A 72,089-nucleotide genomic window follows, 5' to 3' on the forward strand; every position below is an offset into this window, starting at 1 on the left:
GTATCCATATACCCATCTTGCTCGAGCCCTGAACAGGAACACAAGCAATCCAAGACCAGTATTGGGCAATCCATCCATCACGTTTTGTATTCTTCAGTGCAGCACCCTAAAAGGGACGGGTTAGCCCAGAAGTGGGTCCTGTGCACACTGTGTCATTGGAACCTTGCTTGTCTTGGTTAACAGATAGTTTCTACTATTCAAATTTTTTTATGGAGTGAACAGGCGAGCAGTCCTGGTGCACCTATTACTGTCCGGTCAATCAAAACTAGGTAATCTGCATACATTATAAGCATTAGACACAGACTTCCTAAATTGAGGGAAGCAATTAATTTATTTGAATCTACTTACCAGATCGGAAAGATACAGGTTAAATAGCATTTGGAGTGTACTGAGCTCTGCTTCAGGCCATCAATTCTTATTTGCATGCATAGCAACAGTGTAAATGATTACTCCACAATGGAAAGGCAGTGCTCAAAATGGATGAAAGCACTCTAGGCACTCACTATTGGGGACATTTAAAACAAGGTTGTGCTGACAAGCAGCTAATATGCTGAATGGGTGAAATATACTTGCGGATCCATCATGTCTTTACCATAATAATCGAGGCAAATCGTTAAATGGCTGCCATTCTTTTAATACTGAATTACCAATGCTTATCAGTGGGCTTCTACTGAAGTAGTAGCAGTACCAGATCTTCACAGCAGTGCATCTATTCGAGTAGAGTACCCGCAGTTCTCAAAACATATACTGTAACTCTAATGTGAGAGTAGCTCTATTTGTAAGGGGCAGCACCAGCACTAATTTGCAAGTCTCATGCTTTTTAAGTCAGTAAAAGCACATCTCAGCAGGACTGCTATACTTGCTTGGCAAAACAATGGTTCATATTTGTACCTCATATACCTACACCTTTCTCAACATCAACCCTTTCTCCTGTGACCATTACCTTCTCCTCATGTCTGCTAACATTCCACCCTCCTTCCCATTTCCAGAGTCCCCAATTAAAGACAAATCCACCAATTAATGTGTAATAACATGACCCCACTACTATGCAACTCTTCTTTTTTTTGGAATCTGTTTCATTCATTTCAAAACATATTAACTGTAGCAACTACATGCATCACAGTAAAATAGCATTGTCCAAAGACCTTTGTACGTGACGTATAACATTATTACCATATATTGCGTTACCCTTGTAACACCCAAAATGTTGTTAGCCATAGACACCGATATCATTTGCTGGTTGACCCCCTGTAAGTAACAATTATATAAGAATTAACATTTGTCATTGCAAACCTTCGTGGCACATAAGTGGACAGTTTGAACAACTCACCTCCAGGGCTCCTTCTTGGCCCGAATTTGGCAAGCTGATCCCTCTAAACCCCTAGTACGGTTAGTATCAGTAATAGTGTTCTTTCAAATAGAGGACACTGAAAGGTTTCACTATGCACTACTGCAAGAGTGTGAGTAGACTGGTTGTGATTGGACCCTCCTGGGTAAGGGATAGCTATATAAAATTCAATAGTCTGGCAGTCCGTTGGACTCTTCACGGTGGGCGCTTGTCATTTTTGGCCTCAAGTTTTGTCACTAACGTGCTCAGCTGGCCCCTGTTGCGGAGGGATCGAAGTGTGTGTAATTGTGTGCGTGCCCATTTTAGTGTCAGTGGCGCCAGCAGGAGACCTCTGGAGGCATCGGTGCCCTCCATCTCATAGCAATTAATCTTTTGTACATGATGAACGCTAGATCAGCAAACCTGTGGATATGTGTATGCTTTTTGGTTCTAGGGTGAATTCCCAGAAGGCTGGACTTTGGGGTGGGGGCGAATGTGTGGTCCGTAGTGTCAGAGATATCTGCCACTATTACCTGACATTCCTTCAGTAGCGAGGTGCATTCCCACACCATATGGTAGAACCCAGCCGCAGGAGACCCAAAGCGAGGACAGCCAGTGTTCGAAGCCGGGTACATGCTTTGTATACGGTATGGGGATAAATATGACTGGTGAACAAAATTGAACTGTGTGTAACGAAATCTAGGGTTTACGGGATACCCTATTTACCTGTTGGAGAGCTTCCGCCCACATTTTGTATGCAACTCCTTACGACACATTTAATAACACATTGATCATCCTTATATTCCATTAACATCTCTAAGTCTTCACTCAAGTGAACTACTGGTACTCTGGACGCAACCCTGGCTCACGCCAACCAAGTGGAGCTTCAAGAGGCAAATGTGCTTACAGCAGCGGAGATGCAAGAAAAATATATTCTCAAGGGCACCTCAGCACAATTGCAGATGCTCCGCACATGCTGATTTCTGCTGTTGACCTGGCCAAATCAGTGTATTACATGTTTCTTATCTCTTTAAACTTTAATGGCAGGATCTATCTGTGGGAAACTGGCCCCTTGTTCCAGTACCCCATCACTTGTTGCCTGGTTTCTGAATGCAACTTGGACTTGAGTGCACTAAGTACCTGCTAACCATTCCCTAATGCCAGTGTTCTTCCCCTAAAATAGATTGAAACATTGTCACAATTGGCAACACCTTTAGCTGCCACTATAAGACCCTAGTAAATGGGGTGCTAAGGGTAGGTCCCTGAGGGCGGCAGCACAGATTGTGCCAGCCTCATGGACCATGCATCCAAGTGCACCCAGCACTGTTATTGCAGGATGAGTGTCCTGGTGCAATCCTAAAATGCAAAACTGACATGGCACATTGTCTGTGTGCCCTGTCCACTACACAAGGCATGCAATATAGTCACCCCTCTGGCAGGCCTTAGGGATGACTTATATGGAAGAAAAGGGGAATTTTAAATGGCAAGTCAAAGTAGCAATGAAACTGCACACACAGGCCTACCAATGGCAGACCTGAGACATGGTTAAAGAGCTATGTATGTGGATGGCACAATCAGTGCTGCAGGCCCACTAGTAGCATTTAATTTACAGGCTCTGGGCACATCTAGTGCACTTTACTAGGGATTTACAGGTAAAATAAATATGACAGTTGGGTATGAGCCAGTTACCATGTTTAGGGGAGAGAGCACAAGCACTTTAGTGCACAGAGTCCTAAAACCAGCAAAAAAGGAGACCAGAAAAATGGACGGAGGTAGGCAAAAAGCTGGGGGAAGACCACCCTAAGGCTGTCAGTTCTAACAGTGCCCGGCCATCTTTACATTTGAGCAGCCAGGCCAGTAGCTTACTGGGTTTATCTCCTTCTCAGTGTGAATGCTGTCTGCACTCCCGTTGAGTAAGCATGTCAAGTCTATCCCAGGTGTCTCCCAGTTATCCCACGAAGAGCTACTGCAGTCTCCCCTGCATCCCCTGTGGCAGTCTCTCCTCATTGGACCTCTGTTAACTTCTTCTCTATGCCCCAGAGCTCTCCCTGCAGTTGCTGTGTGATACCACAAATTTTGCTCATGCGCTCCCCTTGGAGAACCGCCTTCTAAGCCTCCCATTTGGTACTTCTACTTCCTGTAGTACCCCGATTCCCCACTATATACTCAGTAAGTGTCTCCCCCAGTGTCTGTCTGAATGGTACATCTAACAGGGCAGCCACTGGCAGTCGCCAATGTCTCCTTCCTGCCCGAGTCCCTACCCTTCCCCACTCCAAGCGAAGAAGGGAGTGGTCCGGCAGATATCTGTCCAAATAGGTAGCAGTGTGTATATCAGCCTATATAGCGGCAGTCCCCAGGTGTTAGACCTGTAAGCCTTAGGGTGTTCTTTCCCCAAACATTTTGGCTGTTTGCCTCACATTTTTGCTGTATCTTGTTGTCGGCCTTTGGACTTTGATCACTTTACCACTACTGACTAGTGCCAAAGTGCATGTGCTTATACCCTAAACATGGTAACATTTGTGTTTCCCTAACAGGCATTTTGTTTTGTATGTATACCATATAACCATGGCATGTACATTAAATGCTACTAGCGGGCCTGCAGCACTGGCTGGGTCACCCACACAAGTAGCCTTTCACACCTGCCTCAGGCCTGCCATTAAAGAGTCTGTGTGTGCAGTTTCACAGCCTCTTTGACTTGGCCGTTAAAATCTCTTGCCAAGCCATAAACTCCCCTTTTAATACATATAGGTCACCCCTAAAGCAGGCACTAGGTAGCCCATAGGGCAGGGTTCTATGTACATAAAAGGCAGGACATGTACTTTTAAGTTTTACATGTCCTGGTAGTGAAAAAACTACCAAAGCTGTTTCCCACTACTGTGAGGCCTACTCCTCTCATAGGCCAGTGTTGGGAATTGCTTAATGTACGTTTAAGCTGTAATTCCTGATCAGAAAGGAATAGTGACTTAATGTTTCATATCATTGGAATGGTAATGATAAATCCTCTTTACTGGTAAAGTGGGATTTAACATCACTATTTATTTCAGAAATGCCACTTTAGAAGTGAATGTTTCTCTGCTCTTACTGCTTTGTGGGCTTGCAGCCTGTCTCCAATACACATCTGGGGTGAGTGACAGCTATACTTTGTGCTTTCCCTCTATACAGCCACAAACACAGGAAGGTTAGGTGTGGCTGAGCACTCCTCTGCATTTTGATGCCTCTTCCTGGGCAGGAAGGGTGGATGGGAGCTGACACTTACACGTAAATAGGGAAGTTCCTGTCCCCACACAAAGGGGTGATTAAACCCTAATAATAGTCTGGAGCCAGGGCTAAGAAGAAAGGATCTCTGTGCAAATCAGAGACCCTTCTTTGACATCACCCCCACTTCAAAGGCACATTTGGGTATAAGAACTGGGTCTCTGACCCTATCAAATGAGTACACTACTGGTCCCGGGAAGAACTCTGCCAGGGGTAAGGACTACTGTGCTACAAGGAGTGTCACGCTGCTACACTGTTTTCCAAGAAGGACTGATCTCTGCCTAGATGAGCCACCCTCCTGCCTGCTGATCTTTGCCCTGTTGAGGAAGGACTGGAACCTCTCACGTGACCCAGAATGACTCCAAGGGCTTGCTGGCTTGCCCCAGGTTCTCCTGCAGTCTCAGGGACATTAAAAACTGCTGGCAACTCTGCTCCTGGACTCTGCCATCTGTAAGTCCCACCCTTGCCTGAGGTATCAATGTAGCCCTGGGCTTTAGAAGTAGGTTTTGAAGCTGTTTCTCTTCAAGAATCTGCACATCCGAGCCTTTGCACTGCTCGGAACCAACGCAGTTCCCTCTGGCGCACTGCCGATTCGATGACACCGTGGGACCTGACTGTGAAGTATGATGTCGATGATGACGTAGCGCCGATCCGAGGACATTGCTGTGTTGTTCGATGATGACCCATTGCATACATCCTGATGGAGTTTGATGCGGGACCCGACTGCGAGGCTCAACACCAATTCATTGAACCAACTTTGTGGATCGGAACCAAGGCATCGCCTTCCCATTGCTCATTGACATCGAAACCTGCTCTATCCAAAGTACTTCCTCATCGGGCTCTGCATGAGTTGTGTACCCAACTTGCCCTCCATTGCTGTCGGCCTGAACTTTGGATTCACCCGGGTCTAGCGCGACCTTAAGAAACCTTTTGGTGCTATTGACTTCTGAACATTGTTTTTGTTTTATTCTTTACATACATATCTTGACATACTGATTGGAGTTTTGTCATTTTGGCTTCATTTTACGTAGCTATATATTCTCTATTTTTCTAACCCAACCTGTGTGGAGTCTTTTTGTGGCGTTTTCATTATGTTACTGTGCATGTGTTGCACAAATACTTCACACATTGCCTCTTTAGATAAGTCTGACTGCTCTGTGCCAAGCAGCCAGATGGTGAGCACAGGTTATCTCGAAGTGTGTATCCAGCTTACCCTGACTAGGCGTTTGGTACCTGTTTGCACAGGGTGCATACTCTGACAATCAGAGACCCCAGTTATAACACCACGGCATGGTCCAGCCTGCTTTAGGTGCCATGAGTAGTGGAGTGACAGGAATACTCCTCCTGAGCTGGGTACATTTCCCTCTGGATGTCCCTACACTCAAGGATGTACATAACTACGGCTAGTGTCTCTCTCATACTCGGTTTTGTGGCAACTCAGCGGGCCATCTGTCCATATCCTTGTCAAGAGCACAATTGAAGTCCCCAACCCATAGAAGACATTCTGCCATATTATCTATCACGATCGCCTGCAGGCGTGGAAAACACTCCCCATTAGCCATGTTGAAGGCATAGACATTCAGTATAGTTATATCCACCCCTACCCAAATCCACCTACATGAGGACATAACGCCCACTCAGATCAGCTTCTGAGTAGAGCAGTTTAAAGAACACCCCCGGGCCACCCACACCATGACCCCTTGGGCATACGTTGAATACGTAGAAGATAACAGTTGGCCTCTCCACTTTTTCCTCAATTTGTCCACCTCTTCCTCTATAAGGTGTTTTTGGAAAAGGCCCTTTATGCAGGTGCGAGAAATTGGGTTGTTGGTTGACTGTGGTGTGAACCCTGGTCAAGCAACAGCCACAATCCCTTGCAGGGTGAACCAAAAAGTCACTAAATGAGCCTGTGCTTAACCCTGGGAAGCTAGGCACAAAAGGCAGTCAGGCTAAACTTAGAGGCAATGTGTTAAGTATTCATGCGTATACAACCAGCAACACAGTGAAAACACAACACAATAAAAATCCTAAACCATTTTAGAAAACTAGAGAACATTTTAATACATTATTTAACACCAAAACCATCAATATCCAACCAATCAATAGAACCAGAGTTATGATTTTTTTTAATTTTAAGGTTAAAAAAAGCAAGTCCTAAGGTTTTAGAAAATGGCCACCTGGGCACCTTTAGCACCACAACCAAGGGTCCAAGAGTGGAGGGAGACCTCTTGGGGTGCAAGACACACTTTGAATGGGTCCAGCTGCTGGTGTAAGATAGTGTGAGCCTGTTATATCTCTGTGACTCAAAACAGGAGACCAACTGAACTAGCCCTTGGAGTCACTTCTGGAATCCCAGGTGTAGGTGGTGATGCAGGACTCTGCAGCTGGGCTGGTCTCTGAAGGTCCCAAGCAGGAACCAGGCAGCAAAGCAGTCCTTCCAGGTACAGAAGCAGTCTAGCAGAGTGTACAGCAGGTCACAGCAGCAGGCAGTCCTCTGAGAGTCCATACACATGTCCAGTGGTGATCTGAGGAGTAGGTCTGAGAGGGCTCTTTTTATACCTGGTGCCCTGCTTGTAGAAGTTGGGGGACGTTTCCAGAAGGGTTCTCTGAAGTTCCAGTAATTTCCCACCTCCCCTGGCTCCTATCTGGCAGCACTGATAATACAGGGTCATTAAGCATACTGTGTGGTGGCAGAGCCCAGCCCATTTAGTTTCAAGTGAGGGTGTGTTTAGCTCCCCCCCATCAAATTAGTTAATGGCCCATTCAGGCTTTGCTAAATCCCCCTATTGTGTGACTGTCTGGGGTGAATTCACAAAGTCCCAAATGTCAGTTACACCCTGTCATGTGACCTACAGCAGTTTACAGGCACAGATGGCTAAGGGTCGGAAAATGCCAACTTTTTAAAAGTGCCATTCTCAAACTTGTGATGATAAATATGACATTACCATTGAAGAGAGTTTATCATTACAAGTTCATAGGAACCAGACATGACATATCTACCACCTCGGGTTTAGGAATTACAATGTATTAATTTTATTAAGGAATCCCCAATATTACTCTGTGGGAGGGGTAGGCCTCTTAGTAGTGAGACAATGAATGTGGGAGATTTTCACTACTGGGACATGTAAAACTAAAAAGTATTTGTTCTACCTTTTAATTACACAGCACCCTGCCGTATTGGCTACTTATGGCCTACCTTAGGGGTGCTGTGTTAAGGTGCCACTTAAGTGGGTGGTACAATAAGTACTACAGGCCCACTGGTAGCTTTTAATTTACAGGCCCTGGGGATATGGCAACTACTCTACAAGGGACTTAAATGTAAATCAAATATGCCAATCAGGTATGTGCCAATCAAACCATGCTTTGTGGGAGTGAGCACATGCACTTTAGCACTGGTGAGCAGTGGTAAAATGCAAAGAGTCCTAGGTCCAGTAGAGCAAAAATCCAGACACAATAGAGGCAAGGAGGCAAGACGTTTGGGGACGACCTGCCTCAGGCTGACATGTCTAACAGAAAGGTTATTCCCATACTTTTTGCCTTTCTCCTCCTATTTTTATGACACTCTTTTTGTTGGCTTTAGGACTCTGGGCACTTTACCGCTGCTAATCAGTGCTAAAGTGAATGTGCTCTCTCCCCTAAAACTTGGTATGTTTGGCTTACACCTGTTTGGCATATTGAATTTACCTGTAAGCCCCTTGTAAAGTGGTATACCATATACCCAGCACATGTAAATTAAATGCTACTAGTGGGCCTGCAGCGCTGATTGCACCACCCACAGAAGTAGCCTTTCAAACCTGTCAGGCTTGCTACTGCAGGGACTGCGTGTGCAGTTTACTTCCACGTTGACATGGCATTTCAAACTACTTGCCAAGGCCTAGACTACCCTTTTACGACACCTAAGGCACCCCTACGGTAGGCCATACTTAGCCCTATGGGCAGGGTGCTGTGTACATAAAAAGTAGGACATGTACTATTATGTTTTGCATGTCCTAGTAGTGACTAACAGCCTATTTAGTTTTTCACTTCTGTTAGGGCTGCTCCTCTCATAGGTTAGCATTGGGAGTTCCTTTATAAACTTTTAAGTGGTAATTTCTAGTCTGAAAAGGGTAGCATGGGCATATTTTGTATTTCTGGAATGGTAGCGAAAAATCCTGCTTACTGGTGTGGTTGTATTTTACATTAAATTTTTTAGAAAGGCCGCTTTCAGAAAGTGGGCATTTCTCTGTGCTTATAACTCTAGTGTTTTAGACTCTAGAGTCTAGTGACTCTAATCAAGGTTAAGGGCAGAGTGGCAGCTACACGCTGTGCATACTTTCTACACGTTGTGCATACTTTCCAGGCAGCCATAACACATGAAAGGCTGGGTGTGCCAGGAGAGGCATAAACATTCATCTGCATGCTGATAGTCTTCCTGAGCTGAGAGAGGGAGATGTAATTCCACCTTACATATCAATAGGCTGTGTCCTGCCCTCACACAAAGGGCTTACTGTTGTCTGGAGCCAGGGCTGGGTTAAAAGGTGGTTGTGTTGCATGTGAAAGGGTTCTTTTGAAGTCACCCCTTAAATCTAAGACATTTTGGAGTATAAGTACAGGGGCTCTGACACCATGTTTTGAGAGCTCCTTTGGAAACTGGGACTGAACCTCTGTCAGAAAGACTGCTGCGCTGCAGAAAGGGCTCATTTGGGTTTCTCTTCTGCTGTTGCCCTGCTGCCTGCTATCTACTGGGTGGCCCAAAGGACTTATTGGATTACTTTTCTGCTTGTTGCCTTCCTGCAAGTTGCTCCCTGAATTTTGCTTCAACAGATACTGCTGAGCTGCCAGGAGAAACCGCCATTATTGTTAACTGGTAAGCTGTGTTTCCTGCTGCCTGTTTGCTGCTGGGCTGCAGCAGGGAATACCACTTGTGCAGTGTCATTGATGAGCTGGCCTGTCTGCCTACTCTTTGTCCCCCCACATGTTAACCAAAGGGCCTAGTATGGGATGAGAGCTGGTTGTTGCTCCTTGCCTCTTTTCTTGCTCTTCCGGACATGAGAGCATGGTGCGTCCTTTATGGGTTCCCTGAATAAGAAGAGCCCCTTATCATCTGGCAGTGGTGAGTAAGGTAGGAGCTGTGCTGGAGTGCTCCTTTGTCGTCACCTTGCCTCTCTTCTGTTCTGCTCTCAGCGTGGGTGGAACACTTCTGAAAAGGACTCACCGCCTGCCTCCCGGATTCTACGAACTTTGCTGATTCCTAATAGCGTGTCTGGGCCGGGCGCACTGCCTTCAGCGAGATGCGTGCCAGAGTGTCCTGTGGGCTGACAACGCCAGCACTGCCTCCCCCTCATCCCCAGGGAGCAGGACCTAACTTAGTGCGCCATTGTCTGTGGCTTTTCCAGATGAGGCCGCCTGAACTCAGTCCCCCCACCAGAGGCCCTCAGGAGTAGACAGAGAAGGGGGCTGGGGCCACGGCGGCTATGCAGGTGGCTGAGCTTCATTCTGCTCTGGTTGCAAAGGGCCCGTAGGGCACTTTTGTGTGTGGTGCCAGGAACTGCCTGGTTGGTTTGCCACACCCTTTGTAGAGTTGTTTGGGAGGGCGACCACAGTGCAGGGACTTCGCAGAACGGGGAGCTTTTTTTCCTCTCACCCGATGCCCTAAAAAGGTCTGGAAGAAGTGAATGCCTTTCTTTACCTTTGCCATGAGGATGTTCCCTTCCTGACTTTGAGCGTAGGGCTTCATGGAAGCCACCACAAAGCCCTTGGTAGGAGGGGAGGCATTTTTTCTGTATTCAGCATAGGATTTATCGCTGGAAGCAGTGTCCAAGCAAATGACCATAACCCCATTAGTAGATGGGAAAGTGCTCCCATGCCCTACATAGCATTGTAAATGCAATTGTGTGTACGGAGTTCACAGGGATTTATCATATAATCCATAGTAGGAGTACAGATGCGCTGTGTCATATATGATATTGCAAGTTATGTGATTCTCCCCAAAACCTGCATGACCGTCAACTTACCCACTAGTATATGTTCTGATTCTTATATCATACAGAATGATGAGCATTATCAAGTAGTGGCACAGTATGTACAGTTTTTATGATCATGCGAACTTTGCTGATTCCTAATAGCGTGCTTGGGCCGGGAGCACTGCCTTCAGTGAGATGTGTTCCAGAGTGCAAGGAAAGCTCTGCAAGACCTGTGCCTGCAACTGGTCTGGAGGACAAGTCCTGCTAGTCTACCTCCTGGGTGAGGAGACATCACCCAGGGAATCCAAGAACACCTGCCGTGGAGCTTGAAGCACTAGCATCTGCCTGCTTGCCAAGACCAGTGTGCCCTCTGAGGGAGAGGAGAGTGTTGCAAGAGCAAGGTCTGGTGAGGAGTCCTGTCGAGTGGACTCCTGTGCGAGGTGTGAGAAAGCTGCTGCTGTACCAATCGGGTCATTGCCCATGTGCAGAACAGAGTTGGTGACTCCTGTATGCCAGGAGAAGGCTAACGTGAAATTAGCAGCATGTCGAGCTATGCCAATTGGGTCAGAGCCTGTGCACAGTAGCAAGGTGGCTACCCTGTATCTCAGGAGGGGCCATTGTTGAAAGAAAGAAAGTTATGTGGTAAGGGCAGTAGTCCTACCTGGTAGCAAAGTGGTGAGCCCGAATGCCAGGAAGGGCCACGGTGGAGAACGTCACTGTGCTGATTGGGTCAGAACCCTTCAACTGTGACTTGTGGTGACCCTATATATGGGAGGGAATCACCAGGAACACCAAGGACTGAAACTTCTTCTTTTGCAGCTGCCTGGTCCAGATGTGGCCGGCTTACCTGAACTTGGCTGTAGCCATTGTGAGCGGCCACGGACTGGGTGCACTCAGGAACTCCAAACGCTTCACACTGCCTGTGCAAGTAAAAATGGTTTCGGGGCAGTCGGCACCAGGGAACTTGCTGCTAATTTTGCACAATAGCAATGGAATACTATTGACTTAAAGTTAGAGTCCTAGTGGATTCTTAAAACTCAGACTACTAGTGGGCATACCTTGGATGTTACCAGTAATGAATTGGGAACAACCACGATTGCTAATGTGAGGAGTGTGAGAGACAGGGAACAGTCACAGAAACACTAGAGTGTCAACCTTACTGAGGCCTGTATAATTGTTTGTGGATGTTGTATGTTTCCTTTGTGTGGGTAGTAGTAGAAATTAAATACTTCTTGTTGGTCATAAAAGTGAGTATTTGGCAGGACAATTATTTATTGCTGCTGTTGCATGCAGGCTGAGTTGTAAGCCAGTGTTCATTATCCTGTAGCCACATCTCCCTCCGAGGGAGTCTTGGACTACTTGGACTACACATACCCTGACAGTCAAGTGCAGAATGGTACGTGGCCCTGTTACTCAGAATCCATAGTAGATCAGGCCCCAGGACATCAGGGGTAAAAGGCCTCAACCCCCACTCTTGGGGCCCAGCAACCCCTATATGCCCTGAAAGGGGGCCTGACAATGTTAATACGATCTTACTTTAAAAAAAAAAAGTAAATCACGGAAAAAAGACAATGTTTAAAGTGAACTTATAGTTAGATACAGTAATAAGATCTTACATAACATTTAAAAAGGGTAGTCAGATTTTAGCTTGCATTAAAAGAACCTTCGAAATTCCCTGGAAAAAAAACAAAGGTTAAAGTTACATTATAATTGGGTGTTGTAATGATATAAAAAAAAACACTAAAATTCATCCGTCATAGTTTACCAAGCTTACTATAACTTGTGTTCTGGAAAGCACTGCTACATCCTCACATATTACATCACTCACGATGTAATAAATTACTTCACTGATGACATCATCCCAGCTACTGCTCCTCAATTACCAAATACGCTCCTAGATCATTTTAGGAAAGAAAGTAGGTAGTAAAGAGCCTACAAACATATACAGTGCAAGCAGTACCTCATTTAAACAAGCTAGAGACTGAATTAACTAGTGGTAGTTGCAGATGTTCATTTTAAATAGGTTGTGGGTTAACTCAAAGGCCTGTTTCCAAAATGTGAAAAAAACTAAAGCTTGTCTTCAGAATACATTATTCACATGCAGATTTCTGCACACAAACAGTAAAGTGTTGTCATGTAGTGCCATGAATGATTTCTATATAAACTGGAGATTCATAAAGTGCAGATGCTTATTTCCAAAATTCACTGAAAATGCTCAAACATTATACATTGTTGTAGAATGTATCGCTGGGTGACTTGATTACAGATAGTTCAAGTCACAGCATGATTGTCACCATTTTTAAAAGGTGAATACCATTCTGCTGATTACAGGTATATATCTTGAGAATACAGTGATTGTCCATAGGGCCATATTATGAATGCCTTATCAGTGGCTAATCTGTAGATGTCAAGCCATTCATTTAAAATGCTGTCCTACAAGTTATTTATCAGGCCATCTCAGTAACGTAATTAATGACTAAACAATATTTTTGAATGGTATTCAAGGTTCAATAGGTTGCTGATTTCATTCATATTTACAGATCCATTATGTCTTGTACGCATCTCAATACCAGCAAAAAAACAGAGCACAAATATGCTTCATATTCTGCTTCATCTGGTTTTCGCAAAAGATTAAATCCATTAATAGTACCGAAGTTATGGCTAATTGGGTCTATGTGTACCTTGCTGAACATCATCCAGTGTGGAAAGCTTATAGCAAACTGTTGTATTTGTTGGATGATGTCATCAGTGATGTTATCAATTATGTCCTTTGAAATGTCATCCATTATGTCATCAACAATATCATTTAACATGTCATGAGTGATGTAAGATATGTGTGGTCATATGCAGTGCACAGCAAAGGTGAGAATTATAGCTTGCTCAGTTAACTGTAACTGATGAATTTCAGCTTTCTATATTATAACAACCTCTAACTATAATATCACTTTAGCCTTTGCTTATTTCAGTGTATATCCGTGCTTAATTTATAAGAAAATAGGTCTAGGGCTCTCATCAGGAGGCCACTGCATCTTGCTCCACCCACTGCCTCTGCCCGCGCTGCCAATGACAGTACTAACACAACAACTAACCATCACACTCCTATAAGTGTGAAAAAACAGACTATTCCAGGCCCCCAAAGCTAGAAGAATAACTTGGTTGGCAGATAGTAGTGATTGTTTTATGTATATTTAAATGATAAAGAAAAGTTTTTGTGCTCATCTCTGAATTAGGCAAACAACGCCACCACGTCACAGACTGTCACACTATTGACAACTAAGTGCCGAGCACCGTAAACCATCGGCTCAAATTGAGATATATATATATATATATATATATATATAAAATAAAGTTTTCCTAACTAAAACTTATCCTTAACCTTTGTTTTTTCATTGAATTTCAATGGTTTTGTGCTTTATTAATCATGATGCAGTTAATAAAAACCTTTGCATGATAAATTTAACACGTTACAAGTGTAAAAAAAAAAAAAAAAAAAAAAAAAGATACAAAAGCAAGTGTGCGGAAAGTGCAAATGGAGAAGGGGAAGCATTTAGGAAAACTGGGCTGCGGTGGGGCCTCGCCGGGTTCAATACGCGGCGTGGATGTTCGCCCCGGAGTGCCCGCACCCCTCCCCCACCCTTTCACTTACCTGGTGCCCTGATCTAGGGCTTTCTCCTCTTCTTTCTTTTTCCTGGTGGGGCCATGTTTTTTTCCTTTCCCAGCATACCATTCTCGTTTTTTCCCCTTCCCTGCATGCATCTGTTCCCTTTACTAAAATGGTGCTTTTCCTGCCTTGTTCTATAGCTCCTTTCTCAATCCAAGATGGAGTTCCTACTTCTTCCTGCATGTCACTTCCTGGTAAGGGGTATATAAGGGGTCAGATTCTTGTTCTCTTAGCGTTACAACACTTCTTCCCGTGGTGGTCAGGCTCCGGCTGGTTTTCTCTCTGATTCCAGTTTTTGCTCCTGTTTTTCCCCAGCCTTTCCAGTTAACTTCTTCCTGGCGTTGAAGTTCTGATTTTCACGTGTCCTTTTTTCCTGTTCCAGGGAGTTCCTGTCTAGAGGTTTTTTCCCTTTGGGTTTTTTTCTCTGGGACTCCTTCTGGAGGTCACGGACTGTGGTGGCGTACTATTGTCAGCAGCACTGTGGCTACCGGAAGGGGTCGCCCCTACCTCGGCCTGAGCAGGACCTACAAGAACTGAGGTCGCACGTCACCTCCATCTGATCAGGGCGGTAAGTGAAAGGTAAATCATGACAAAACATTCCTCAGGTACGTTCTACACCAACTTTAAATAGCTTCTCCGCAATGTTCATAAATGTTCCCAGGCAAGCTATTACGTGGGTCCTCGTAACTTGTAAGAAGAAAAGTAGGGTTTGACATCATGTTCTCATTCCGTTAGCATTGAAAAGGTTTTGTAGAAGCTTTATGTGTGCAGATTGCAAAGTGGGGCTGATGCGCAATATGTGCAAAAAAGATTCTTTTGGCCCCTGACACAGTCTGCATGACGGCAAAGGCAGTTACGGGGCACATGGCAGCAGCGCATCCTTTGCTGGTGGCAGGGCGAATCTTAGCGCTAAGAATCTGGATTTGTAAAAGCCTTTGATAGTTCCAAAAAGATAGCTCTGTGGAGTTAGCGATTTGTACATGTTGATGCATAGCCACAAGTGTTTACTGTCTTGAAAGTATTCCTTGTCTTGCGCCCATGATAGCAGATTTGCTTGTTTGTTCACTGAAAGTTTAAAAGCATTATTGTATAAGCATGCTTCCCAAAGATGTTGTGAGTCTAGCGCTTTTAAGGACTCACTTTTAGCGTAGGCGTTGACTGTTATCCTGAATCTTTTTCCAAGTTAGTGCTTTTAGTTATTCGGGGGACCATTCTTAAAGATGACAGCTACTTCAGAATTGTGCTTTGCTGTACTAGTCTTGCTCTTGTAGCCCGAATTCTAAGTAAAATTGAGCAGGTGACGTATTCTGTGGTAGGTGGAATATGAGGCGAAAGACTTTGCTCTGGGTGTTGTCCAGAAATTGGCTTAGCTTTCCAGGGAAGGTTACTGATCTGTAGTTTAGCTTTGGGATCAGTTTTGCTTTATTTGCTGCCAGGATTGGTTTCCATTTGACATGGGGAGTTTGTTATGCAGTTTTTTAAAAGCAGTGATGAGTGAAGCAAGGCAAGGCTTTAGTGTATTTAGATGAAGTGTGGGATAGTGGCGCTCATGGAGCCAGACCCCAAGATATTTGCAGCTGGAGCTCATTTCTACTGGATTGCCTCCCAGATACCCTTTATCTTTCTTTTTATGGCCATTTCCGAAGATGACTATTCTAGTTTAATTTAAATTAACTGTCATCCAGTTTATTGCGCAAAAGACAGCCAGTGTGTTCAGAAAGTTTTTCAGGCCAATAGGGATTACATTCATGACTATGTCATCTGCGTATTGCAGTGACGTCAGTGGGTGGGTGTGAATTCACTTCATCCTGTGCTTTACTCAGATCTGAAATAAAGAGCTTGAACAATGTTAGGCAAGTACACAACTTTGTTTTAGGCCTCGTCCTGTTGAAATTGGCGGGGTTAGGCCATCATTCGTGCCCAGGCTAATCTTTGCCAAGGTTTCAGAGTACAAGAGGTGTAATGCTCACAGGAGATTAGCCGGGTTATTCCATTATGCCAATTTATGAGAAAGCAAATTCCTGATGATCCTGTTAAGGCATTCACCAGAGCTCCTGAGATAGAGGGTCATATCATCTGTGTATAATGATATTAAAAGAAGTCTACTGCTGTGTCGTAGCACATGTTCGGAGTGGTGCTGGTGAAGCTTAGCCTCAAGAGGCTCCAATGCCCACGCAAGCAGAGTTGGTGATAGAGGGTGATCTTGTTGTGATCCTCTGGAGAATATATAGATGGAGAGAGGGTATTATAGACCTGGACACTAGCTGTTGGTAAGTTGTAAAGCAGATCTATCCAGTCCACTAAGGCCTAAGGCATGCTCATCCGCTGCAAAAGTGGGAAAATAAATCCCTACTCCAAACAGCTGAATGTCTTTAAGGCATCTAGAAAAACAGAAGCAGCATCAAGGTCCTGATTGAGAGCAAAGAGGGAGCGCAGATTATTAGTGGCTGAATGGCCGAATATAAAGATCAGACAGAACCAAATGAGCTATAAGTAGAGACATGAGATTGGCAACCCTTTAGGCTAGGATTTTAGTATCACAATTTAATAATTATAGTGGGTGGTAAGATTGAAACTGATTCACAGGCTTCTCCGATTTAAAGCAGGGCAACCATCACCACCTTGTTAGCAAATGGAGGAAGTATATGTCACTGGTGAGCCTTTTCATATGCTGCCGACAATGTGTGGCTTGGATGTTGATGTAGCATTCATAAAATTCAGCCGGAAGCCCGCCTCCCAGCCCAGCACCCTTCCTGTTGGCAGTTCTCCTTTAACCACCTTTACCTCATCTAGTGTAAATTGCTCCGCAAGGAATAGTTGTTGAGCCTAGGTAATCCAACTAAGTGAGGTATCCTCTAAATAAGGAGATATATGTAAAAAGGATCAGAGACTTTTAGATGTATATAAATTCTTAAGGCATAATGCAAAGACTTCCAAAATATTGGGATTGTCCTAGAGTGTGGAGCCCTCTACATCCTCAATCTCCAGGACAGTAATTGCAGCCCATGGGTACTTGATAAACATAGTGAGGGAGGGGAAGAAGTGTCCTTTCTTACCTAGAGCCCAACATCCTGTGTGATGAGCCAAGAATCCACTGTAGATCACATTTCATGTACGGAGGAGTAAATGTACCGTACTGTGCTTGAGAATGTCCACGTCTCCAGACATCAAGCAGCTTATATTCTTTAATGATACCTAGTAGATGAGTGGCTACCAGCGATTTAGAACATGTCTTGGTTTGTGATCTATCCAAATCTTCATGCAGGGACAATTAAAGTCTCCCCAGAGATTATGAAGTGAGACTCCGTGAATAACACTTTACCCCACAATGCATCAAAGAATTCTGGTTTATCAATATTTGGGCCATAACAATTGACTATCATGATGCGAGTCCCTCCAATTCTACCCCATAGAACAATATATTCACCACCATCGTCCCATAGAGCCCCGTGAGCAGTAAACGGCATGCTTTTTTTTATCAATATGCCCACCCCTCATGCGTAAGTGGACTAGGAGGCAGTAATGCAATAGGAGGCCCAGCTACTCGCTACATTGTGGTCATTTTTGGGAAAAGTGTGTGTTTCCTGTAGTAAAGTATTGCTTAGGCTGAGCATTTCCAAATATGAAAGAATGTTACCCATTTTGGGGGGATTGCTACGTCCCCTAATATTTCAAGACATACAGGTTAGTAGTGGGCTCACCAGTAAGGGCCGACATGCAGTTGTACAGTGAATACATGGTCTAGAATGATGTTAATCGGGATTGCATTGATTTACCTGAGTCCCCCAACTACAAAGAAAAGCCTTACTCTTTGGTGATATAAACCCCTGTAAAACATCCCAATCAAATCAACCTCCTGTCCTCCCACATTTGTGACAAATCCCACCATGTCTAAGCCCAAAATCAGTCAAATAGCAAGTAAAGGAAAAAATAAACATATTCCCCTCCTTAATATACCAGGAGAAGAGTAGTCAAAACATGAGTGTAACCCTTAGGGGGTGTATGAGAGCCAGCTGAGGTTCCTCAGACAAAATTCAAGAGGTCAGAAGTCATCGAAGTGCACCAATAACAGATTTTGACAAAGTGTAGTAACAAGGACATTTTTCCATGTGACAATTTTTTCCTGTTTGAAGCTAGATGTTTGCGAACGATTCACCTTAGCCTGAAACTTTTCTCGGGGTACCACGTAAACGCATCAATAGTGACATTATGCATGAGTTATAGAGCAGTTATGCTCTATCCAATAAGGCTTACTGTAATCTTGGGAAGAGAGAAAACTCATATCTGTCAAGTATATTTCATGTTGTGGTTTGGCCAGTTTCAGGGCTGAGTCCCTGTCCCTGAAATTGAGTAGACAGGCAATGATAGGTTGCGCAGGCGAGCCTGATGGCGGTCGTGCTGCTTGAGACCTGTGTGCCCAGTCAACCACCAAGAGGCAGAGAAAAGCCCCAGGGCAGAATGCGTCTGAAGCATCTGACCCATATAGTCTTCAATCTTCCAGGTGGCCAGTGTCTGCAGATTCAGGAATGCCCATAATTCGAAGATTGTTCTGACGATATTGGCCTTGATGTCCTCATTTTTAGAGGCAATGGCGCACAGAGTTTTTTCTTTGTTTCTTTGTTGGAGAGTGGATCTGCTGTAGCCACCAGAGGTGTCTTCTGTGTTTGGGATTCTTTGTTCTGCCTCTGTCCATCCACCATCATGTTTCTCGAACCTGTGGGAGATAGTATCCCTGTGTGTAGCAATTGTGTCCATATTTTGTTCTATGGACACTAGGCTCACTTACATAGCGTTATTGATTGGTTTTATGTCTTTATCTTGGAGGGCTCTGTTTTGTGCTGACTTAGGAGAGTCCAGGGGTGTCTCATTTACCGTCGATATTCTTGAACCCCTACCCAGTTAAAATGGCAGCTTTTCTTGTTTTCCATTGGTTTTGCCCATGTTTGTTATCAGGAGTAAGTGCATTACGGTCTATGTCAAGGAGATATAACTAACAGGTAAGTAGAGAGTAATACCTGTAGCTCAGGTACAATCAATACATCTTAATCAAGACAAAGCAATGCAGGCAGCTGCCTTATAGTGTAGACAGTGGGCCGGAGATAAGGAGTCAACCTGCCAAGTGTTGCCTATGCCAGCCACCATCTCCTTAGAGCACTGGGTCCCAAAGCACCAGCAGAGAAGCACACAGTATCCAGGATGTCAAAAGAGGGTCCTGCCTTACCCCCAACACTCCTATATTTTGGGTACATTGGGGGGACACAAGAAGACCACTAGAGCGTCCCCACCAACAGCTTAATCCAGTCTGGGGAGTCCTATTGCTCTGCTCCCCCTCTCTGAAGGGTGTGCAGTGCTCACCTTCAATGTCTACTGTGGAAGTGGGCTGCATCATCTTTCGTGTCCCAGACATGTGTACAACCATCAGGTCCACCAGGTCTCCTGCCCAGGGCCAAACGCTCTAGTGACACCAGTGCAATGGCCAGGATCCAAGCAGCAACTGGCCACGTTCCTGGTGCAGTCCCTGCCATCCACACCAATAGTTGCTGTGCCTTGACACTGATCTCCTTTGCAAGGCCACTGAGGGTGCCCCCAGTGCAAGTTTATAGTCCAGTCAGTGTAGACTCACCAGCACTGCGACTGCAAGTCCCAGTGTCGGCGTCCGGTAGTTCCACCCACTAAGCGGGAGCAGAGCGACTGCCGCTTAGGCCTATTGTGTTGAATCTAGCCCTCTGAGGATCAGTGCTGCGGCCTTCCCGTTCATTCACCCATTGTGTCCTGGCACTCCCATTCAAAAGGCGGGACCCACTCCTGGCTCGTCCAATCCTCCACCACAGTGCACTTACAGCTCAGCAGACCAAGTGTCACTGGGGATCTCTGCCAAGAGGAAGTCCCCCCATCCAGGTGAAGTCATAGTCTGACAGCAGGATTGACTAATCCGGGCCGCCATTATTCCAGGCTCACGGTTATGAGACCTTTTGGACCTCAGCAGAATCTCGTCCCAGGCATACAGTGGACACATTTTGGCATAATTCTGTAACCAAACCTCTTGCTCTTATGGTCCTCTATCGCACAGCTAGCTTTGTGGTTCTAGAATTGTGGATCATGCCGAATGTTGACCTCCAACTGCACAATCCTCGAGCAGTGTGCTATTCTTGTTTGGCGACTCTCCAGAGTCCCCCAGTTAAACAAATACTGTACTGAGTTCCCACTAAGTTGGTTAAAATATATATACATCATTGATGCATCCTAAATTGGGGTATCTCTTATAGCGTAAACATAACAGAGACAAATAAACCGCAGAGGCTTTAAATAAATCTGCACATGAGCAGGCGCCCACATCATTTTGGTTTTTGATATTTTTATTAGATACTTATGTATGTTCACGTCAATCGTCACTGTATTTCTGCAGTGAATAATACTAAACAAATACTTTCCTATTACTTCACACCTACAATAAATAAAAGTATATCACCCATGGACGTTTACGGTTTAAATCTTCACAGAAGGTTGTTGTTTCTTTATTATATGCTCAAATTGCACACAAAAAAGGTTAACAGGCTCACTTTGTGTAACACTGCCCTTCTTCATCGGTAGCTTGTTTTGCGCTACTTACTCGTAGCAGCCTTGCGAAGGATTACATCGAACGTTTCTGAGTGCAACATTCATAATAAAGGAACTTTTTTGCACGTTTACGTTTTTACAGCAGGTCCTTGCTTGCCAGGGGCGGATTATTTTTGCAGGCAGATAGAATTTACTGCTTATCAAAAAAACAGCAGCTTTTCCGCAGTCATACATTCAGAGCTGGGGCACAACTAAGACGCTGCCTGGGGAAGGGGTGCGAGATTTATACTGGGAATGAGTTGGCCACACACAGTTTTAACTTTTGGAATATTCACTCCTTTCCAAAGGGGGTTCACACCTAATTTGTGTTTTACGTTTGCCGTAAAAGTTTATGGAGTAAATATACTAAATTGGGTGTAAAAGTGCTCTATCGCCACCCTAATTTTTTTATGGGTTTGGGGAAAGTGTTTCCCAGCGCTATCCACTTCCATTCTTTACTCACATAAGCTCCCCGCCTCTATTTCGGCAGCATCTGACAAAGTTTTGTTGCGACCTCAAGGAAACACTAAAGTGCTATACAGTAAGCAGCCAGGGCCGGCTTTAGGGCAGTGCGAGCAGTACAGCCGCACCGGATGCTGGGCGCTGACCTCATAGGGGCGCTGTGTTTAACAATAATTTATGAAACTTGAGATATAAAAGCACCTGCTGAACAGTTCCTTGTGCATCCAGCCTTCAGGAAGCAATTAAAATGTCAAGGTACCTCTTGTGATTAATGTCCCTGCTAGGGAGAGAAATGGGAGTTTTATCTAGTAGCAGCTTTGACTCACCATAGAGTTGCACAGAGGGTTAATATGCCTGCTGAAAAGAACAGAACTATATTTTATGTGGATGGCTGAGTGGATTACTAAACCAGCCTTTACAATCTCTTTAAAACAAATGAATGTATGTGAAAGGGGGGCTATGGGGAGATGAGGGGCACATTTGGCGGGTGGTAGTGAGGGAATCCAAGGAGGTGGTCATGGGGTGGGGAGGGCGCCAAAAAAGACTGTCGCACAGAGCGCCATCAGTGCTACAGCCGGCCCTGTAAGTAGCATACCATATTGTAAGACATATTTTCCAAGTTGAGACAGAATAGTGGATGTGTGCGAATGCACATTTTCTGCCTACTTATTTCTATCAATTAGCCTCACTGTAGACAATCTGCAGGACCAAGTATGGGAGGATAAGGATGCGCGTGAAAATCTACTAGATGAATAAAGGGGAGCGCCTGGAAATCAACAGCTTACATAGATGTCCAAGAATGCACCCAGGAATTTTGTGAATGTACAAGCAATTAGAAATATATGCAGCTGATGCAAGTGAAGCTCTACGATATGAGATTTCTGCATTTATTTTGACTTGGGTACAGAACAGTCAGCCAGCGGTGAGAATGAGGTGTAAGTCACTGTCAGCTGCCTCTAAAACACCTCAATCCATGTATGACTCATCCTAAAAGAAAATGAATCAAGCGATATATAAAACACAAATCAGTTTGGGCCTTACAGAAAACAGTTACGAATGCAGGAAATCATAATAAAAAGAGTATGAAATTTTCTCTTCTGGTCAAAGCAACTCGTCAAAAATAATATCTATCCTTTCTGTGAGTAACAAAGATTATGGCAAGAATCCCTATACCCTCCCAAAAGGGTCTCTTTGTCGTTGCTATTTATCTCCCTGCTCAGTGACTTGCCCTGTCCAAACTTCTTCCATGCTAGGCACTATTAACAAGTGCTTCTCCCTTTCTCCCTTTCACTGTACAGATTTTAGTTTTAGATCAATATTGATAGTTAGAGCCCGACCGATGAACCTGTGAAGATACTGCACTGTATTTAATTTAAATGATATTAAAATTATACTATCATGCTTCACAATAATCCAAGAACTGTGTGAGAAACGTTCTCCCTTCTTACAGGTGCTGGAGACCGGTATCAACAATTTCGTTTTACTCAGCTTGACTAACGACCATTTCCAATGATGCCATGCAACTAAACTTTGAATAAAATCATCTTTCGGTTGGAATGATTGCAACCCAATGCTTACAGTATAATCCACTTAACAAACAATGAACATTGACAAAACTTTTTGAACGTGCAATGCAATCCAAGTTATGGGCTATACAAAAATAAACCTGAACTCTGTGTCAGTGGCATGACGGAAATGTTAGGATGTGGCTTTTCACTGTTTGCTCTCTACCTCCTCCTCTGCCCAATCTTGTGCTGCGGGGTATTAAACCAGTTTACGCAATCAGGCCCAGATTTACTAACCTTTTAGTGCAGCAAGGCAACTTGCAACTGCGTTAAGTGACAGGGAGAGAGCAGAAATGCACCATACCTATTAACATTTAGCAAACATTTACTCTCATAATGCTGGAGTACTTCAGGCAGCCTAATTGCCAATGCAGGCACCCTTGCACCACGATTCAAGAGTCCCTGCGTAACAAGGAGAATTATTTTTGCGCAGGAAGGGACATCTTCTTGCATAAAAACAATCTTTCAAGGCATTTTCCTCTTTTTATGACTGCTGCAGATTTAAGCACACATAGAAAGAGTAAATAACGAGAAGGAAAAAAGTTGTTTTTCCGCGTTAGACCATCGTATGGTAGGCATAGCGATTTCATGCAATCCCAGGTTTACACACCTATGTAAATCTAGGACTGCATGAAATCCGTGGGTGGATGCATGGGAACACCCATGTTCCACTCCTGGAATGCCTCCCAGAATGAAATCTAAGACAATGCAGTGCAAGCCACTGCATTGCGTTACATTTTTGTTTTTACAAAGCAGCGCAAGACAGCACAAATCGTTCCTTGTGTGGATTTGTAAATATCTACGAGCATTTTGTGTCTTTGGTGTGCCACAAAAGTGGCGTAACCATGATACAAACTGTTAGTAAGTCTGGCCCTTATTTTCTATACACAGGTTGGGATGTGAAGCACTTTTAGATTGCCACTCTTTTTTCAGGTCAATGTACTACTCCCCTATTAGATCAGTAACAACCACTGCACTGATTAAGCTGTACTTGGAGGGTAAACAAGTGGTACCCTAGTGATGATAGGCCTCTGCTGCTTTGTTCTATGTCTCAGCTTTACTCTAGTTAAAATTACAGATTATCCTGCCCAGAACACTGGGAACTCAAGCCTGGGAAGACCGACTTATACCTGTGGGAAAATTCAAGGGTACAAGGGAGGAGAGGGCATCGTTCCGAGAATATGTTTTTATAGTGGAATTAATAAACGTTCAGGACTTACAATGCCACAACCACTTACATGGGACAGGGCCCAAGAATTCAATCTAATCATTCAGTGTCAAGGCTATAGAAGACACCCACAAAAGGTTGACTTTAGCTACCAACTTGCTGGGAACGTTTAGACTACATAGGCTCTTCTGATGATAACAAAACAGTGATGCAAAGTAGTTCCTTGTCACAAACCAGCAATAGAACTAAGTAAATAAATGATAACAACAGTAGTAGCAGAAGGACCTGCCTATTTGAAGAGAAAGCACTTATACTTTGGAACGCAGGTTGAAGATGAAGAAATAATGATTGTGGCTTGTAGATGATGTGGCAGAACTCAGACATGGGCAAACAATATAGCCACCTCTGCAAAGCTATCTTGCAACACAAAGAGCTCTTTGGATGCCAAATGGCTTTGTTGCTAATATTGAACCCCTGGGACATGAAAGGTGATGGGATCCAATTCATCAAATTTATTCACGCCCCAACAAAGCAGGATGATACATACTGATAAAACAGTCCAGCAATCAGCAACTATGCAGTGCCACTTGGCTTCTATACCTCTACCAAACACCAAGAAGACTAACTGTTATTTCCTAAAGTTTCATCAGCTCAGCCTTCGATCAGCTCCTGAGAAGGGCGTAGTGAGTATACCACAATATTTAACCATATCCTTCCTTGCACCCAAAAGGCCAGGAAAGAACAAAGAGTCAGGGTACCACACTAGGGGTTGAATGAAGGATGAACTATTAATATGCAGTATTTGTTAATGATTTACTTGGGGACTTAAAATACAAAGGTCTGCAACAGAATCAGGTTACCCTTATATCGCAATCTCATTTGCACGTTGAACCACACTTTTTCCTCCTTCTACAAGTTCATGTTTCTGTTTAATTCTAGAGTCCTTTACCTCCACCCCGCCCCACAAAGCCCTGAGCTCCTTGGGGCAGTCACCGTAAGTGGCTACGTTCCCCGTGCAAAGCCCGGAACAGCCTTTATTATTCACACATAATACAAAAACATACGTAGCACATGACTCACCTGCAGCAGCACTGACAGATTTAATACACTTGCGAAACATGCTAGACAAGACCAAGCATGCAGTGAGAACACTTTTGTGGCGTGGGTGATGCATAACCACATAATGTGTAGGCATGACTAACGATTGAGAAAGTCCATCTGCTTCAGGATGTGTGACAAGATGCCTTACTTACCTGGTTGCAAAACAATGTTAGTCATTCCAGAACCTGAATTAAAATGGCAAGCTGAGCACTGGTTCCTTCAATACTAGGTGGCATAAATTCCTGCTGCCAATCCGCAAGATATTTCAGCTCGTGGATCACTACTGGAATTTTTAGAGAATTCCCCCAAAATTGTAAATGGACACTATACCCAGAAGTAAACCTACAAGAGCAAGTGTACAGTTTGTTTGTGAACCAGACCACAAGTGAGAAGCTCGATTCGGTAGAACAGCATAGAAAAATTTCAACAACATTTACTGGAGTGTTTAGTAGATGTTTTCTTTGATGGGAAGGTGTTCTCTTTCATAAATCGCAGGTTCATGTTGAGGTTTCATATGCTCATTTAGACATATCCATCTCTCCAAATCTTTCTTCTTTGTACTTGTAGTAAGAAAGACAATACTGCACCAGGGTCCACTGAAATTTCGCATGTGGCTGCAGAGTCTTACATTTTCAACACTTTTCGATTGTACAAGTAACTCTTTGGAGTAGGTTGTTTTAGAGAAGCATATTAGTTGCTGTTTGGAACAGCACCAAAGTATGTGTCTGTGTCAATGGTGGACACCGCTCCATACCAATTCTGTAGGCAGACATGTTCTATGTTCATTTTCATGAATAACCATTCGTAGTTGCGAGGCCACTTTCTCATCCCTGGATGCCTGAAAGATTGGGAGACAAGGAATGAAGAATGCTACATATGGGCATGGAAAAAATAATTTCAAAATTACACAGCCTTTTGTTAGCCATGCTGGAGTCATTTACAAGACGGATCAGGGAGGTATCACTGTGGTTTAGTGAATTTCTATTTCTTACACATCCAGGCCCAGATTCATTAGATATGACGCACTGTTGCGTCAGAAAAACGTGCGCTGGGTTTGACACTTTGAAGCAACATGGATGCGCTGTATTTAAGCTACGGCGCACCATACTATAAGATCCCAGGCTGTGTCAAACATTTTGACGAATCGTGGGGATGATGGCGCACAGTGTTGTAACGCATCTGCTCCAAAAGTGACGCAAAGCTCATTTGCAGCACGTAAAGCAATGTTTACGTGCTGCAAATCAGATTTGCGCCTCAAAGGAGTGCATAGTGCATCGGAAAAGCCTCAAAAAATGACACTTTAGCCAAATGTGTTGTCTCATAAATTTGGAGTGGTGCCTGCGCCACTAATGCATCAAAACTTTTGGCACAACAGCGGTGCAAGCCTCCCATAAATATGCCCCCAAGTGCGTAAGACTCTTCCTTGTACAAAGAGAACCATAACACCGAGAAACTCACAGTCAAAACTGTTCTGCAGGAAGCCAGAGAACAGCCAAATCACAAAGCAATTTGCACAACTAATTATATGTAGGTGCGCAAATAGCTTGATTTATGAGTTGTCATTCCCGTTTGGTCTTTACACTTCCAAACTAATTTTATATTTAGATGTATTTACTCATTGGGCTTGGAGTGGGTGGGGTATTCACACAATTTGTAATGCACACTCTCACATTGAAAAAGCTTGGAGGGTCACTCCAGTCAAGAGCAGGAGAAAGACCATATCCAGGATGGGAATGATGAGGGCAATTTATGGAGGTGTAGGATACGCTTTTTCCCCAAAGGTAAAATATATGCCTTGTGTACAAAACGTTTAAAGTGCAAATGCCCTTTTTTAAGTATTCACAAGGTACAAGTACACCTGCTACATTTACAGCTATAGTTTCTCATTCCTAATGCTTACATATATGATTAATCCTGCCTCAGCTTTCTAGTAGTATGCCTGGAATTTTCTAAGACTTTCCCTGAAAAAATGACAAACTACACTAAATGAGGAGCTAAACCTACAATAAACATAAACTTTTGTTTTTGTGAATCAGGCCATAAGCGAGGACCTAGCTTCAGTAGAACAGCATACACAATTTCAACAACATGCGAGTGCTTGTTCCATGGGACAACGTTTTCTGCAATGAGAAGTAGTTTATTTAACAAATAGAGCTGTTTCAATCAGAAGCTACATCTGTCAAACATTAATCCAGTTTTATAAAAGCAATATATATTTATGGTTTTACATGCAGCCTGAGTACATGGCTGTTTCTTGAATTTGTGTAATTTTCAACCATCATGAACTCTTACTTGGGTGGAAATGAACTCAGTGTTAGAAGGTCTTTTTATGGTTCTCAGTATGAGTGCTTTTCTAATCTCAATAGGGCTCATTTCTGACTCTACTGGGATCACAATTTTTCAAGATTACAACTGGACTGCGGTTTTTCACCTAGACACTTCGCCGGCTTTCTGTCCTGGGGAAATTCTGTGGCAGCTGATGCGAGCAAGCAACTAGGAGAGTTTGGGGGTACTTGCCCTGAGAAAAACATGGAAAAAAGGGGATCAAATAGGTGACATCTAAAGGATTTTTGGGGCACTGGCCAATATACATTTTGGGTCTCCCAGTTTAAAACAATTTAACATGAATTAACCCATTTCACCTTGTTCGCGCCCTGTTGATGGCAAACAATATTTAATTATATGTTAAACCTTCAGAAACAGGTACACACAAAAACAGCTGAATGCTCAAGCAGCCTGATGTCCACCAGTCAAATAGCATCAAAAGAAAGATTGAACATACACACAAGCTGTTTCTTTTCGAGTTTGGACCCAGATATTTTCAAATGCAAAAACAAGATTTCTATGGCCAGATTTACAAGGTCCTAGCGCCACCGGAGTGTCATTTTCAGTGATGCTCCAGTGCCGCTTTACACTGCACCATATATACAAGGAGGCGTTAGGCCACTTAACGTCTCCTTGTAAATATGGGACCCTCTGAAGCAGTTTTCAGCGTCAGAGGGGCGTGCAATGGGTGTTGCTGTGGGCGTTCCACCACAGCACAATTGCTTTTGACATTGCCCCAGATTTATAAGAAGGCGCAAATCTGAGGCAGCGCCAAATTCTAATACATCCACAGGGGTGGCATTAACATGGCACAACGAGGAGGAATACTTTGATTCTTCCTCGTTTTTTGCTCTATGTGTGGGCATTCTGCAGCACATATAGAAAGAGCAAAAGGCCATGAACGATTGTGTAAGTGCAGTAAGGTGTCCCTTCCAGCACATAAACAATCATTCCAAAATGAAGCTTTGGTACTTCATTGTGTGCTGCAGTTTGAAGCACACACAGAAGTGTCAAATCACTATTGTAGATTGTTTATGTGCAAGAAGGGACACCTTCCCGCACATAAGCAATTTATCCCCTCAACACACACACCCTTGCACTATGGTGCAAGGATGCCTACATTGGCGCATGGAGCTTAATTCGGCGCCAGCGCAGGGGGAAACACAGGAGTGCACCTTATTCCTGTAAACACGGTGCATCCCCGTGTTTCAAAGGTGGTGCAGCACTGCTATTTTTGGCACAGCACCGTGCTGTGCCACTTTGTTGTAAATCTGGGCCCTAGTGACTAACCAGCTTGTTACTCCCATTTTAGGAAATACATGCTAAGGGTGCCCTATTAGATGATTTGTGGATCAGTGCATATTATTAAAATAAGACATACGCATGTAGGGCCAGATTTAGCACAGTGTTGTGTTGCCCTTGCAACACACAAGGGGCACAAGGAAGACACAACACTAAAGGCAGATTTATCAAGCAACACAAGGCCACCTTGAATGGCCCTGTATAGCTTGATAAATCTGTAGTAACGCAAGGCAGTGCAAATCACTGCCTTGCGTTACTCTGCCCCAGGGAGGCGTTCCATGGGTTGAGTGTGGGAGTTCACATGCACCCACCCATGTATTTTGGCACATTCCCAGATTTACCATTAGTGGTAGACCTGGGAATGCGTCAAAATGCTATGCCTCCAAAGGGGAGGCGTAACAAGAAGAAATATCATTATTTCTCCTAATTTATTCCTTTGTCTATGTGTGATGCATGCTGCAGCACCCACAAAAAGAGGGAAATGCCTCTCAGGATTGTTTTTGTGCAGGAAGGTGTCAGTTCCTGCACAAAATCAATCCTGCCTACAACGCAGAAACCCTTGCAACATGACGCAAGGGTGCCTGCGTTGGCACTAGGCAGCCAGTTGCCCAGCGCCAGAACAGGACAGGAATGAGTTGTATAATGTTAAATTTGGCACATTCATGCCCTTCCTCACAGTGTAGCAAGGTGGCTTGCTGCGTTTCACTGCATGAAAGATTGATTAATCAGCCCAAGAGTGCTTTTAATTGTACATCTTTTAGCTGAATATTTGTAATAACAAATATAGCTCCCTTCACTGTTGGTGTTCTTGTACAACCGGGAAAATCAAATCAAAGTACTGCTCTGAGGAATTCCATTATACAATTAGTTAAAATCGAACAAATTTTTCCTAATTTCCCTTTCCTTACCTCGTCACTTTCTCTTATGTATGTGCGGGCACTTCTTAGGCTAGACACATCTCTGTGACCCTGGTGAGTAGGATAAATCCTGATAGGACAGGATAAAGGAGATGGAGAGAGAACGTTATAGCGAGAGACTTGAAGTAGAGGGAGAATGTGGTAGAGATTATGTAGAGAGATATGTGAGTTAGGGAGAGGAATTACATAAATACAGAACAAAAGAAAAAGATAGGTAGACAAAGGAATATGTAGGTAGAAAATAAGTAGAGAAAAAGGTAATATTTTAGAGCATGGTAGAAAGAGACAGACCTGGGGAGCAGGAAAACTAGAGAGAGGAAGCAAAGGAATACAGTACTCCCAAGGGATAAGATAGAAAGAGAGAGGTAAAGTAGAAAAGGAGGTGAACTGGAGAGAGGTAAGGCAACAAGAGGTAGAGGTAAAAAGACGAGAAAACAATGTGCAAAGTTAAGAGAGAAAAATTAGAAGTGGTATAGACAAATGGATCGTGTAAAGAGAGTAGTGGCGAAGAGAGAAAGGGGGGAAGAGAGGAGCAAAGGATGTAGAGAGAGCTTGTACTAATGAATATCGAGCCAAAGAATATCGACATGAAAGATTATCGTGGACAGAATATCAAGGGACAAAATATCAGATGGTAAGTTCAAATACTCGAGTACAAATTTACTAATCCTAAACCCATATCAACGTTTCTTGAAGATATATATCACCCAGGTACATATATGTGGAGTTAGGTATAGAAAATCTATACGTAGCCTTTGATAGTTTGGATTTAAAATTTTGTCCTTGATACTTGCAATCCCCGATCTTTCTGGGTTCGCTATTCCGGCTGCACAACGAAAGATGGGTGAGGTGTACATAGCTAAAGAGCTGTGAAAGGAACATATAATGAGTCCGAGAGACTCATAAGGAAAGAGGTTGAGAGGTATTTAAGGTGGAGGAGGTAAGTTGAAATAGTGAAGGAGGTTCTGAAAGATATGTGTTTTTGTGAGAGAGAAAGAGACAGATATACAGAAGTTAATGACAGAGAAAAATGGGTAGAGGGAGAGAATTAGAGGAAGCCATAAAATAGTAAGTTATTTAGAGAAGTGAAGGAACGGGAACAGAGGCAGAATGAGAGAAAGGGGATGTGGAAAGGTGAGATAGCAAACTACTGGTAAGGTAAATTGAGATTTCAGGTAGGGAGGTAGTTGAGTGGAAAGAGGAGAGGTAGTGAGGGAGATGTGAGGTAGAGAGAGGAATGAGACAGAGTTGCGAGGGGAGCGATTGGGTTGATGAATAGTTGAGAGAAGTAGAGAGAGGGGCAGTAGTAGAGCCGTGGAGAGAGACATAGAGGTAAAGTAAATTTAGAGATAAGTGTGTGTGAAAAGTGAAGCCAATGAAAGAGCTACAGAAAGAACAAATAGAAGAAGCAGCGAGTAAACAGAGGCAGGGATGAAGTAGAGTTGAGATAGTGAGAGTGATATAAAAAGATTTAGGAACATAACATGATAGAGAAGGAGGTAGTATCTTGATATAGATGGAGATGGAGATAACGTTGAATGAGTTATATTGGGTCTATTGAGAAAATAGTCTAGTAGACAAAGTTGAGGTAGAGAGAGCTGAGACAGAGAAAGGATGAAGGTACATAGAGAAGAAGAGATTGAGAGATTAAGAGAGAGGATTATTGTAGAAGAGGTGAGATGAAGTAAGGAGAGAGAAATGACACTGAAGGATTATTTTTAATTTAATTATCACCAACTGCCTAGCAGTGCAAGCATTAAGGCAGGCCATGCCAGGCATTCACACAGAGATTTATTATTCTTTAGCGCAACAACCAAAGTTGTTGTGCTGCATTGTGCAAATGAGAGAATGCATTGTGCAGCCATATTTACTAAAAAGAGCCTGCAGATTCTCAAAACCTCTGTACCTGGGGCAGCCTTTGCAGTATAGGTGGGCGGGGTGTAGGATTGTGCTAGAAGCATACTGCTTTAGTACAAAATTCTATGCCTAGACTGGTGTTAACAATTCTACACATTGTATGTGTGCTGAACAGTGCAGTACATAGGCTATGTGTGTAATATTTGCAATAATGAAAAGATTTCTTCATGTGAGCACCTGGTTCATGGTGGCTATTTTTTAAGCAAAGCCCAGTCTGGCTATTTTAGTAGACTGGGCTTTGAAACAAAAACTTTGGTTGCTTGTGCTAACCTGCCTAAGGTACACCCAAGTAACATTCCCTTGATGCAAAGTGGTGCAAAGCAGTGCAAAGTCCCATTTACACTGATAAAATAGCACCTTACAAGCACAAAATACTGTTTGACTGGAAGTAAACAACCTCGCAAGAGTTGCACTGGTTTGCATCACCTTGTCTGACTTTGCCCAGGCCCACATTGTTAGTAAATCTGGCCCTAAGCTTCTGTTAAACATGATAAGCTGTCAAATTAGAAAAAGAAGCCATTTTTTATGAGCATCGTTATTATGGCAGGAATTTCGACCTTCCCTTTTACTTCATGACAGGTCACTTGGAAGGTGGGGATTTCGTGCAGTTGCTCACTTTGCCCATGCTTGAAAACGACTTTGGCACCAAATTGTACATTTTAAAACACAATGTTCACATATATTTGCTAAAAAGACATGGGCTTTGAAAGGACGCCCATTAACTAATCAAGTACCTTTATGTTGTGTCAAGGCAGTGCACTCTCGTGCTCTCCAGGAATTTACCTCACTTTTTCAAAGTGTGCAATGCGTCCAACCCCATATGTCACAAATTATTTCCATTATGCCAGCAAGATCCCGATATGCAATGGGCCCCTACCTTATGCCAAAAATTGCATGAAATAAGTCAATAACAGAATTTTGCAGTTTGTGCCACCCAGATATCATATGTCACAAGTGACTCTAGAATATCAGGACCACCATTTTAGCATGGTTGTCTGTCCCCTATATGCCATAGTTGTCCTCCTTCATGCCAAAAAGTGTCTCCAGGGTGGCAGTGCAAGCATTCTGCCACTGGTGTCTCACATGTGATCAATTACCTATAGTGTGCCGGCACCAGCATTTTGCTATTGGTGCCCCTTATGCCTAGAATTACTTTCAGTATCCTAGCACCAGCATTTTGCAATGGATGCCCCATCTGCCATGAATTACCTTCAGGTTTCAGTATGCCAGTGCCAGCATTTTTTATCATGGGTGCCTCTGTCAGCCAGGAGTTACCACCAGTATGCTAGGGGCAGCAAGAGACTTGCAAGCATACCATATACCCACACTCATGCTCACATTCATTCACTCACTTAGACTCATTTATTCTCATTCCCACTCATTCAAACTCATTCGTTCTCATTCTCACACCGCCCCACATTCTTTTTTCTCCTCATTCCCACTCACTCTCTCTTATACTCATTCTCATTCATTCATTCCCAGTTACTCACACTCATTCACTCTTCCTCCCTCACACTCATTAGCACGCATTCATTCTAATTCACTAACTCACTGTCACACTCACTTGCACTAAATCTTATTGTCAGTCTCACTCTGATTCCCACTCAGTCTCACTTATTCTTACTCTATGATTCACTCACTCCCACTCAGTTACACTAACTGTCATTAACACTCCCTCATTCTCATTTACTTCTCCTGTCACTCACTCATTAACACACATACACCAACATGCACACACAAACACAGTCAAATGCATATGTATAGAGTTTAAAATACTTTTTAGGGTCGAGTCTGCGTCGCATGCGCTTGCGCATGCGTATCGCTTGTGCAATGCTTTAGTAGTTAGAAAGGGGCTCAGAGCCCTGTCCATGTTACTTCAGTGTCTTTCATTGGTTTGTGGGCTTGCCTTTTAAAATCTGCTTGCTTTCATTAGTGGAAGGCATGCATACGTCATGCCTTTTCCGGTGGTTAGCCCTCCCCGAGCGCAGTGACCAAGTACTGAAAACATGCAAGGCTTGCTGTTTTTTCATTCGGTTTGTGGACTACTTTTTTTCACAGTGCGATCTCGCTTGGCAGAAGTCGAGCGCTTTGCATGACATCGATCCTGTTACATAGTTAATTGCACTTTTGCCGGTTACGTAGATAATTGCACTTTTGCCGATAACATTCACTACGAGTGAACTGTAGCAGCGTGATCGCGCTCTTTTTTTCTATTTAATGTGGCAAGAAAAGTCCGGTTGGGAGTTTACAACTACTAATAGCTCTAACTCTGGGAAATGTGAGACCTGTTGCATTGCAAATGCTTGTTTTTACTTACCTTCACCGGCTTGTGTTGATTCACTTCAGATTGCTGCAAGACAATCTACCTGTCAGTCTTTCATCGATTCTTGGGGCAGGAACATAGCTTCTTCACCACCTCGGGTACTGAATCAGGAAATTGAAAACTGAAGCCACTGCAGTCCATACATCATACGCTTACTGTGTAGGCTCTAGCTTTCAGCCACTTGCTTTTACACTCCACTCTCTACCACAGGATGGGGTGAATAGGTCCAGGCACCACAGACTGACTAGTAGCGCCTACAGGGCGGACGCCTGAATTGCCCAAGGCTTTCTTAACAGGTGATGCTGAAGCACATCACAGTTGGGGTGTGTCAGGCCCCTGAAGCCAGGACTGGAACATCTCCAGTCCCGGAATATATATGCCTAAAGTGTGGAGCAGGTGCCTCTATGATCCTGTGCCAAGCATCATACATGTTATTCCTCAAAATCTCTTAATTAGTGGTAATTCCTCCTCCCAACCCCCAAATAATTAACAGTGCCTGTGACACCAGTAATTCTGGGTGGAGGGGAATACAAGACAGATTACCAGGCCACTCATTATTGGTCCTTATGTGGACAAAGTCGCTCGGCCAGGGTTTTTTATATACGTTCTCTAAAGTCACACTAGTGACCACCTCATATATTATCAAATGCAACATAGATTTCACCAGTGCACTGGTCATTTAGCACTTTTGTTTGTACATTTCTGGGCTCTGTGGGGAGAATTTTGTGAACATGCCCTGGCCAAATATGTAGGTTGTCTCCCAGTTCTTCTGTTTTCTTGTGTCCGTGTTCCCTTTGTGTTCTTATTCTTTCCCTGCTGCAGTGTGTGTGTGGTCTAATTTGATTTCTTTCTGAAGGTTCTCCCTCTCACATCTTTCAAAAGCCTTCCTGTTCTGTCAGCCCCTGTGACAGGAAATCAAGTGAGGTAGTCTATTCAGTGGTATTCAATGATTCATGACTGACCTGGAAAACAGTGCTTTCTTGGCAAAGTCCATCTCTTCTGGAGGCACCATTACCACCTGGCCGGTGAGGGTTAGCCTTGCACACCGTGGGTCATCAGGATCAATGCTGTACTTCCTGTGTGGAAATGAGCAACATTAATGAATCTCAATCATCATGGCTTGTATAATGTGTCTGTGCTGCAGGGATGGAGTTCAAAAAATTCTATTTTTTACTAAGTATTGTTTTTCCTAATTTACTATCAGTGCACAATGGTACTGTGTAGTTTGTTAAGTACAATTCAGGGTTAAATTAAGAGAAATAAAAACACGGATTGGCAAAGCCAATAGAACTCACCATTAAGACCTATTGCCTTTGTCAATGGTTTTTGTCATGCTGTACATCATCCTCGATGCTGTTCAGCATGACTAAATAAGAAAAAAGCCCTATAACACGGCCGGCACCTCGATGACCCAGATGTTTTTATTTTTTTATTAGCTGATCCGAGTTGGAACAGCAAATTAAAATAAAATAAAATGTGTGATAGTGTTTTTTGGGTGGGGGTAGCAAAAAGAAGGGTGTAACCAGCATTACAACTACTGCCTACGATTGTAATCTGTGATCTTCCATGAAACAAAACACTTGTTTACAGCCTTTAATAAAGTGTAATAATCTACGCTTAAAGACATATTAGTTGCAAAATATACTTTCACAAAAAATAAGTTGGGCCTGCTATCTTTGATGTAACTATAATCTATCTATATATATAAATAGCTTGTCTTCATAACCAACTCAGGATTGCTGTATTGATCACATAACAGCCATTAGCCACATACTGCCGAGTACAATGATCTGTGAGATTCTCTCTAGCTAACGTTTTTTTTTCTACAGGCTTTAACACGGTGTAATAACGCACCACCATTAAAGACCTGTTGATTTTAACATACATGTAGATGAGGACTACTGTCTTTGTTGTAATTTTTCACAATAAACAGATAAGGCCTATGGCATCTGATAAAAGCGTTCCAAATAAACCAATCAAGCTTGTAGTTGTTGGCACTGGCTTCTGCCATAAGTCACTCAGCCTTACTGGATGGAGCATACGCTTTCCCAAAATATAAAATAAGCACTTTTTAGGTTTGGCGCTAGCCTGGGGCTTAAACCTTTATGCATATACTTATTAATAAGGGCTTTCTGCCAGCCCTCCTCCATCACAGCATATAGCATTGGGGCAGTGGTAAAACCCACTTCAGTCATTGGCTAACTTCACTGTGAGTGTCGGCATGCTACCTTTTCACAAGTGGTACATCCACGTAGCCAATGCCAGACCTATTGTCTTTACAAATGCTTGCTTTCAATGGAGCACACACCTAACCGATCAAAAGCTTGCAGAAAAAAAGATCCGTAAGTGGGTAGAGCTTAAACCCTTCTCCCTGTTTCTGTTTCTTAAAGCTCATTTTCAGGTAATCACATAAGGTAAGCTGCTGTTCTGTTGACAAGCCGGACCTAAAATGTAATTGTCATACTGTTATTTTCAGGCTAAACACATTTTAAAGAACAGAGTAGTACTTGAAACTGCAATCTGATTTAGTCTGAAAGCCAAATGATTTAGTCTGCAAGCCAAATGTTTGCTGGCAATACCACCTGGTTCCCAAACTGCTTTTGTCCACATCATGGCAAACGCACCCTTTTGATTTAGTAAACTGATTTGCCTGTATCTTGATGGGCATTGTGATTTTCATCATTCATTTCATGGTGTGATTCCAAACAAAAACTTGAAGTTTTAGTCTTGTAGACTTACACTTTGGTTTGGGATAAATATCCTGCTTTTCTGGAATTTCGAAATAATTCAAGGAGTACCTAAGTGACACTGCAACTGTTAGAGCTTTCAAGGGGTACTCACATGTGTAACTATCCAGACATATGCAAATCTAACATGTGTAAATACAACGGACAAGTGGATTAAATGTAATGTATATTTACATATCTGCAAATATAACCAATGATTTCATTAGAACTTCCTATCCTTTTTTATTTCTTAGGATTTTTTTTCCTGTAGGAAAATAGCCCACATTGCAGCCCCACAATTTTGTGGTATTACTTGCCCATTGCCTCTTCCCATCCGACCATCCTGTCTATAACATGAAAAAAAATCTTCCACTGCACCCAGGAAGTTTGCCTATAGTATATGAATACCCAGAAATGTGCACGTTTGTGTGTATTTATCCATAGAGCCAGGTAGTTTCGGCCTTGCATACACACACACAGCCAACTCAAGTCAGCAGATTTATATTGGCAAAAATTCGGAGTGCACTGCTAAAAACTACCTACCAACATTAAGTAGGATTTTTCAGGTTTCAGAAACATGAGTGAACATTCAGAAGAGCACAATAACATCACAGGAAATTACATCACAGGACTTCAGCTTCGACGATGACATCACACAAAATTACATCACATAACATTGGATCCAGATCACAGGAAATGACAGTATGGCCTTAGATCCAGAATATATTATGGGAAAGAGGTGACATAAATGAGTGGCTTTTGAGAACTGTAGCCAACCTTAACCTGAACAAAACACATCCTTAACTGAAAACGTATCTGCCCTGTTGGCAGTCACTAACTCCAGAAGTTACTATGAGGCATACATTTTAGGGTACTATGCAGCTTTCACAGTTTTATTGGCACCTGGGTGAAGGGGACTGACTTTCACCTCTTAAGTTCAATCCGCAGCTTCCCCAAAAGCAGTACGATGCCTAAAATAAATGAGTAGACTGTAGTTTGCTGTAAAAGCAGTAGCCCACCTTTTAAACAACCATGGTTGGCACATAAGGTGCAATGTTATGTTATGTTTCTAAGTGTAACATCAAATTCTGTAAATATGATTTTACACAGGTAAATAAAGATATTTATGAATCCAAGTTCAAAACAGGTGCAGAACTGCTTTTGTGAACTGGGCTCCTTGTGACCACTCGTGTGTCCCACTGTTATCCCAGTTCTTTTTAAACCAGTAAACTGTCTGGTGGCAGTAGAGCTTTGAGTGGATGTATTGCCCAATGTGTCAGTTGGTGGTACCTAAACCTGTTTGTTTTAAGGATCCTCAGAGTGTGTTTGCAATTTTCGAACAACTGAATTCAGACATCCTCACATAAATCTGCTAATATTCTGCAGTTGCCTTAACACCAAAAACCTACAGGCGTTTGCTACAGTAGATTAGTGTTAGTGTGAATGAAAGGTTCAGCGACCAGGGTATTGTGTCCCATATTTCCAATACAGTGCTTGTGACCTGGCTACAGAATAAGTGTTGGGTCTTGCCCATATAGGTACACACAAGACATCCCACAACATCCTACCAGTCACTGCTTGAGCCACATGACATGGACTTAGTGATGACAAAATTGTCACTGGGATCATTATTTGTAAGTTGTGTTGCCCTATTATAGCTTTTAACATCTGGATACCCTAAGCTACTTCTACCACTTGGGGCCCTTCGGATCTTTTGTAATATTTTGTTGGTGTGTTTTGTCATACAAAGGTCAACAACATTTCCTCTACCTTTTGGAAAATGGGATCTTCGTGTGGAGGACCTGAAAAACATAGATTAGTCTCAGCATGGTCGCTATTTTAATCGTGGGTATTTGCTTTATAAGGCGATATGAAGATTCTTCCATTTATGTAAGTGTCTCTTGATGTCTCCTACCACCAGGATTATATTAGTCATGAATAGATTTGAAATCCTCTTACACGGACAGCCAGATATTTCAGGGAGAGTTTCTTAATATTGGGGAGCATTGTCTCCCAGAGTGTTTACTTACCTTCTTTAGAGCTATGTACAGCTCCAATTTATCCAAATATATTTTGTACTCTAATGGTGTTCTAAATATTTTTTTTAAAACTAAAGCGGAGGTTATTCATGTTTCAGGGTTGGTCAGTGAAATTAAAACAATATTCACAACCAGGGAGATTTTATGAACTCTTCCTCCAAACTCCAATCCTATAATTTATTCCAGCTGTTTTATCGCCCGTGCTATTGGCTTGATTACCATGACAAACAGGAGAAAGGGACGTTAGACACTCCTACTGGATACCTCTTTGTATCCTAAACATCTTATTCTAATGTTAAACCATCATGGTCATCTTAATCCAGTTCTTCCCCAGTCCACATTTCAGCATCACTTTCATAAAAAATACCTACCTCACCATGTCAAAAGAAGCTCCGGAAGACCTAGCAGTATCTCTTTTTTGTTAGCTTACGTTTTCAAACGTTTGTCTATTCTAGATGAACCCATATTAGGCTTCAGGAGAATTGTTGCCTGACAAGTGGCCAAACGTTTGCTAGAGAGGTTATTGTGTAAATTCAATAATGCTACGGACCTGTATGATGAAAGGCCAAACATCCAAAAACAATAATTACCTCCAAAACTTACACTGCGTTCAAAATCGGAGCATTGGTTATGTACCGCAGCAAATGGTAACCAACTTAATACCAGAATGCATGAGCTGAATGGCAGGTATATTTTATTTTATTATAACTATAAATAAGTACACCTTTAAGTAAAAAACACACGAAACACAGACACGTGGTAGTGAAGAAGGGAAAATAAGGTTCTGGTGGGGTAAAGAAGATTTCTTTGTTAGCAGTGTGAAAAATGAATTCGACTAGACATTTTCCCAACTAAATGGTATAGTAAATTATGAAAAATTGACAACTCAACTTATCCCAATAACATTAAGTAGATAACAGACAGCGTACAAGAGGCTCCACTCCGCGTCATTATAATCAAACAGTCAATAATGATGTCAATAGTAAATAAATATATTAAAAGCGTTCGGCACTAGACTAGCGTAAAATGTGCATCAACCTTCCTCGTACTTTTTTTGAAACGTTATTATATTTGTAAGGATAATTAAGCTCACAAAGAAAGGGATGGAAGCATTGCTCATAGATACATTAATATCAACATGATGCAGGGCACTTCAGGTATATAATGAAGATGGCAAGAGACAAAAGATATATTCCGGTTATAGACAAGGGTGTTGCAGAGGGAGTGTGCGGTACAAACTATCCAGGCAATGTCGGTGAGGTTTCAGGAGGCCACAGGAGGACATAGGGGATTCTGAACATTCAATCAGAAGTAGTCGATTCCAAGGTGAGTAAATAAGCTTGCAATGGTCGACATATAGCTTTGAGACATATGGTTGCAATTGCACGTAGTCTTTGCTAATTTTGTTGCATTGAGTCATGTGCTTAAGCCGTGCAGAGTCAGTGGGACAGTGTCTACTATCCCAGTGTAATGTCAGTTCTCGCTTGGCAAGAAGTAGCACCAGTGAGGTAAATCGGCAGATGGACCTAGGGACATCATGGGTATATCCTAGCAGTGCCACTAGGGGATCTGGTGCAATCGTGGTACTAATTGTGGTGAAAAGTGTTGAGAAGATGACAGCCCAGCACCTACATATAGATGGACCTGTCCAGGTGAGATGCGCAAAAGCATCCAGGTCCTGACACTTAGGGCAGCGTGAAGAGCGTGGCAGGGGCTACATATGCTCTGTGTAGAAATGTGAAAAGAAGGACTGCTGTGACTCGCTGAGTGGTGTCTAGTTTCATGGCCAGAATGGCGCGGTAGAGTCAAGACACCAGTCAAGTTCCGTCCATGTAGAGATGGCAAGTGTTAAAGGTGGGAATTCATCCGGGACTAGAGGGTAAATAGGTGTACAGAAGCGCATAGTGTTATGTAATCAATGCCGTATAAAATTATCCATCTGAGTGGCCTTGTGGAAGCGGGTATCATCTGCATGTGTTGAACCAAGGCCATCTGGGAACAGATTTCCTACAGTATGTAGGTCATGTCGAAGTTGAGTGCGCTGAACACATTTTTCCCTTGTGAGGGGGAGTCAGGGATTATCAGACAGGGGTATGGTAGAGGAGTACAGAATCCCACCCCCAAGCACCCATGCCCAACATGTGGTAGACAAAGTCTACACATCTGTGGGGTCTAGGGGAATGCCCTTTGGTAAGACAGATGTGAATGGTAGATCATTGAGTTGGTCCCTTTCAGGTTTAAGATAATGGACTGGGGAGACTGGGTGGTATAATTGATAGGAATATTGGCATTGTGCTGCGAGGTAATATAGCTGAAAGTCCTGAACTTCAAACCGACCCCTTTTGTAAGGTAGAGTCAGTGTACCCAGCTGATACGAGGCTGACGTCCAGCCCAGATGAGTAGCAGAAAGAGGCTACAGATCATTTGAAAGAAACGCTGTCTTAATGGTATAGGGATTTTAAGAAATAGAGAAAGCAGGGGAGGATGACCATTTTAAATATGGGCACATGACCAGCCAAGGAAAGGGGGAGATTAATTCAGTGTTCTACCAGTGTCGAGAATTTGTCAATGGCTGGGCCGTAATTAAGCCTAATTATCTGGTCTTTATTCCTATGTAGACAGATGGCCAGATATTGGGTGGAATCTGTAGTCCACGCTAGTGGGTATCCAAGACACACAGGTTTAGTGTTGTCGGTAAGCAGGAAAAGCTCAGATTTGGCCCAGTTGATACATAAACCTGAAAGGTGTCCAGAATGTATACTTTTGCTTATTAGAAGGTTGGAGATTGTCTGAGGGATGAGGGAGAAATAGTATTATGTCATCTGTGTATAATGAAAGGAGGAGCGGGCCCTTTGTGAGTGGAAGGAGGTGATGCATATGTTCTTCCTGAAAGTGGTGGACCAGAGGATCCATCACAATGATTAAGAGGAAGGAAAGGGAGGGAGCAACCCTGCCTTGTACCTCTAGTGATCGGTAAGGCATTACTAAGTGAACCATTCACCCTCAAGCATGCTACTGGGTTAGCGTAGAGCAACATGATCAAGGAGGTGAAGTTGCAGGGCAAGCCAAGCTTCAACAATGTCGCCCTCAGGAAGGTCCACACCAAGGAGTTGAATACCTTTTTGGCAGGGATTGTTGGGAAGAGTTTGTTTAGTATTGCAAATACAGTTGGTAAATTAAAGGAAGGGATCCATGGGAAAGAAATCCAGACTGCTTAGGGGATATGATTTGTTTCATAGGGAGGGATAGTCTGGTGGCAAGAACTTTAGCTAAAACCTTGTTCTCCAGATTAAGAAGGTAAAGGGGACGATATGAAGTACATAAAGTGGGGTCCTTCCCAGGCTTCAAAAGGAGTGTGAGCACCGCTTCACACAGTGTAGGAGGTAATGAGCCGCCATCAAAGGCCAGGAGGTGCGAGGCTAACTGGTGTTTGTAGGCTTTGTAGAAAGCTCCAGTCAGGCCGTCAAGGCCTGGGACCTTGGACCCATCTAGGACATCTAGTGCTTGTAGAATTTCTTCCCACATTATGGATTCATTCAGAAAACTGCACTGGCCATCAGTTAGCCACACCATAGCAATCTCTGCGTGATAAGCAGAGATCTAGGATTCTCCAGATACGGACCGAGTGGTGCGTAGATTCTCAAAGTATTGCTGGGGATTCAGTCAGGATACCCTCATTGTCAGTAATAGCTATTCCAGGAGGGAGGCAGAGTTAGGTAACATAAAGGTGGTTGGGGTAAAAGAGCCGTGCCAAAGTGTGACCGGGATGTTCTCCCTCCCTATACCATCTCACAGTGGCATGCTTCCCAGATATGCCAACTCCCTGTCAGCTAAATCATAGAACTCGGCAGCAAGACCAAGGGTTTGTGTAACTGAGGGGCACTGTCAGACTGAGTGTCCCACGATCTATGCCGTGCAGTTCAGATTCGACTTGAGTCAGTTTGGAGTGCATATCTCGTAGGATACCGGCATGCTGAGAAATACAGATGCCATGGATAATAGACCTTGTAGATTTCCCAGAAGGTGGCATTTGTTGCCACCGTTCCCACATTTAAAATTAAGTATTTAACAATCTAGTCCTGTAATTCAGTGTGAAAAACCTGATCATGCAAGGCCCTACCCGCAAATTTCCAAAAACGTTCCTGACCACCGCCAAACAGGACAAACATCTCCAGGAGAACTGGACAATGATCGGGTAAAGTGTGTGGTAGATGCACAAACATGACGGATACCCCATTCTCTGCATTACGATCCCATTATAGCCTATGCGATCGTAATATGGTGGACGGGATATCTGTCACGCTTGAGAAGGAGTAACTTGCCTGTCTAACTCTAAATCAGGCCCTTAGTCCTGATCACAATGATGCCCAAAACACGATTATGGTGGGTGTGCAAAATACAGGACTGTGTTTTCAGGATTTCCAGCTAGGGAAACCTTGTCCTAGACGTGGGAGAAAATAGAGGAAATAAGTTTTTTCACTTATTCAGACAAGGTGGAATAAAATGAGCTGTTTGCATGGTATTTTCCTTGGCCTCGTAACTACCCACATGCAAATTTGCAGATCCCCTCTCTATGGCTTTCTCAATCTTTTCCAGTAAAATGCGACCCAATTAGTATTAAACTTACTTTTAGGGCAGTCTGGCACTGCCAGATGGGCCAGTTTAAAAGGAGTGGTGTATGCGCTGTTTTGGGGTCATGTGATGACACACAGTACCAAAAACAAAATGCCCCACAAACTGGTCCTTTCAAGCTGTCCCATCTGGCAGTCCCAAGCCGCCCAAAGGCCAGTCCAACATTAGGCAAAGCCATGATCGGACTTAAACCAGTAGCATGCAGATATTCTCACCAAAATAAACCCGTTTATTGATCCTCCCTGAAGCTCTTCAATCCAGTCTTCATATCGTGTAGCATTAATCCTGTTCATTCAGCCTATCTCGCTCCTGAGTTAAAGGTCTATCTCACGGGGCTGAGCCTGGTTTCAGTTTCTGTGACATTTTCAGCCATAAGTGATCTTTCGGTGGCAACCTTTCAGTACTGGATCTATCAATAGTGCAGTAGGTGCAGGAGCACCCGAGCTCAGGGGTAGAAGGGGCCACTGAACCCTAATAATGGCTGTATTTTCCTACCCAATCAGCGCGAGAGAGGGGGGCATTTTTTCTCGCTTGTATCAGGGATGAGGACATCATTGCTATGCCACCGTTATTTGTCAAAAATAGAGCAAAATATTCTTTTAAAGTGCAAGATGGGTTAGATCTTCTCTCTTGACGGGCGAAGAAAATAGATACATTTGGGCACGCGAAGGAACCTGTTTAAAGACTTCCTTCCGGCAGCAGATTAACAGCTACGCGATGTGCCCTACCTCCGTGTTTGTTGTAGTTTCAGCTTTGAGGAATGTTTTGGGCGTGTATCATGATCAAGCCTGGGCGCAGGAGACTCACTGGCGGAATGTCTGTCCGTTGACTGTTTTGCCAAAAGCAGAGTGAAAAAAGACCTTTCTAGGTGGAACTCTGGCAGGAAGACTAAGTGCGCACATTGTAACGTTAAAGAGACGGCCTATTTATTGAACATCATTCACAGGTTACCTGGATTTACAAGAAATCCTCGATAGTTGCTGTGTTGCGCAGAAACTTAAAAGTCTCCTCATTTCACATTTTTGTAAACAAAGTTTTTTTTGTTTTTTTCCAAAGGTTAATAATAATTGCGTCAAATCTACATAAATAAGATGAAGTGCAAATTCAAACTGACAGCAGAATTCAAGCACAGTTCTTTGCATGGGTCCAACATATTGACAGATAATGTGACTTCTTTAAAGGGGGCCATCCGGTGAGTGATGTCACAACACTTCTCAAAACCTCACTGGACGTCATCAAGGCAGCATTCTAGCCTGCCTGCTGGTGGTGATTGTTTCGATGCAGGACGAGAAGAGAATAGGTTTTTTTTATCTCCAAAGTGCATGGCCTATCTAAGGGCAAGCACTGTGAACAGGAAACCCTGTGGAAAATGTCACAGATTCGTAAAGTGGAAAAATAACTAGAACTGCTGCAGAACCTTAACACCTGCTACTGCACGTTATGGTAGTGCACGTGTGTATACAGAAGAGCATATGAGGGTGCCAGAGGTACAAATGTTCTTGGAAGTGAGTTTAGTCCTAGAAAGAAAGTGTTTGCATGGGTTACTTACAGGGAATACGGGAAGTGGGGGGCTGGCCTTGTGGCCCCAGCATGACACAAACCTTCTCTTTGAGAGGGCTCGACCATGGGTAGGACACAATCCTGAGGGGCCAATAGAGCTGGACGTGTAATACCAAGCTGAGTGTGAGCCACCAAGTGGAGTGTCCTGGGGTCATCCTGATCCCCAGACGTCTTTAAGAGGTGCAGAGGAGAAAGAGTACCAGCCCAGATTCAATGACGTCAAGTGGCATTTGCCAGTCACCTTCCAAACGGGCTTAGGGGTGGCCCCCTACTTGGATCAGTCAGAAGAACAAGCCACAGATTTCCTGGCCAGGGGCTGTGGACACACTAACCTTTGCTGGACCGGTATGGGCACAGGAGGGTCAGACCCACATCAGTGTAATGCCCCCCACTACTGCCTCTCCAGTAATTAGGGCATAATAAAGAAAGTGTATTTGTTATGGAAAGAGTCGTGGTATTTATGTCTCTATATGAGGGTAAACTGTGAGCACATACTCCGAGACAACACTCTGAACTAGGACCTCTGAGCTGTCTTGTAAGGATTAGAGACCAGGACGGACACATCACCTAAGGAGGATCTTCCCAAGAGTGAAAAGCAGGGCTGCACAGTAATAGGCAATGCTGAGGTGGTTTACTTCTAGGGGTTTCTGTTGAGGCCCAGACTTGGTCAAGAGGCTCACAAAGCAATGGGATTGGCCAGTGTGTAGTTAATAGGAACCATGTTTTATGCAAGGAAGGTGTCCTTAGGTTTACATACTCACTTTTACAGAACAGAGACTTGCTGTATTACAGCATTGGTTTGTGGCCCACGTCAAAACTTTGGTGCACTTTAGCTAAAGGCGTGTAGGCATGTTTTGTGCTTCTTCATGTATCTTCCTCACTCAGTGATGTAATTATCTATTTCTTTGCTTTTACTTGTCTGCCATGTGAATGGGATCCAACAGCGTCTGAGGTGAGCGTTCAGTGTAAGTGCTAAAAAACTGCAAAGGTGTTGTAAATGGAGTTGAGGTTGTGGGGCTGAAGCCCTATTTAAACAGCAACCACAATCTTTGCCAGGGTGAAACACAAGCAAACCCCTAATTAACCATTGCCTTACCCTCTGGAACCTTGGTACAAAAGCAGACTGGGCCTAACTTAGAGGCAATGTGTAAAGTATTTATGCAGCACTTCAAACAGTAATAAAGTGAAAACACAACATAAAAAACATTCCACACCAGTTTGGAAAAATACAGTAAAATTTAATAAATATTTTGATACCAAAATGTTAAAAATCCAACCAGAAGTAACAGAGATATGGAATTTTAAAGATTTCAGTGAAAATAATGATAAAAAGCACAAAGTGCCACTCACTGCTATCTGGTTATGCGAGACTGGGTGAAAATCCCAAGTTCAGGCCAACTGTGATGGAGCTTGGGCTGGACACAGGGTCCCGGTTAGTCCTGCTGGACGAGTTAACTTTGAAGTCCAGCGCAAAGAGTTCAGTTTGTGATGCAGGGGGCTGCGAGGAGCAGGCTGGGCATCGTGGACGGCTGTTGCTTGAGCTTCGAGTTGGTGGTCACTGCAAGCTGTCAATGCTATAGCGCAAAGCGCAGGTCAGTGCTGCCGCGCGTCGCTTGCGGCTGCTGTAGCATAAACAGTTGCTTTGTGGGAACTTCGCACTGCCTGGAGGTGCTGAAGGCAAGATCTTGGTGGGCACAGGCCCGTTCACATTCACAAAAATCCCCAAAACTTCAGATGAGTTCCACTGAGGCCACACCAAGGATCCAGGACCTTAGGGGCACCACTTGGGAGTCAGGAACTCACTACAGCAGACGTCAGTAGGGCTCAAGCAAGTCCAGTTGTAGGTCCAGGCAGCATTTCGAATATAATACTGCAAGCGACGGATTGTATTATCTTTACCGCACCTCCATTTCAAATTACAACGGGTCAATAGCTGATCAAATATCTATATGACCGACTGTTTAACAATTTTCTTGAACATTGTTTACTACAGATGCCTTGAGAAAGCCCTGGCCTACGCGCCTTTTGGGGCGAAACACGTGTTGGCTGGCCTAATTTACATTCCCTTGGACCTATGAATATCTACACTTCGTTTATGCTTTTTTGCCTCTTTCAAATAATAAATTGATCTTGGAGCAACACTGACACTGATGTAAGCCTTGCTTGATGTAAACCCATTGTCCTTATAAAGGACCCGGAGAAGAATAATCATATTTATTTAGTGGGCACCTCACCGCCATTTGACTTACGTTTCTCTTTTGGAGGACTAGGGTCCATTGTCCTCTGATAAAGTCACAACGCAACTAAAAGGCATTCACACACAGGGAGTCTTGTGGTTTTCTGGACCCCCTTTTTTTGCTTTTTGAGTAGGTCCAGGCAGCAGGTCAGCTGGGCAGTTGCAGGGGGCTCTGGAGCTTGCTATGTCCCAGTAGCTCAGAACAGGAAGTCAGCTTGATGACCCTTAGTGCCACTTCAGCCTCGGGTGAAGGGTACAGGTCAAGACTTCCTTCTCAGCAAGCATGGCAGCAGGCAGTAGAGCAGCAGAGCAGGAGGGCTGCGGAGTGGCAGTCCTTCTGGCAGCAAGGCAGCACAGCAATCCTCCTTCTATAGTATCCACAGGTCGAAGAGTGTACTGAAGCGTTGGGGTCTGAGATCCATATATTTATACTAAGTACCCACTATGAAGTAGGAGAGTCTTCTAGAAGTTTCCATCCCCCAGAGATGCTTGGAAATTCCTGCCTCTCTGCCCTGGCCCCAGAATGTCTGGGTTCACAATAGACTAGTATCAAACACTTTGTGAGTGTGCCCAGGCAGGACGTTTGTGATGTACAAGTGTGGCAAGTGACAACTCCTTTCCCTTGTTAATTGAGAGTGACCCATCCTGCCAAAACCTAGATTCCCTTTGTCTCGCTGGCAGGCAGCAATACACAAAGACCAACAGCCAACTACATCTAGTCGTGTGACACAGGATACAGGCAACAAACACTAAATGGTTGGGACAAGAAAATGCCAACTCTTTAAAAGTGACATTTTCAAGATGTTGAGAAAAACCTAAACTTTAGTACTAAAGAGGACTTTTAATTACAATTCCATAGACACCAAACTCCAGATTCCTACCTGCTCCCAATTAAATGTTATCCATTATTAAATGTAATAATGAAATCTGATGCGAGGTAGGCTTTGCAATGGTGAAAAACAAATGTAGGTGTTTTGCACTACCAGGACATGTACAAATTAAAATTATATGTCAAGCTTTTCAAATACAGTGCACCCTGCCCTCTGGGCTGTTCAGGGCCTATTCTAGGGGTGACATATATATTAAAAAGGGAGGGCTTGGCAACAAGTTTATTTTGTCTGATCTAAATGGCAACTTAAGACTATACACATAGGATGCAGTGGCAGGCCTGAAACAAGTTTAAGAGCTTTTTTTAATGGGTGGCAATTTAAGTGCTGCCGGACCACTAGTAGAATTTTATTACGGCCCAGGCAACATGCAATACCACTTTACTACAGACTTACAAGTAAATCAAATATGCCAATGGTGTGAAAGCCAAGTTTTCTATGCTTAAAGAAGACAGCACAAACACTTTAGCATTGGTTAGCAGTGGTAAAGTGCACAGAGTCCTAAGGGCAACAAAACAAGAGCAGCAAAAATGGAGGAGGAAAGCAAAAAGGTCTGCAAATGGCCCTGCAGAAAGGGCAAAGTCCAGCAGAGGGTCTGCCATGTGTGAGTTTGTGGATGTTTACGTTAGAGTGAGAAAGCCTGTGAGTGTCTGCAAAGAACACGCCGGGGCATGCTTATCAGTGTATTTAACATTTATCTGACTTTAACTAGTCTGGGAATTGACTCTAGGTTCATCGTGGGACCCAACTTGTGTTTACAGGGCACCTGGATGTGTATATCTGGGATCTGGGTTGGATGTATTTCATTTAATGTGGGAAAAGAGGCTTTGGAGCCACAGCGGAGCTCATTTCCTGATGGCTGATTTGGGATTTTACTGGTATATCACATAATACTGCATATTGGCCTTTATGCCAGCTGTGATGGGTGAAATGAAGCCTGGAAAAGAAAAGCAAGGGTGAAAAGGTCTGACCTGAATTTTCATGCCTAGGTAAGTTACATGATATGCATGTGCACAGAGGAGAGAAACAGTTATAGAGTGAGTAGCTTTGGCTTGCATGATCAGAAGTAAATAGAATACATTCTGTGCATGTATATAGCCAGAACAATATGTGACATATGGATACTGGGGGTCTGTTAAGAGTTGTGCACATATAGGAATGTGGCAAATGTGGCAACAGGCGTTCGCATATACAAACACTGAACTTGTCCACTGGCTATGAGGCACTGTGCAGAATGAAGGGGTTAGACAGTGAGGGCCTCTTCCTTATGGTGTGAGAGAATGTGCATGGAGACCAGCCCCACATGTTTCGGGAGGGGGGAGAGAAGGGGAGCATCTAGATCTGACAGAAAGTTTTAGTTTAGAGTTTAATTCTAGAGGAGGGATGGTTTGAAGTTGATTTGTCAAGATGGCCAGCCCTGCATGGCTCTGGCCCTGCTATTCCAACATGGTTTGTGAGGGAAGAAAGAACTACTTAGGGAGAGCCCAAGCATTGATGGGTCTCTCCTAAAGGCTGGACATAACTCAGAGTTGCAGGGGTTGAGCAGGGTAGCACAATTGTTTGAACCTCTGGTGGAAAAAACACTTTCAGTCCCTACTTGCCAATGATTTTCAGCGATACTGTACAGCATCAACAAAAGGCACTTTTTGTCAATGCTGCGTAGAATGGCCAAAAGAAAAAAAGTATTTGGTGACTCTTACGGTAGCAGCAGCATCATTCTGTAGGTGTGCACATGTGTGATGATGTTTGCAGGTACGCCACCAAAATGATGCAGGCACCTTTATTTTTATTTATAGATCCGAGACAAGCTGTAAATAAAAAAGAAATGCAACCTAAGTGACATGAAAGCACTATTTTAAGGTGATGAGGCCAGCAGCAATTTGCAGCCTGGCCCTCCAAAAAAAAGTAAAAAAATATAAATAAAAAATAAATAAATAAATATATATATATATATATATATATATATATACACACACACATGTATATACATATATATTTATATACACACACACATATTCTTTTTAAGTTCCACATTAGGAGGGGTGTCGACAGAGGAGTGAGGGGGAATAAAACAGAAATAAAGCAGAATGTGAGGGAGAAGGGAAAAACAGAACACAAGTGAGCCAGTAATGTGTATGGTGCAGGAGAAGCACACAAGGGGGAGAATTATACAGGGCAGAGAAAAGAAAACAAGGAAGAGAACATCATAGGGGACAAAGGTAGAACACTAGGGAGAGAGAAACACAGAGTGTGGGGAAGAAGCATACGAGAAAGGAGCATGGAGTGTGTGTATGGGGAAGAGAATGAAATGCCGGAAAGAGCTATAAAACACAGGCACTCTCATATAGTGCTTAACGAAAAACAAAAAACGTATTTTCCTAAAAGTGAGCAGTGGAAAAATACAAGGCAGGCAATCAAAAGGATTGTAAAAATGCTGTGCTCCAGGAGAGGGAATAACAGAAGAAGAGGTAGGCAAGCCAACAAATATGCAAGTAAACAAATGAGAGTGCCAATAATGGTAAGCAATGGGTTGGGGCTGTAAGCCTACTGTAAGTTCACAATAAGTCTTTCATAACCAAACAGCTTTCACAGTCTGGTAGGGAAAACCTAAACACGTAAATGTGTTAAAATGTATTATTGAAAAGCTAAGCGATGCTTAGAAAACACCATAGGGCTGAAATTGCACTCTACATCGCTAGGAGGACATTAGTCCCAAGGCATTATCACTCTCAAAAATACACACAGACAGCAGCGTAGCCAGTGTATCATGGGCCCTAGTGCAAAGAACAGAAAAGGGCACCCTGGCTGCTGTTTATAAAATACAGCAATAATCAGGCTTCAGTGGGCCCCTTAGACCACTGTGCCACTGCAACTGCTGCACAACTGGAAGTTACGCTCCTGCATACAGGACAATTGGTTACTCAATGGAATAGGAGCTTTAAATGTACCCACACTAAGAGGGTCATTATGACCCCGGCAGACGGTGGTAAAATGAAGAAAAGTACTGCCAACAGGCTGGTGGTACGTTTTTCCCATATTAAGACACTGGCGGTTTGGCTCAAGCCAAACTGGCAATGTACCACACCGTCCGCCACAGCCGTCACTAGCTCACCTGTGGGATTATGACCCCGCCTACCTCCATGCTTTTCGTGGCAACCGTACCACCATGAAAACCATGGCGGTAGGCACTATCAGTGACAGGGAATTCCTTCCCTGTCACTGATAGGGGTCTTCCCCACCCCACTCCTCCTCCCCCGGTTCCCCCCCAACCTCCCTCCCTCTCTAGAGCCCCCTCTTCATTCATGCACCTTCATTCACACACGCACACACGCATTCACACACTCATTCTCACAATCAAGCACTCATGCAGACATCCATTCACACACACATCCACACACACTTACATACATACAGGCACACACGCATACACACAACACAACATACACGCACTCACACATCCATACATGCACACACACAACATGTAACACACACCCGCATTCATGCATGCACAGACATATACACACACACCCACACACAAACACCCACCACCCTCCTCCCCTGTCGGAGCACCCGACTTATCTTTTGTGAGGGGTCCTCTGGCAGGAGACGGGACAGGGCGCTGCTGCTAGCAGCAGCATCTGCCAGCAGAACACCGCCAGGCCGTATCATGTGTCATGATATGGTCTCTGGTGGTCTACTGGCGTGGCGCTGCTGCTGGCAGCAGCGCCACCTTACCACTATCCGCCGGCATGGCCACAGCCGGATTTCCGCCATCCTTCTGGTAGAAATCAGGCGGTGGTCAGAATCCGTCTGACGGCTGGTGGCCGTGACGATGGTCTTCTGGCGGCCGTCGCCACAGCGGCAGGCGGTATATACCGCCAATGTTATAATGAGGCCCTAAGTGTATCTTCAGTTTGTTTACAATTATGTCACTTTCGACCACCTATAAACTCAGTTATCCCTGTTTGTTAGGAAACGAGGCATGACTATAGGCAAAAGTAGTTTCAAATATTCCTTTTTTCCATTTTTGTGTATTAATATTGGATTTCTTTTTTATGTATGTATAGCACTAAGAAGCCATTCTATAGTAGTAGTTAGGATTCTGAGAGATAAGAATGCCTAGGATTCTGAGAGATATGAATTCCTATGATTTTTCATTAGTAATAACTTTGCAGGCAGACCTATTAATTTTTCTACATTGGCTGATGATGCAAGGGTTCATGATGGTTAGCTAAATGGTGCAAAGGAAAAAGGGGGGGAACCCAAAACATGTTTTTCCACCAATGCATTTTCCATAGACTTTTTACACAGATATAGCGACAAAATTAATCAATGGACTTTCATTAAATTTAGCAGGAATATAGAATATGGTGTGGAAAGGATCATTTTTCTTATTTGATCAGAATTGGTTCAGTAGATTTTCAGTAATTAGGGACATAAACTTAGGGATACATTTTGGCTGCGGTATACAATGGTACTTTTGCGGTATACCACTGTTTATAATGATGATGAAACACAATATTACAAATTTACAATAAAATACAAAAATACAAATACAATATTATTGTTCATGAAAGCCCTTTCAAAATAGGAAGACAGTCATATTGTTTAGACCACACTTTAGTTGCGTGGTTGGTTTCTATGTGAGATATAACTTATTACTATTTTTAAGCTATATGAAGAAATGAAACGATATAGGAAACATCAGCGTACCTGTTGAATTTTTTTTTTTAATGACAAACGCCACTCAACGACACGCCACTCCACTCTACGACATGCCAAATCACTCTATAACACACCACCCCACTCTACGACATGCCATTCCACTATATGCCACTCAGTCTACAACACGCCACTGCAGTCTATACAATGCCACTCCACTGTATGACATGCCACTCCATTGTATACCACTCCACTCTATGCACCTCCACTCTAAAACACTCTTCTACATACCACTGTATGACATGCCACTACACTCTACACTACGACACGCCATGCAGAACCTTTTGAAATAAAAAAAATATATAACACATAAGACTCTGAAATCACTCCACGACATGCCACTCCACTTTTCGACACTCCAATTCACTCTACGACATGTCACTCCACTCTACAACATGTCACTCCACTCTAGGCATTCCACTCTATGCCTTCTACTCTAAAACACTCAATTACACGCCACTCTATGACACACCACTCCACTCTACTACACACCACTCCACCCTACTCTGTGACATTCCATTCCACTCCACGCCCCTCCCCTGTATGCCACTCTATTCCACTGAACAACTCTATGACATGCCACTCCATTGTACGACACTCCATGCCACTGCTCTGTATGACATGCTATTAAACTCTACAACAAACCACTCCACTCAACGCCTCTCCACTCTATGCACGCCCACTTTAAGACACTCTACGACAAGCCACTGTATGACATGCCACTTCACTTAATGATGAGCCACTCCACTCTGTGACATGACACTAGCTCTAAGACACTCCATGCTACTCCACTCTGCAACATGCCACTCCACTCTACAACACACCACTGAACTCTACCATATGCCACTCCACTATACACAACTCCACTCTATAACCCTCCACTTTAAGTTGCTCTACGACATTCCATTCTATGACACGCCACTATACTCTATGACACACCACAATGCTCTGCTCCATTTTAGGCCTCTCCACTCTACCCCACTATACTACCTGCAACCTTACTCCACTCTACGATACACGACTCCATGACATGTGACTCCACATCCACGACATGCGACTCCCCTGTACCAAAAGCCACTCCATTCTAGGACACTCCACATCACTCCACTGTACGACATACCTCTTCACTCTATGACACTCCACTCCACTATATGCTACTCACTCTATGCCACTCTATGCCCCAAAACTCTAACACACTATACGCCATGCGACTTTATGACAAGCTACTCCACTCTTCTCTACAACATGCCACTCTATTCTACAATATTCTACTTCACTCTATGCCTCTCCACTATACGCCACTGTACTTCACTCTACGACACACCATGCCACACTCCACTCCACAACACCCCACTCAACTCTAAGACATGCCACTCCACTCTACGACACGCCAGTCCACACTCTTCTCATAAATTACGTCATTTCAGATAGCATGTGTTGCTATGAATGCTATGATTTAAAGTAGTATAAGTGATGTAGTATGAAAGTGTATAAGCTGTGCATGGAGAATCCATGAGTTATAGTAAATATAGTCTGCTTAGCGAGTTTACAACGCTATGTCCATAGTATGTGAGTTATAGTAAGTTTTGTCTGAGGCGTAAATTATAGCTTTAAGTAATACCTATAACTACTGAACTTCTAATATTTGTGTTGTTTAAGTTTGTCTTGTATAGAAATAATAAAATAGGTTTTCCTAAATATAACTAATCTTTCACCTTTAGTTTTTTCATTGAATTTAAGTGTTTTTGTTTTTTATAGCAATGTGCTTCAATTTGTAGAGTTGAGTGTCTCTGAGTGGAGTGACTTTGAGAGGAGTGTCATCGAGTCGACTGTTATAGAGTATAGTGGAGGAGAATATCGTCATGGAAAACACAACACTTACCTGCTACAGCCCTCAGAGAGGGAAACATCCAGGTGCCAGGAGGTTTGGGACTGCTCCCTTCTCTCAATGACTGACCTTATGACAGCCAATGAGGGGAGGCAGCAGTCCCTACCTCGTGACAGAGTAGGATGTGCTCAGGGAGACTGCAGACCCCACCCAATCTGTGACTAGACTCTTGGCCCTGGAAACTTCAGGGCTTAAAACTGATGCGTTCAGGTACAAGGTTATCAATGATGCTCCCCTTGTCACAAGGGTAAGGGCTTCAGTGACCTTTTCCAAGCTGAGGAGGTCACACCCACAGGAGCTGTTACATCCTCAGCCCAGCAAAGTTCAGCTCAAGCAAGCAGAGGCCCGGACAGTTAGCGCATGTGTAGCTCCCGGCTGCCTGCCCTGAAAATAAAGAGTGTTTGTCAGGCTGACCTCTGCCCAGCCTGACAGACACTCTTTATGTCCAAAAGGAGCTGGGTATGGCCCCTCTGTCCATAAGGAAGGGCTGCTGCTGAGCATGTAGCTGAACCAAATATTTCAGATGCAGTTACCTGAAGATGAAAGGCTAACACAATTATTACACTTTACGGTTTTTGAAAAGTCCCTGATTCTGCCCTCACCAACCCTACTGACCCCACCCTGTCAACCCTCCATTGTACTCCACTGTTTTATACACTTTGACCATGGACCAAGACATGCAGCATCACCAAACAGACAATGTTGTTGCTACACAGCTACCTGCAGAAATCGGTCTCAGGCAGTGTCAAGGAAGCCATGGGGTTCTTTATCAGGTTGGACACAGCACTGCCCTTGGGGGTGATGCAGAAGAAAGGGATGCCAGTGCTGTTGTCAGCAGGGCCGTCACTCACAGATAAGACTATCCCAAAGGGTACTCCACGGATCTGCGCAAAAACAAATCTGTTGGTTAAAATATGAGAAATAAACCAGACTTCTAACCAATCCAAAAATCCCAGCCCAACCTGTCAGCTTCCCCCCATAAATAAACATGGTGAATACCTGTCTCCCTTTCAAATAACAAGATCATTCCTACATGACACCTTGGTGAATGGGATGCTACAAATAAATAGAAATACACATAAATAAATGCCTCCGTCTGCGTTCCTTTCTAGAAAGTAATACTGGGTATCCCTTGCACGTCTGAATGTTACATTATGCAAATTAGCAGAGGGCACTATCGCCTGGCAGGGTATACTAGCACTGAGCAGTTGTGAGTTTCCGCACTCCTAGATCCTAGTGGGACTACTTGAAAAGCCAGGTCTTCAGCTTCTTGCAGAATTCGAGAAGTGAGGAAGAGGCTCTTATGTGTAGCAGCAGGGCGTTCCATGCTTTAGGAGCGATCTAATATAATCCTGTGTCACATGACATACAAAGCTACCAATCCGCGGCACGTTGGAGCTTTGCATGATTTACATCTCCCCATCTACCATAGCAACAGGCCCGATTTTGGACATATCAGACATACCATGAGGGCAGTCTAGATCCAGTAAAGTAGAGGGCGTTTTATGTTTGAGGAGCTTGAGACAATGGTGAAAACTGTCGGCTACAATAGGAATGGCGTTTGGGTATTGTGGTGTAGGAATGTTTTCTAAAATACTCTCCGGAGAAGTCGTTTCGTCGAGCTATGACATGCTACTCGCAAGGCATCCCAGTAACATTCCTCTAGTCACAACCATGCTAGACTGCTAAAAAAAGATCTCGAAATTAAACAGCTGAATCCTAAACATGACATCCATGTGATTGCTAAAGGCTATCAACTAATAGACCTGCTACGAGAGATGAAATCATGCGTAAGGTGTATTTCAAATATGCAACGCAGGAAATATTAGGCGCCAATCTGCCACTGGGGTGCATAGCACATCCAGTGAGCTCCGAAACACACTAGAGTAATACACCAAAACAACTGGGTTATTACGTCAAGCACACATAAACACAAGATGACTTAATCAATCCCGCCAAAAGCATAGTGCATAAAACACGTTATCTCGTCGTTCCTCTGTTTCCTCTTCTACCAACACAGTCAGCCCATTTAAACAGGCTCGAGGCGCAGCATTAAGCGCTACACGATGGACTGAGATTTACATTTTCGTAATCATTCACGTACCTTTTCCAGAGAAGATTCCGTTGCCAGGAAACCCCAGTTGTTTGAATGGGCTAGGAAGCGTGCGGTCTTGGCCCCCTGTTCCTGGGGGGAGCCAGGGGCCCGAGAAGCAATCGCCTTCTCTCTGGCACCTTCCTTCTTGTACGAAAACATCCTGGATGGCGAAGACGCCTCCTTGGAGCGTTCCGGGCCAGGCCTAGCCTTGGTCTCACCATCTTCCTTGTACAAGGACGCCGGGTAACTCTGCTTCCAAATGCTGAGGGCATCCTCTAGCACCGCAGGGACGGCCTCCTCGGTGGAGGAGCTCTCCAGCTCCTCTTCCACCTCGCTCGTGACAGACCACGAAACCGAGTTCACAATGACATATCCGGGAGCAGGAGACAGCACCACGCTGGAGGCCAGAATCCACACAAGCCAGGCCACTGATACAACCCCCTTACTCTGCTCTACAGGATAACAGGGCTCAGACATTTTGCAACAAGAAGCAGTCCGCACAGGCATGCATAGGTAGGGAGACAAAGCTTGAACATTTCAAAGGGAAGCAGCCCCCTCGTGTGGTCAAATGTATGACAGACACGATCATTTCTGCATCTCAATACCGGTGTGCTGCAGCGACGAACTTGATATTGAAAATCTGCACCAAGGACCGCCAGTGTGACTGTTCGGAAATCATTTTTTTGAACTCTGTGTGTATTTGAAGGGATTTGAAACCGGAGGCCAAAAATTCAGTTGGTATCCTTAGCTTGTTTGTGGGAGCAGCGCTGGTAAACTATCTAATAGGGCAACTGGTGATCTTAACTAAGGGGACGGTATATACTGGCAAAAAGAGCGTGTATTTGGATCAAAAGATAAGCTGATATGTTGGAGTCTAACATAGTGCCTCAAATAAAGTCACATTTGGAAAGTTGCAATCTTCTCAGTAAAATCGAATCGATGTAAATGTTTTTTTGTATATAACAAATCCTAGTTTGTGTATTTCTGAAGGTATAGTTGTTTCTGCATTTTTGTGTACTGTTTGGCAATTCAAATCGAAGAAGTTGCTTAGGACGTGTTCCCCCGCTTCCAGTTCTGATTAAGTGGGGGTCATCGATAAAAGTTAAAGAACCGCTGACGTATGGCATCTTGATTGATTTCACCTCTAGAATCAAGAAGTAAGCTGAAGCCCTGGGTGTGTATATTAGCAAAGAAAGAGGGGCACCAATTTTTAGTCTTGAAGCAAAAACTCAAAATGCCCTAGTTTATCCAAAGGCAGCACCATTTTAAAAGTACATTTCTAAGTTTAGGACAGGCGGCTAGCAAATAAATTAAGCAGAGAAAAGTGTATTTTGCCATGCCTGGGTTTCATTATTGTCAGACAGCTGACATAAATTGAGAGTGAGGAGGTCTAAGGAGGAGCAAAACATCAAACAACATTTGATATTGACTAAAACAATTAGAAAAATAGCCCACTTCAATATGTAATGGAAAAGAAAATGGTATATATAACTTTAACACCGCTTACCTTTGTGAGCGCAGATATTCTGACATAAATAATCATCTTTTACATAATCATACTGATGTCCTTATATGTGAAATGATTAAATGTAAAAAAAATAATCTTGACATAAATTATGCCTTTTTGATTGGCCGCTATCAACTGAAAGGCCAGCACATGTTTATAATAAAAAAACTAACACTGAAATGGTAAATATTCTGTCTCTTTAAGAACATGTTCTCTGCAAAAATAAATGCTGAAATAATAGGATTATTTCTTATGTTTCTGCTGGGCCTCGAGCAAAGCAAGGCCAGAGCTAATGTTGAACGTCTGCCAAAACACTGAAACTGCAACGTTATTAGAATTATTTCATGTCCGCTGTATAACACATTCTTTGTTTGAATCTCAAACTTGTATATAACTTTTATTAATGAAAATGTATTTATTTCGATATGAGTATTTCTTGTTTTCTGCTGGGCCTGAAGTAGAGCAAGGCCACATCGTGTAATCTGCCTGCCAAGCTAGGCTAAAGTATCAACTGCATGAGATCATCTCCGTAGAATTAGAAGCTTCTTTTGTTTGAATCATGAGTTTATTCTGTGTTTGTACTAATGGAATGTGTTTCTCTTGAGGGAAAGAATTGATTTGAAAATGTTTCTACTTGTTTGTAACTTTTGTCCGGTAGCAGTGTATTTTGGAGTGGCTGAACAAAGGGCTCCACTGAACCGTTCGTAAATGTGCTTCAGATGCAACAATATCGTTTGGGCTTATGCAGAAGGGAAGAGCAGCAAATCCAAAGCATTTAAAGTAATATTATGATACTTTAAATGTATTTCCGATGAGTTGATGTTTTATGATTTGATGTGCTCTTTCCATATGACGTTTTTATCCAATGGCAATTGTTTAGCAAGTTTAATTTAATGTTTGAGAAAGAGACCTTTGGGGTTCATTGCTTCTTGGTTTCCAGCGGCTTCACTTTGCATTCTTGTGATCTTTCACTTTGACATTTCATGCTTTGCCAGTCAGTCTACTGACATTCTGGTACTTTATTATTTTGCGTTATTTCCCATGCTTCATGCAATGATGCTTACTTTAGCGCTCTATGCTTAGAGCCTGTAGAACTTTGCTGCCTACCTTAGATAAATAACTTGATGGCTCAGAGAATTTAGAGTCCAAATTCTGAACTGTCACCCCTTTTCCTGCCCTCTGTCCTGATGCTGATACTGCTAACCCTCTGATGAAGCTATGCTGTGTTGCTGATTCCCTTGGGATAGGTAATTATGAAAGATCTGTGCATTGTTATTTGTCTTTTGTTTTTCAGGTACCAACTGCTCATATTTTGACTGTGCTGCTGTTTTGATAGCGCCATAGCTAGATGTTTTCTAATTAGTGTTACTAAACTTTTGCATGAAGCCCAACATGCTAATGCTAATCTGAAGTTAGGGAGGTGTTTCCTCTGTACCTATGACTTGACATCGTTTTATTTCTGAATCAAATGTATCTTATCTCTCTTGCTCAAATATTAATGTTAGTGATTAGTGTTCTAACCACTGAGTTTATCATTTTATTTGCTTTGTTTAAACTAAAATTCTTCAGGCCAATCCAACAGCCTGGAATGCTTCTTTACTTGTACCATTTGGTGTTGAGTATCATTTTCGTGACCTTAGCATTGTTAATATTGGGAAATAAACATTTTAAATTTATACTAAAAGGTGTGGTTATTCGTGGACAAAAGGGTCATGGTACGTTGTTTACTAATTCTTTGGTGATGGTTATTGTTAATTAATATTGTTGGGTTACATGACATATAATTTATGTATATTTAAATGAGTCAAAAGATTCATAGACTTTAAAGCAGCGTCCAACCACTTACTATGATGAAATAGATAAGCCAAGGGCGCTCTAACAGTTTTGATAGCCAGAGTTTGATGGTTATGCCTCTTTAAATTATATAGATTAAATTGGGTTTTGATTGAAATGTATTGATTTTTTAAATTGATGCAATATATGGCGAAGATGTGTCCTTAAACGTTTGAGGTGACTTTCCAGTCCTTGGAGTCTGCCTATGTTGGTGGGGAATGTTCTCAGTGTTCTATTGTCAGGTTGAATGAAGTAGATTATGCGCTTGCACATCTTTAGCTAATTTGCAGGTGATTGAGTTTTTTGTGAGATTTTAGGGGAGTTGGCGTACTCCAAATGATGTTGTAGAAGGGGTTTGCGTACTTCGAAGTGTGAGAGTAGGGAAGTCGGTGAACTTCACATGCGTGTGATGCTTGGTGCTCAAAAATTGTCCACGTGGTTGTTGGTATACGGACCCGGAGGTAGGTCTAAGACTCCGGAGTATATTAAAAGTGTATTGAGACACTTGTTTTTTTGTTGTAATTTGTCTATTTAGTAGGTCAATCGGTCGGTGGTTGGCAAGTCGAGTTTGTGAGTCAAGTTGAGTGTAAGGTCTTTTCAACTGAGATTTGGTGAGCTCTATGTGCACCAGGACAGTATCCATTGATCAGTTGAGAATAAAATTTGCTTGCGAATCTAGGGAACTAAGAAAGAAGAATACCGGTTAGAGTGAAAAGCCGTCAGTGAAAATCCGTAAGGTTCCTGAAGCAATTGTACTAGCCTACCTGTAGTAAATAAACAAATTTGTTTTTTTCAGTTCTTGATGAAATGCTCGCAAATAATTTCGCATTAGTTTTGAGTGTTTTTGAGTTTAGGAGGACAAGCCGCAAGACTTTGTCAGGCTCTGTGTGTAAGTGTGATGTCATTTTGTGCCGTGCTGGGAAAGGTTGGTTAGTGAGAAGGGTCACACATGGATTGGTGGACAACGGTGAAGCACAATTGGTTGAGAAGGGAGACGAAGAGGATTGTGGGATTAAAAGTCACTTCCTGATTATTGATTTTTGACATAAGTTTGTAAAAATGAAGTTTTTTAAAGCTTTAAAAAGTACTCTTAGGGAGATGAATATATTCTAGCTAGCGTAGAAGAAATCTGTCCGCCAGAAGGTACTCCAGCATGTATCGTAATTGAAGAGAAAGGTACCGGAGCATGCATTTGGTTAAAACATTCGTACAAAATCACAAGAAAAGAAGGGAGCTCAGCATTTCCTGAAAATGGGACATTTAATTTGAGAATTTTAGAGAATTTGAGACAAGTGATGTATGGTTTAAAACCTCAGCCGAGACCAGCTCAGTTTGAGGCATTAGCGATCTGGGAGCTAGTAGCCAGACAACAAGATTTGAAATTTGAGAGAAAAATGATAAGAGCAGAGAAGTCACTAGCAGAACCTAGGTGGGACAATGGTAAAAGACAGTGGAGACTCGATACCTTAAATGGTATTGGAATATTTCCTGCAATGTCTAAAGATAGAGAGAAAGATGCAAAGAAAGCTTTAAAGAAATCTAAAAAAAGGTTTCTCTTCATCAGTTCAAGATCAGACATTAAAAGAACCTGAAAGGTCTTTGATTAATAATGAGGAATCAGACGATGATGAGTTTATTTTACAGTTATTGAGAAATCGCCCACCACCATATGTGGCACAAGAGAATGGTCCAAGTACTAGTGTGAATCCCACTGCACCAATACCGGTTAACATGACACAGAGTCCAGTACAGAGTTACCACAACATGACTGAGAGTTCCGTACAGGTTAATTCTAATGTGAACCAGACTAGTCCTTGTGTAAATACCAATGCAGAGCAGTTTCAATCTGCCAACTGACACTATACAGTTACCACAACCTAGTGTTCCTAGGATTTACCCAGATGTGCCTGTTGTAAATGCAACAGCTTATCTAACAGTGCCAATAGGGCAGGTCCAGACAGAGCCAACTCCGCTCTTAATGCCTCAAATGCAGAATGCAGGGATAGTGCAGTCTCCAAACGTAAATGCCAGACCAAATTCAGATGCTGTATCCGCACCTATTAATATTGGTCAGATTATTGCATTGTATGCACAGGGAAATTATGGAACAAATGGTCAGGGAATCCTAAATCGAAAGTCTGAGTTGGTCAAAGTGAAAGAAGGACATAATGACAATGCAGGAATAATTTCTCCAATGAGACAGACTTTTGATGGGACAGGGTCATTAATAGACCTGAGTCCTATTAGAGTTCGTTTGAATACTGAGACAGGGTCGCATATTGGCACCAAAATGAGATTACTGACAGCCCAACCTCCGAGTTTATCTGTTCAACAACTGCCTGGTACTCAGCCTGATAACATATCATTACAGGGTTTGACAGCTCAACAATTAATCCAGTGGTTAGAAAAGCTGAGTACCTCAATAGATGCTTCTAGTGGAGGGAATTATGTTAACTACACTAGGCTTTCAATGGAAGCAAGTGGACTGGTTGAGGGAACCATTGGTGTAAATAGGTGATAATTCTACCCTGAAGAAGAGTTGAGATACTTGTGTCCAAAGATTACAAAAGAAGCAGGTGAGATACATCAACAGTTAGCCGATGTAGTAGACAAACATGGGATAGATTTATCAAAAATGAAACATTTGAAAATAAGTTATCGGTTAGAGTTTAAAGCAAAAGATTTTGAACACATGAGATCTGCAGGAATGAAAACGCACCTTAGAGAGTTGCTTCAAGACATCCAGATACGGAGAGCATTAGACAAATGGGAAGGCAGATGGGTGAAGAAAAGAAACAAGCTGGAAAAATATCCTGATACTTCTTCTACAGAAGCACTGCAGGATAGGGAAGCAGTGAAAGTTTTACCAATGAGAGAAATTCCAGGAGGGAATTTTGTACATGTCCCTTGGAGCAGAAGTGACATTTTGTCACAAATGATTACCCCAGGTTGAGGGAGAAACCAGTAAAATGTTATCAGCAGTCAGATAGGTTTCTGAAACTTGCAAAATGCCTGTGGGAAGATTTGAACACTCTTTTAGAGATAGTTGTTCCAGCAGATTTATGGATTGAATGCAAGAGGAGTATAGACTGGCCAACAAGTGAGCCGACAAGAGATCCAGCAACAGGTGCACCGTCTCCTGAAGTAGTGAAATATTACTATAACATCATTGAATTTCTAAAAACAAGAATTTCACCCGAAAACATTGATTGGCAGCGCATAGATGTGACTGCTCAGGAAGCGAAAGAATCAACTCATGCATACTATGAGAGACTGTTAAAAGCATTTAAACATTACAGTGGTACAGAAACAATTGAGCCAAAAGACATGATTCATTTTGTGTTCAGATTTTTTGAGGGACTCAGACCAGAAATTAGTCAGATAACGAAGAGCCTTTTGATTTGTTGGCAAGCGATTGATGAGATGCTGCAGCATACGAAATACTGTAGTGATGAAATTGAATTGAAACAGAAAAAGTTGAACGAGAAAGCGATGGTGATACAGATCAAGGCTACACAGACAGGGATTCAGGGAAGTTTTGAGCCTCAGCAGCAGCAGGGAAACATTATGTTTGAGAATCAAGGTACTTTTTAGAATCGAGGCAGAGGTAGAGGTCGTGGTGGAATGGGAAGTGTTAATCGTGGTTTGGATTTGATTACAGTAATGATTCGAGGAGAGAAACAAGGAAAGAGAATGTTACCTTGTCACGCTTGTGGGGGAATTGGACATTGGAAATGGCAGTGTCCAATGGTAAATCAGGGAGCTATGGTTCAGCAAGCAAATTATGTCAATTCATTTAAAAATGCGAGAGGACCAAGAATGAGAGGTTAAATTAAAACTTTCCAGAATAATGTGAATGCAATGCAGGGTTACCAACTTATGCAGCCCATGCAAACTGTACAGCCATTACAAGTACAAATGCCTCAGTTGTAGCTGATGCAGTCACAGGTGCACTGGTGCCTGCACAACAAATTCAAATGCCAAGACAACAAATTCAGATACCTCAAGTCCCCTAGCTATCAGCAGCGGGTGATGCTTTCTCAGATTGTTACAGATCAGAGAGTAATTCAGAGTAACAATACAGTACACCAATTTCCATTACACAGTCAGGATGGAATAAATTATGTTTGGATGTCTGAGAGATCGGATGAAGAGGAATGTGTGATGGCAGCTTCTTTAGAAGTGGATCAGAAAGGTACTTATGTTAAAATAAAGGTGAATGGTCACAGAGTTTCATTTTTGGTTGACAATGCAGCTACACACTCGATAGTGAGATCTGCAGAAGTTCCGGATTTGCCCTTGTCAGGGAAGACAGTTCAGATTGTGGGGGTTATTAATCAATATTTGAAGAACCCAATTACAGAACCAGGGGCCAGATGTAGCAAGTTTTTTGCATGGCGCAAACAGCGAATTTCACTGTTTGCGCCATGCAAAAAACACATTGCGATGCTCATTCCCATTTTGCGAGTCGGTAACCTGGTTACCGACTCACAAAATTGGAATGCAACTCGCAAATAGGAAGGGGTGATCCCCTTCCTATTTGTGATTCGCATCGCTATGTAGAATTTCTTTGTGACCGCGAACGCGGTGGTAAAGCAATTCGCAGTTACCACCAGTGTCACACTGGTGGTAACCCATTTGCAAAAGGGAAGGGGTCCCCAGGGGACCCCTTCCCCTTTGTGAATGGCCCTGAAAACATTTTCTCAGAGCAGGCAGTGGTCCTGCAGACCACTGCCTGCTCTGAAAAAAATGAAGCAAAAAACGTTTCATTTTTTGTTTGTATTGCAACTCGTTTTCCTTTAAGGAAACGGTCTGCATTACAAAAAAAAAACTGCTTTATTTAAAAGCAGTCACAGACATGGTGGTCTGCTGTCTCCAGCAGGCCACCATCCCTGTGAGTGGTGCGAATCGCAAGGGGGGCGCAAATTGCAACCCACCTCATTAATATTAATGAAGTGGGTCTTTGCGACCCCCTTGCGATTCGCAGATGGTGTCAGGGACACCATCCTGCATCCGGGTTTGCGACTCGCAATTTGCGAGTCGGAAACCCAAAATTTCGTACATCTGGCCCCAGATTTGGTTAAAATTGGCAATTTTAAGGGTTTGCACAAGTTTGTGGTTTGTGATTCAAGTCCTGTTTCCTTACTGGGACAGGATTTAATGTGCAAAACAAGATGCTCAGCTACCTGTTCAGATGAGGGCATTGAAATTCAAACAATGAGTGATGATGAAGAAGACCCGATACTTACTGTTAACAATAAGTCAGTGACTGAAGAATTTCCTTTGATCAGTTTTGATGAGCCAGTGAAGGAGCAAGCTCCTTTGATTAGTTTCTTTCCAGTAGTTGCAGTGAAAGATCTTCCTGATGACTTACAGAAAAGTGTTATGACTTAAGTTTGGGAGCTTTCAGGAAACGACATTGGGTTAATAAAAGTAGCAGAGCCAGTTAGATTCGTAGTTAAGCCCAAGGTAGTTTTTCCTCAGACCCCACAATACCCGATGGCAAAAGATGTAAGCGAGGGACTGAGCCCATTGATAGGAGAGTTTGTGGAGAAAGGAATTCTGAAATAAGTGTTGAGGAGCCTGTATGGTGGGTTACTGCCATCAATGGAGCCCAAATGTTTCAGTTCTTTCAAACCCTTTACAGAAGCTGACTCATACGGATGTTTCCGGTCCCACAGTGCTGGATGAAGCATGTTTGAAGGCATTTACTGATTTGAAAGAGCGTTTGTGTCAATCTCCGGCTTTAGGTATGCCTGACTATACTAAGCCTTTTCTGTTGTTTTGTCATGAACGTGATGCATGTTCTTTGTCTGTTTTGACTCAAGCTCATGGTGGTATGAATAGCCCGGTGGCTTTGGATCCGGTTGCAGCAGCTTTACCAGGTTGTCTGTGGTCCGTTGCAGGAGTTGAGAAGAGACTTGTTCAGAGCGAGAATATAGTAATGGATTATCCCCTTACTATACTAGTATCACATTCAATTAAAACTTTGCTTACTAGGTATAAAACACAATATCTGACTAGCTCAAGGCTGACCAGATATGAGACAGAAATCTTGGGGTCTCCAAATGTAAGTATTAATAGATGTGCAGTGCTTAACCCAGCAACTTTACTTCCGAACGAGGGAGCAAACACTGATCAATTGGATGATACTGAACATGATTGTCTGGAAATTACAGAGTTATGCACAAAACCCAGAGCAGATATTAGAGATACCTGCCTGGAAGAGAATGACCAAATTATCTTTGTTGATGGTTCCTTCCTGAGAGATAATGTGGGCACATTAAGAGCATGATATGCAGCATGTACCATCACTGGCATACTGGAAGCTTCATGGCTTCAAGAAGTGTTTTCTGCACAAGTGGCAGAACTAATGGCTCTTACTAGAGCATGCCACATTTCAACTCAATTGAAAGTAACTATTTACACAGACAGTCAATATAGATTCAGCATTGTGCATGACTTTGGCCAATTGTGGTCACAGAGAGGTTTCCTGACTTCTTCTGGTTCACCAATAAGAAATGGTGAAAGAATACATGAGTTGTTAAAAGTGATACAAACGCCTGAAAAGATTGCTGTGTTGAAATGCAGTGAACATCACAGACCACAAGATTAGGTGTCATTGGGAAATGCATATGCGGATCAAGTCGCAAAGTTTTGTGCCTTGAATGGCATATGCTTCAAAGAAAAATGGGTATTGTTACCTGAAAATGATAAGATCTGTGCAAATTATGTGATGCATGTTATTGATGATTTGGAGGAATTAAAAACTCTTCAAGACAGTGTTGAAAAGGAAGAGCATAGAGATTGGTTAAAGTCAAAATGTGTCCAAAGGGATGTTGACATCTGGATCTCAGGAGAAGGGAAGGTAGTACTGCCTAACAGTTTATTAACTCAGATGGCCAGATACTATCATGGTCAAGCTCATGTGGGGAGAGATGCCATGGTTAGGCTATTTAAACAATGTTGGTTCAATCCAAAATTTAGACAGGTTGCCGAAGCAGTTTGCCACAGATGTGTCATCTGACAGCAGATGAAAGTGGGCAAAGGGACATTTGTCAACATGGGACATATAGGCATGGCTGGAGGACCATTCAGCAGAATCCAAATGGATTTCATTGAGATGCCTGCATGTGCTGGTTTGAAATATGTGTTGATGATTGTGTTCAATTTCAGTCATTGGATTAAGGTTACCCTACAAGGAGAAATGACAGTCTCACAGTAGCAAAGTTACTGTTTAGGGAGTTAATTCCACATTTTGTTTTTTTGGTCTCTTTAGAATCAGATAGAGGAAGTCACTTCAACAATGAGGTGATTAAGTTTCTATGTTCAGCTTTAAACATTGAGCAGAAGCTTCATTGTAGCTACCGCCCAGAAGCCTCAGGACTTGTAGAACAGACGAATGATACTTTGTGGTCGAGATTTGAAATGGCCAGATGCTTTGCTGTTGGTTCTAATGTCAATGAGAAGCACCCCTGACAAGGAAATAGGATTGTCACTGCATGAAATCCTCATGGGGAGACCCTTGAGATTGCCAGTTGTACCTGCAAATGCTCTTGTGAACATTATAGATGATATGGTATTGGACTACTGCAAAGGTCTAGCTGATGTGGTTCGCTCTTTCTCTCATCAGGTGGAAGCTACCAACTGCAACCATCCCAAGAGCAAGGAGACAACCTGAAGGCAGGTGACTGTGTTGTGATTCTAAAACATGTGAGAAAATCATGTTTGGAGCCATGGTGGATGGGTCCTTTCTAGGTGGTATTGATCACTACCATAGCTGTGAAGTGTGCAGGACTTCCTAACTAGATCCAGGCAAGCCACACTTGGAAGGTAATAGTCCAACAGAAGAAGAAGAACTGTTGAGATCACCACCACCTGAACGTATTCCAGGACAAGACAGGAGAACAAACAAGCTAGAGAAAGTGCCTGAACAGGCTCCAGTTGAATTGCCAACTCCTGTGTCAGACGATGTGGAAGGAATCCTGGAAGATGAGATGTCATCAATGTCCTCAAATGAAACAGTAAAAGAACCGGTCCATAGAGAGCAAGAAAGGGAACCGGTCCAGAGAAGACCTGCTCAGAGGAGGGTGTCCTCAGAAGCAGATGATCTGACAAACCAGACTGAACAAGTGACTGACCCCAGCGGATACGGAGTTGAGGAAGATCAATGGCAAACAGATTTGACTCCTCCTGAACCAGTTGCGGGAACGTCAAAAGGGGAAGAATTTGTGTCCAATACTGAAAAGAGCATTAACAAGAAAATCTCTGAAAGGTGACAACTGGCCAGAAACAAGTTCAAAGTCAAAGAAGACAAACTTGGTGCCACCAGTTCAGGAAGAAGTCGATACTTCTAGAAATGAAGATCTAAGTGATGGTGAATCAAGTGATGGTCGAAACTCAAAAAGAAAGCGAGTTGCAAATCGAAGATACTCTAGTCCTGAATGAGCATAAGCGACTATTAAAGAATGGCAAGAAGAACTGTTGAATTTTTGTTTTGACAGAGATATTCCAGGTCTATATTTTGGCACATCAAGAAAGCTGATGAAGATTTGTTGAGAAAAATTGAGAATTTGAAGACTAAATGAAAAGACTGTTGAATCGTACCTGAAAAGACTTAGATAACATAATTTGACAAGCTGCTAAACTGATTTTGACAACTTCTACCAAACTTAAATGAAACATGGAAGCTGTAAATACATGGGTATTGGTTTGGTGATTGTTTGTGCGATTGTATGTTTGGTATTGATTGTGGGTGTGATTGTCTTTGATAATAATGGGACCAACCACACCATAGGTATAGAAACAACTTCTTCAGAATTAGTGCCTACGCTTTCAGCAATAGATAGATTTAAAATAGATGAGAAATATTTCATTCACAGGGAGAACTTTCTTCTAGTGTCTTCTAACGCTTATTGCGTGAGTATGTTGATATAATGGATGCAAGAGATTGTTATGTTTGCGCACTAATTCCAGCCTCTGTTGAGGAGGTAATTGCCTATCATAATTTACCGCTTACTTTATGGCATAAGTTGTAGTCTTTTACTAACACAATTCTATAACCAAGAGGATACACAATATTTCTACTTCAATGTTGATGTGGTGTTTTTTACCTATCATTAGGGATCTCAATAAAATAGCTAAGGATGAGAACATAGAAATAGTGAAGGGTTTCTTTGAACCTACATAAACGTTTGGGACAGCATTCACCCAAAGGCTCAATTTAACCTGTTTACTTTCACCCTTAGAAAAGCGCTTTTTAGATTACACAGAGGATAGGAGAAGGACGATAAAGACCATGGTAGATAAGGGATTAGTTTCACATAGTCATGGGATTGACTATGCATACACTGACATTACTAAACAAGGGAGACTAACCTTAGATGCACAACATGTAGGAAAGCTTTGTAGCTACAGGCCACAATCTAGAGTTGATAAAGTATTTGTGGGAACGAGTGAATGTAGACATGTGTTTTTGTTTGAGAATAAGTGGACCTTTATGCTGAATGGTCAAGACCCACCTGTGCCTGGGGTCTATTACATCTATGGGAAAAATGCATATTACCATCTTCCTAGAGGATGGTATGGCACATGTTATTTGGGAATAGTCTTCCCGAAAATGTTGCAGCTGTTGGAGACTGGCCCTCTATGCAGTGTGCAAGACCAAGCACACTATGCAGAGGGTTCAGGCAACCACACGTTGGTTTCCAGAGGTGAAAATTAGACCACCTAATGCTCAAATTTGTAAGGTAGCTGGTCGAGCAGTTAGGCTCATCCAGGACATGTGCTAAGTATTTGGTCTACTCACAAATCCAATCATGTACCACACATACTCAATGAATAACTCGAGACCAGAATTTTAAAAAGTACTTCAGTCTTTTTTTAATAAATTTTAAGACCAAGATCTTTGGGATACGTTAAGTACTTTTCTTGTTATTACTTTTTAAAGTTTTAGCAAAGTTAGTCTCTCTGTGTGTAATTACGCACCATTGGAATCAATGGGCGGTCACTTTTAAAAATGCATTAAAAATCGCACAATTGAGTTACCAGTCTCTTCTTTTACAGCGTGGTTGCAGCAGTCCGTGGGCACACTCTGCCAGCTGGAGAGTCTCGAGCAGCTCCTGGTTCCAGCGGGAGCAGCAATTGAGAGGTTCTTGGCACAGGGCCACCTAGAGGGGCCATTTGGAAACTGAGCTGGTTTGCACATTTAAATATGGTGGCTTGGGGTACCCTTGGGCTGTTGAGGTCGCAAGGGGTTGGGGACCCGGGGCACACAGCAGATCCCGCAATGCAAGGCCCAGGGCAGCCAAGTGCAGGGCGTTCTGGAGGTCTTGGATGCTGTGCGCAACGGAGTCCACTGGAGCTGGAGGTGAGTCTGTTTGCAGGCGGCTTACAGGACAACAGGGGCACTCTGGTCAGAGGTCCAGGGTTTTCCTGAAGTCCCTCGACTGGGGATTCCTCCTGATTCTTTTTCAGCTCTCGGGGAGCTGGTTTTCTGCTGGTCCGAAGTCAGCTGACCAGTACCCAGGGTATTGCTGTATCTCAGCCACTACAGAGTGCAGTGCCACCAAACTTGGCACAGTTGTAGGTTACATCCAGATGGTCATCAGTCTGTCGTTGGGTCTGGCTGTGACTTCCGATCGCGGAGATATCGGTGATTCAGTGAAGGGACCTTCACTGGTTTGTTGGTCCTTTGCAGGTTTCTTGCATTTCTTGAGTGGTGCCTCCAATCAGGAGGGAGATTTAGGCTATTTGTGACGCCTGGAGGTCTTCTGTGGCTTTGGAGGTCGGTCCAGTGGTCAGCTCCTCCGCAGTGGCGACTGTTGGGACTCTGGTGCAGCAAGCAGGGGTCCTGGAGCCTCTTCTGGTGCAGCAGACCCTCGGTTCTCATCCTGGCGGGTTCTTTGGTGCTGACTTCTTTCTTCCTGTTCAATCTATCTTTCTGGTCTAGGGGAGCCCACTAAATATTGAATTTAGTGGGCGTTTTAGGGGGAACCTGGTAGTGTCCAATGGGACACTTACCCTTGGGTGGCTACACCCACTATAGTGACCACTTCCTGTGGGGAGGATCACTTCCCTAAACCTGATTGGCTATTTTCCTCCATTCCAAGATGAAGAAAAATGACATAGAGGGTCCACTTCGCATGCAACCCCTTAGGGGTGATGCATGCTTAGTGAGGCCTTTCCTCCTACCCTTTTTCTGTTTTCCCACCTTTGCTCCTGCCCAAAGTGTGGGTTTGCAGGGGGGAAGCCCTTCGCTGCTAGCTGCAGGCCTGGGGGCTTGAGTTTCAGGGGCTGTATCCCTTTAAAGCTCACCGCCAGGGTGTTGCACATTCCTGAGGGAGGTGGGTGTTGGCTCCTCCACCCAGGAAGGGCATTGTCTTACAAACCAGAGAGCCATGGCTCTCCCCAGGTTTGTATATTGGCCATCTAGAGTGGCAGGTTGGATGGAACCAGTCAGCAACTATGCCAGTTAGGGTTAGCTTTTGCAGGGGGCACTGCTAAGGTGGCCCTTGGGTACATTTAGGGTTAAATCTACCACTGGTACCGGTTTGGATTTATTATTCTTAGTTGTTTGATACCAAACAAGCCAGGGTGCAGAGAAGCCATCATGTAACTGGGAAACTCATGTTTGACCAGTGCCCAGTACATGTATGTAAAATGGCTGCTCTGTTCACTCACTATGTCTTGGGTTTGCCAAGGACACAATGGGGGCATATTGCTCATGCAGCTATGCCCTCACAATAGTATGGTGCACCCTGCCTTAGGACTGGAAGGCCTGCCGTAGGGGTGACTTACCCATAATATATGCTATGTAGGGTGGACAGGGCACACAGAGGGTGTGCCATGTCAAGTCCGTCTTTTCAGGTTTGCCCTAGTACACTCAGCCTGCAATGGCAGCGCTGGGTGCATCCGGGTGCAGGACTCTCGGGGGTGGCACAATCAGTGCTGGTGCCCTGCACATGTTCATAATAAAAAAACTAACAGTGTAATGGGAAATATTCTGTCTCTTTAAGAACATGTTCTCTGCAAAAATAAATGCTGAAATAATGCAAGTATTTCTTGGGTTTCTGCTGTGTCTCGAGCAGAGCAAGGCCAGAG

The 72,089-nt window shown here is 43.2% G+C and overlaps 1 protein-coding gene across 1 annotated transcript; it reads right to left on the reverse strand.

The window, feature by feature from the left end:
• Positions 1-20,523: 20,523 nt before the first annotated feature.
• CREG2 (cellular repressor of E1A stimulated genes 2) lies at positions 20,524-57,307 on the reverse strand. The gene is made up of 4 exons (XM_069204414.1): positions 56,657-57,307; positions 55,273-55,436; positions 34,825-34,938; positions 20,524-25,916 (listed from the first exon to the last, which is right to left on the reverse strand). The coding sequence occupies exons 1-4, from the start codon at positions 57,152-57,154 to the stop codon at positions 25,769-25,771; spliced, it is 924 nt and encodes a 307-aa protein (XP_069060515.1). The 5' UTR covers positions 57,155-57,307; the 3' UTR covers positions 20,524-25,768.
• Positions 57,308-72,089: the final 14,782 nt, after the last annotated feature.

Source organism: Pleurodeles waltl, chromosome 8 (genome assembly GCF_031143425.1).
Source record: "Pleurodeles waltl isolate 20211129_DDA chromosome 8, aPleWal1.hap1.20221129, whole genome shotgun sequence".
Lineage (NCBI taxonomy): Eukaryota > Metazoa > Chordata > Amphibia > Caudata > Salamandridae > Pleurodeles > Pleurodeles waltl.

Coding starts and splice junctions, on each gene's coding strand:
- CREG2 (XM_069204414.1), bottom strand. CDS start 57,154: ATGCCTGTGCGGACTGCTTCTTGTTGCAAAATGTCTGAGCCCTGTTAT. Junction 55,437..56,656: donor CGGAATCTTCTCTGGAAAAG/GTACGTGAATGA, acceptor GTTTTTGCGCAG/ATCCGTGGAGTACCCTTTGG. Junction 34,939..55,272: donor CCTGAGACCGATTTCTGCAG/GTAGCTGTGTAG, acceptor ATTTCCACACAG/GAAGTACAGCATTGATCCTG.